Here is a 70,811-nt window from a genome sequence, read left to right as displayed (position 1 = left end):
TAGAAAACATTTTGATTCCAAGATGTAATAAAATCAAGAGGGTGCTGTGAAACTATTTAAAGTGTGCCTTAAAGGAAAATAATACTCTTTAAAGGAAAATAATAATAAAAATAGCTATTAAGGAACTCGGTTGTTTAAAATAAACTATAAAATGCAAATAAAAATGTACTTAGGTTATATTTTGAATTTTGGCACAGCATCTTAGTGATTTGCTGTAGCAGCAAGAATGGCAGCTGAACTGAAAAACCCCATGGGGCCCACCCACCACCCTGGCACCCTCACCAAATCCTATAGCCTGATCTGATGCAAAGGAACATGGCTGGCTCCAGTGTCTGTTTCTGAGTGTTTTCAGGAAGCTGATTTTAAGAATAGCCAGGCTGACACAGCATGGAGAGAGCAGAAAAACAAGTGAGGCCCAGCCCCAATGTGCATGTCCAGGAGTCTTTTAGACAGAAGTTGGGGAGAGGGAAAAGGGGATCCTGAAGTCTAATGAACCAAGGTTTTGGAACTTGACTACCACTTTCTGGCTGGGTGACCTGACATGTCACTTTGCCTTCCCTTTGGTTTATCAATAGATGAGATTAAAAAGGCCCTTGCATCATAGTCACCAAAACACCTCACTGGAGCCTTGGAGATGGTGGTCATGCCCATGTGAACAGCCATGAATGAAACAAAGAACTTTCTAGAACATTGGCATCACCATCCCCTTTTATCCCCACACCAACACTTTCATGTAAGCCATCACTATCTCCATTTTTTAAAAAAAAGATTTATTTATTTATGCATACAGGAGCTGGGGTACAGGCCAGAGGTGTGGGGAGTGAGAGGATTCTCCAGAGACAAAGCGGAGAGCAGAACAGGCAGACTGACTGAAATACACTGCTGAGGGGAGCAGCGGGCGAGACAGGAGAGGTCTGCTGCGCCATGTGGGTTGCTCCCTGGCAGGCCAGGGATCGAACTTGTGTTGCAGAGGCTGTGGATTGCTTCATAGTGTGGTGCTTAACCTGTTGCGCCACCAGGGAGGCCCCAACTATCTCCATTTTACAGATGAGAATATAATAACATTCAATATAAATAAGTGTGGTATATCCAGTGAGTGACAGAATGTGTCTTCCCACTCCAAGTCTTGGGTTGTTGCCACCATACAGCCCTAGAAATAATAGGCTTTTGTAGCAATCAGGTCCTTCAACTATCATTAACTATGGGAAGCCTCTGGAAGGAACTGCTAGATTGAGATGTAGCTGATGTCAGATATTATGCCCAGACTATTATTACTTTTGTTTGACTTAATAATTTGGGTGTCTAAAGTATATCACACATGAAAAAGTCTGTGCATGAATCCATACAAATCACAACAAAATAAACACCCAACTGCTAACTAGTCAACTTGAAAAAAAATTAAGGTAGTGCCAGTAATTCAGATACTCTTTTATGTCTCCTCCTTCCTCCCAAAGGAAATTCTGGTTTTTGAGAGCTTGTTTGGCTGGTCTAGCAGGGGAGAACAGCTACTCCAGTACCTTTGATGGAAGAAGAAAGGTAGCTCTCTATTCAGAGATGACCGTCCTCTTCAGCTAAGCGTGCAGCTGTGGGAGGGACGCAGTGGGGCAGTGAGCCAGGAAGGGGACACCCGCCTAGACAGCCAGACCAGCTGAGTCAACCCTGGCACGCGAATGGGTGACAGATGTCCCAGGCAGATCGCCCTCGCATCCAGGAAATTTTGATTATTATGTTAATCACTCTCCTTTTCTTTCCATGTATTGTTTTCTAAGGTTCCTGGCTGTTTGTTTGCCCATACTGGCCAGCATGTTTGCAGTGGGTAGGATTCTAGACCATACTAACAAATGTCTCAGGTTTCTGGGTGAGAAATCCAGGCAAGAAAAGTATAATACCTGCCTCCCCACTCTCATGACCGCCCCGAGTCACATGGACTTGGGTGCCATGGCTGTGTCTTAAAGCAAATGCCATTAGTCATGGACCATTAAAGACCAGAGGCATTTAAATATCATCTAGGCTGGAGACGGTAAACGGATGGCAGGGCACTGCCTTCCCTGTGCTCACGCAGACATCAATCTTGGCATCTTTCATACTGACCTGTCTTGATCCCAGGCTAGAAAGTTTGTTGTTGTTAAATTACAGTCATTCCTCATGATCTAATTCAAGCCTTTCTCCTCTGGAAATCCATACACAACTATTTGACTCCTACTCACTTCTCCACTCACTGCTCTGAACTTACTTTTCTGGATCTGATTGGCGTGGTTTCCAGAAGGCCGTCTGTCAACCACTTGAGGGCAGGTGTCTTAACCAGCTCTGCTATCCCTCAGGGTGCCGAGCCCCACCCTGAGTATGCGGTGAGTGCCTCATTGGCATCCACTAATTTGATTGATCTGTTGAATCAGGCTCCGCCAAGCTTTGAGGGGGTCTCTGGTGATTTGGAAGCCAGAGGTCACCAGATCCAGACCACACAGTTAGAGAAGACTCCCATTCACTTAGAATTCTCAAAACCATTTATGAGGATCTGCTTGACTCTTCCTGAGTGCTCCTGATTTTTCTCAGATAATGACCATATGGTTCCTCTCCCTACTTCTGGCCTAGCCTGACCTCATCAGACTGACCTGGTTGCTGTTACTGCATTGCCTGCCCTGGATTTCCCCCTGCCATGGGCCTCCCGGTCTGCCCTGGGCAGCTACCTCGCTTGCCTTAGCCTCTGTCTCCAGGACTGGACCCCAGTGAGTTACAACCAGCTCAGGAAAACTGGGTGTCAGGCATTTTCCTGCCCACAGTGCATTTGTTCTAGAGAGTAACTTTAGCTTAGTTTCTGAAAAGTTTTCCTTCATAATTTCATTTTTGGTCATAAAGCTTTTGAGGAGCCAGCCTACAGAATCCAAGCTAAGTCAATAAAAGCCTGAATATTAAGTCAATCACCTTGTTATTTCTAAGAATTCTAACATGGGGTACAGCTGTGGGGACCAATAGGAGACTGACTTTAAAATAGTGCACGCTCGAGGAGTCAGTGACAGTGTTAAGTAAACTGCCTGATGAGTTGTGTCTTGTCAGTGAGGCTGCCTGGTCCGCTGAGTCCTCTCCCCAGTCTCTGGAGAGGCAGGAAGCATACGGTGGTGGTCGCTAACCCCAGGAAGGAGCTGGCACCTGCTGAGTGCCTGTGAGCGGGGTGGTGCCGGGTGCCTAGCCTTTCATGTAACCTACACTTCACGACAGTCTTCTGACTCAGATCACTCAGAGACATTGAGTCCCGGGCCAGCACTGTTAGCAAAGGCTGGAGCAGATACTTAAAGCTGTGTAGCTGGGGAGATGGGGAAAGCTGTCCCTTCAAGGGGAATGGAAGCCCCTCGCAATGAGAAGGGGCCACGGGAGGGCTCCTGAATGGCACCGTGAGGACACAAGTCACCAGAAACGGAAGCCACTGCACCCACAGGTCTCCTTTCCTCACCTTAGAGATAGGGGGAACAGGAGGGGAGAGGGGAACAATGTGTCCTTGGGGCTCAGGGCCCAGAGAGATGCTGGGCATAGTGCATCTGAAGCCCTGTTTCCTTGCCCTTTCCAATGTCAGGCCTTGCTCTCTGATGGCTCGCCGCCCACAAAACATGTTCTTATACTTTCAGACACAGGCTTTTAGCAATTTTGCAAGTGTAAGATCAAATCCTGGATGGGCCCCATTGCAGACTAATTCAGATACAAAACCCCAGGAAGCTGCTGATATGGCCCAAGCTCTAAGCTCACTTGGGCCCAGGCAGATATAAACTCTTGCTCTGCAGTGAGTTCTCACTTTGGACAAAGGAGGAGCAAGCTGGCCACCCCGCAGAACTTCTGTTCTGGCTTACGAGCCTCCTGCCTCTCAGGCCCTAGGAGGCCCACGGAGCTGAGTCAATGGTTAATTATCATCTAAGACCAAAAACAAAAACAAAAACAAAAACACCGCTCCTTTCCAGTTTGGTGGGAGGGACGCACATGAAAGGAGGCGCACAGGGCACAGGCTGTCATGGCAGCGGAACAGGCAGGACAGAATCCAAAGCAGGCTTGGGTTTTGCTCCGCATTTCAAAAGCCCGAGTCAGGCTTGGATCCTTTAGCGGCCTGTTGACTTCCTGAAGGCTAATTACAGCCAGGACCGTCGCATCCCCCTGAGTAGCACACAGAGGCTCACACAGCCCCCATGACCCTTCTCTCCACTCTGGTGGCGTGAAACAGGAGACAGAAGAACAACAGGAAAAGGTTGTTTGGCCCCAAACACACCACCTGACTCGGAGCCAGCCTGACGTAGCCGGAACGTCCGACCTGACCTTAACCCACCCTCTGCTGGGCGAGCCTCAGTGCCCTCTTTATCCCCGAGTGAAAGGGGCCGGTTGTCTGGCCTGGTGCAGAGGGTGCCCGTGTGTTTGCTCTTCTTTGTAGACAGTATTTCTGGGCTTGTCCTCATTCTCTCACCAAGTATCTGGGACAAAGCTGCCCTCTCAGATCAAGGCGGGGTCCCGGATCCTGCTCCAGCCCGTCTGCTTGCCCAGGGTAAACAGTGCTCCCTCGGCCCTGTGAATCCCCTCCTTGTTCTCACTTATCTTACAAGTTATTTTTAATTGACTAGATGGCTCATGATCTATGGAAAAATGCACCATTAAAAGTGTCCCTTGTGCAGGTTCACTTGCTGTTAACTGTGTGGAGTGAGACTGGCCTCAACCGCCACCGGCCACCGGCTGCTGGCTGTGCGGTGAGAGCAGGAGGGTGAGAACTGGAGGCAGAGGAGCTAGAGTTAGGGGGGTGGGGTAGAGGTGGAGGTGGGGAGGTGGACGGGGTGGGAGGGTGTTGACAATGGGAAAGAGAAGGAGGAGAAGCAGAGGACTTGGAGAAGGAGATGGGAGGTGGAAACAGCCAGAAGAATGGCAGAGAGGGGGTGAGACTGCAAGGAAAGCAAGTAGGGAGCCGCCTACTATATGTGGGACCATGTTAGGTCCTTGAGGTGTCATCACATGCAATCCTTACAAGCAGCTGATGAAATAACTGTCATTATTTATATTTTGGGGCAAGAGAACAGAATTCTCAAAAGGTCAAAGAGCTTGTACCAGCTAATTCAGATAGGAGGGGGCAGAGACTAGATTCAAACTCAAACTTGGATGCTAGGGATCTTTCCTCTATACTAGTCTTCTTCCCCTAAGCAGGAGATAAAAGGGAGAAGGCGCAGGAGAATAGGAGGGAGAGGGACTGGCATGTCCGTAAGCAACATAAACTGATTGTGGCTAGTCCTGTTGGGAAGGGGTTTTTTCTGGAGGGGCATCAGGTGGTTTCAGAATCCCACAGAAGGTAGGAGAACAGGTTTTGAAAAGGACAGAAGCTAGGGCCTTCCCAGTAGCGCAGAGGGTTGAGCGCCACGCTGTGAAGCTGTCCGCAGTCTCTGCAATGTGGGTTTGATTCCCGGCCCTCCAGGGAGAAACCCACATGGCGCCGCAGACATCTCCTGCCTTGCCCGCTGCTACCCTCAGCAGTCTTTGGTCTGTCTGCCTGTTCTGTTGCCCACTCTTTCTCTGGTGAATTCTTTCACCCTCCCGTACCTCTGAGCTGCACCCCAGTTCTTGCATAAATAAAATTTTAAAAAAAGAGAGAGAGCGATTAGAAGGAAATATGGCAAAATATTTAAAGAAAAAAAAAAAAAAGGACAGAAACTAGAGTGTTCTAGAATCTGGGCAGGAAAAACTCACTAATGCTCCCTTGGGGCTCAGCCCCTGGAATGAATCTGTTCCAATGATTTCCCTTTCACTTGTGCAGTTGTCAAAGTCCCAGGGAAGACACGGAACCCTTGTCCGGGCTTACATGGGGCTGGTGGATATAAGCACACTGAGGACATGATGCAGGAGAGACTTCTAGCACTCCAAATGTTAGCAAGTGAAGGACTAATGGGTGCTGACTGCCCAAGCTGCAGCTGCCTCCACTGACAGAGCTTGCTAGGTGTTGGGGACCATGATTCAGGCCACCCCAACCTGGAGCAGGCTGGGGCACAACCCTGCGGGTTGAGTCTTGCTCATGCCCTTGGGGCCATCATCATTGCCACCATCTCCTTCCAACAGAAATGGGCTGGCCCTACATCTTCTAGACCTGGCTGCCTGGGGGAAGCATTTCTCCTCTCTGGAATTAGTCCTCATCCAAAAAAATCACAACGTCAACTGTAAGTTTGAAGACAATTGGTAGTTTGCAGTGGGCTGTAAAGACCACTCCTGGGCAGCTTTCTCATCAATTTGAGTAAGATTTACCATTTACCAGCTCTGAGACTGAGAAATGCCCATTTCAAATGCCCATTGAAATGCTCATTGAGCCTCAGTTTCTTCTGCTGTAAAATGGGGGAGAAATAATGTGCACTCTGCCTCCAACTCCAGGTTGTTCTAGCAAATGAAATGAGAATTGTCAGAAGTTTGTAAACTGTGAGCCACACAAACACAAGGAGGCATGGCTGTGAATTTCATTATCATCACGCGAGACCAGGCTGCTTGGGTGAGTGGAAGCAGGCAGGAAAAGCAATCGCAAACCCCAGTAACCGCGGAGGTTTATGGCGTGGAGGAGTCCATCATCTGGATTTTCAGATAGTTCCCAACTTCAAGCATTACGAATAAATGGGGTGTCACTAGGTTTCATCACACACCCCAAGGCCAAACTCTACCTGAGGGTAGAGTTATAAATTCCACCAGTAATTTTTAAAGCTCTGATTTAAGCTCCATCTCCTCTACTGAGAACCCAACTGCTAAACCCTTCCTGGCAATTAAGCTCCTTGAGGCTGAGCATTAACAAAGCTGGGTTGTCTCCAGCTTCCCTTTTTCCCTTTCACACTTGGCACCACACCGGGATGGAAGCTGATGAAACAGTCCCGTGCCCATCGCCTGCCTGTGTCTCCTTGGCCGTCCTTCCTGCAGCTGCGCTCCAAGATGAGCGTTTCAATCGTCGCTCCCTGATGGCTCCATCTCCCCCACTCCAGGGGGATGTGAAATCCTCTCCCTGCTCACATGCCCCACTTGAAACCATCTGCACCCACTCCAGGGTCCTTGCCACCTGACATCTTCATGTTCCAAACCATCTCAATCCTCCGGAATCTCGCTATTTGTGTTTTTACACCTCCTGAGCATGAAACAGAAAGACCATCCCTCCCACCTCTTGATTCAAAATGTTTCATGCAGTTTCCACAGACCTGTCTGTAATAAAACAGCTTGGGCTTACCTCTGCCCTTTTGCTGACTTCTCTTTGTCTTCCTCATCCTTGTCTGAAGTGGTTATTCCAGATCTTCTACTCTTGAAGCCTATTGTATGTTGCTCACTTACTTCCTGGAGGCTAGAGGCTGTGTCCCTAGCGCCAAGGGCAGTGCCTGTCCCACTCAGGTGCTCAAGAAATGCTCGTCTGCAGTACAAGCCCCTGGTGCTGCTGTCAGACCCCCAGGCAAAACGAATCTTAATTCAAGCAGCCCTCCTGAATTCAATTCACCTGGTTCACTTCCTTTTGGGAATTGGAATCTCACCACAGCCACTTGGGGGACCCTCCAGGGCAGATTTATAATTATGATGTATACAGTAAGGTTTTATCAGAAGGACTTCTAAAGACAACAAAAGAATTGTTTGACAGTGTCTGAACCTACACAACGGAATGAGAATTACAGACAGTTTACTGTAAAGTTAAGCATAATTATATACCCTGAACTACAGATACACAGTGGGATTCTGATATTAATTTCCAATCATTCCTCACCAGGGATTGGTGAAAATCCCTAGCCAAGTGTGATTAAGGAAGTATCTGTTTTCACCTGCTTTGGGCTTATTATCTGTGCTGCTGAGGCTTCCGCCAGCTTCCAGCTGCTCCTACCCGACTCCGGCTGGGCTAGGAGGCTCCGTTCCTGGTATGGGATTCTTCACATCAGGATTTGTGTTAGAAATCACAGAGGCTTCTGTTCGCAATTCTACACTATTCATATTTTAAATTTAAAAGGTGAAAGTGGAAATGTTGACAAAAGTTTCGCAGAATGTCAGAGGTAGAAGACACATTGACCATCACTGCGCCCAGGGCCACACCTGGCTTTCCTTCACAAGTGCCAGTGCCAGTCAGCGCCCCGTGCGGGCTTTGCCAAAAGAATGTAGAGACCTTTTGGTGATTTGGTCACAGGCAAGGGACAAGGAGTGCGTGATGTGTGCCAGGATTTGCCCTCTTTGCAGGAAGGCAGGGATGTCACAAGGATGAAGGGAGGACAGGACTCACGTTGAAAATAGCACTAGTATTTTAGAACAGTGGAGTCCAGTGGCAGAAATAGTGTTTCCTTTGCTCAGTTTCAATGAACACTCAAAATAATTTTCAAACCTAGCAAAGTGAAAAACAGGAGCACGAAAGCCTGAGAATATGAGTGACTGGGGCAAACCAAGTGTAATCCCAACTGTCAGCCAGCCGACGCACAGGAAGGGGCGACTCCCATGCCCCTCCTCTCTTGGACCCGGTGTAGCCAACCGGAGGGGTCCGATGTGCCTGCAGCATCTTGGTTTTAAGCTGATTTCTACAAACCCTCCCTCAACTTCGACAACAGGGAGCTGCCATTCCAGGAGAGCAAATCCGATTGAATGCTGGGACACAAAAATCCTGGAGATATTTTTAAGATTGTCATTTAAAGAGGAGGTAACACTGTGATGAGACATAGACATACAAACACACACACACACACACATCGCACACACACATACTGTAACAGGGTGGTCCCCAGGAAAGGGGGAGGTTCGGGAACCTCCCCCTTTCCTGGGGACCACCCTGTTACAATACCACAGTGAGTGGCAAAGCATTGCTCGTTAACCAAAATAAACAGGTAAGATTCAAAGAGATAATACAACTTGTAAATGACCTGGCCCTCTGAATCAAAATAAAACATAAAATAGCTAATTTTAAAATTCCAAACCTGAAACGAAAATATGCAATTATAGGGACTGTTTAAGTAAATGAAGGTTTATATGCCTAGTGAGCTATTAGGCGTATTGAAGATTATGATCACTATGAATGAAAGGATTTAGAACAAATGGGGAAATACTCATATCCCTTTAAGTGAAGTCACAGTTTTGTAAACACAAGATGATCAAAACTAGGAGAAAATTTGCTCTACTGGAAAAGCCCTTTTCATTCCTTTTTGAAGAGAGCATTCATGTTCTATGTGGCCATGTCATTCTGGTTCTCTTGGTGTTTTCATCTATCAAGGATCAAAATATGAACAGTATTTGTGCTCAAGAGCTGTCATCAGGGGGGATTTTTTCTTAGTTTTTCACATCATTCCTTCTTATTTATTGTAGTAACATTAGAAAAGAGATAAACAAAAGGAAAGTAAATACATTCATAATTCTCTTCTGGACAGATGACATTTTGATGTTTCCTCTCCAGATACTTGAATATGCAGATAGACAAGCACACTTTTTTTTATAAAACTGGGCTAGTTCTCTGCCTCCAGTGAGTATCTATACCTTGGCTCTGGCAGGTGTGAGCCCTGCCCTGGGGAGGCTCACCCTCTCCTCCCAGACAGAGAGCACATGAGTTTGAAACCCACCCAAGATGGTGTGTGGCATCTATAAAAAGACATTAAAATGTAGAAGCCAGATAATGGGCAGCTTCTAGCTTCTTCAGAAGCAGCTCCTCCCCCATAGTCTGAAGAGTTCTGTGCTTTTGTCCTAGAAAAAAAAAAAAAAAACAAATAATGAAGGGCAGGACAGCTCATGGAGTCTTTTGCCCTTGCCAAATGATGTGTGCACAGGAAAATGTCAAGTGATCCTGCTGGCAGCACTTGATCAAGAGCAGCGCCCTCAGGGAGAAGGCGGGGGCGTCATCAGGCTCCCCCGCCCTTCTGGTGCCAGACTCGTGCTTTGGCATCATGGCTTCCAAGCAGTGCCCACCCAGGGAGAGGCCCCAAAGCTTGCTGATGCTGTGATCGCAGAAATTCAACAGACACTGTGTGAAGAGAGCTGGAGGCAGGGGGTACCCAGCGCAGGACTGTGAGTCCCGCACAGATCTGTCCTCAATTCCAGGAGCTGCTGTATCTGGATACCTCCATCTAAGTGACTTGAAACAACAGGAATTTATTCTCTCACTGTTCTGGACGTTTGAAGTCTGAAATCAGCTGTGGGGAGGGCTGTGCTCTCTTCAAAGCATCTAGAGAAGGATCCTTCCTCGCCTCTTCCAATGTCCAGTAGCTCAGGTGTCCCCTGGCTCCTGCAGAACACAGACTTCCATCCCGTCCTCACTGCCGGCTTCGCGCTGTGGCTATGTCTTCACGGACATCTGTGACATCTGTTTGTGTGTGTGTGTGTGTGTGTATCCCTCTTCTTATAAAGATACCAATCAAACTATGGCCATCTTAATGACCTTAACTTGGTTCTATTGGGGCAAAATCATATTTCCCAATGAGGTCACATTGACAGATGCTGGGGTTAGTACTTTAGTATATGATTTTGGGGGGGTGACTGAATGAATCTTATTTCACTATTTCAGATGTATTTGGAAGGAGTGACTGATAGGACAGACCAAATATGAAAAATCCAGCAACTCTGCTTCCTAGCACTCCCCTATAACACTCAGAAAATCTTTTGGGGGGTCTCCATGGCAACTATCGCTTTGGAAAAGTCACTTAACTTCTGTGGGCCTTGGTTTTCTCATTTATTGAATGAGCTAAGGCAATGACTTTTAAGGTGTTGACCTTGACACCCTGGTGGGAACTTAATGTCCTTCTCCTGACAATGAACTGACTCAAGAATGCAAATCTTTCCCCTGGTTCCTACAGCTGATGCATACACTTTCCACCGACATCCCTTCTTATGTACAAACAAAGGCTACTGGCCAGTAACCCACAAAATTTGGTATTTATAAACTAAAATTAGTGTTTGCAGGGTTTACTAAGGACGCAAATTTGCTATGCCACACTATACTGTACACAGGCCAAATTTCTCCAGTTTTTGGAAGAATGCTTTTTAGTTAGTTCTTCAGCAGTTGTTTTGAGCTGTTGTTTTTCAGTGGCTGTTATTCAGCTTTTTATTTATAAATTACTGTTGGTTTAGTGCCCTATTACCCATTTTTTCTCTGAGGAGAACTTTTCAGTTTGTTCTAGAATGGATATTTGAGGCCTCCAAAATTATCCAATATGTAAATACTTTAAATCTAAATGAATTGCAGTCTAGTAAGTAATCATCACTCAGAAATCTATAAAACAATCGCTACAAGGAATGACATAGAAGAAATCTATACAATGTATGTATATATGGCCAAAATGTAAATTGGCAGTGAAACTAATGAACGCACATAAAGATGAACAAACTGACCAATTAAAAAAAAAGACAAAGATCAGTTGCCCAGCTCTGGTAAAAGTGGGATTGCGTGAGAACATGTGAGGTGATGAACATAAGGTAGTGGATACATGGGTGTATGTGTGTGTCGCTGTATACTCATATTATATCTACATTATGTCTCTGTAAAATTTATTTTTCCAAAAGTAAAACAAAACAAAACAAAAAAACCCTAGTCACTTATATAACCCTATCGCTAAAAGAGATATACACATAATCCCTTTACTTGTACGGTAGACTGGCCAGCCAAGATTGCCTGGCCTGAGGGTTCTTCCAGGATGCAGAACTTTGAGGGCTAAACCCAGGAAAATTCTAGGCAACATCACAGGATCAGTGCCTCCACTGGGCAAAGACACTACATAGGCGGCTTGCTTGCCGGTGGGTTTTTGCTATTGTAATAACTTTCATCTTAAAATCCAGATTAGTATAATAAAATTGACAGGGCTGTTGTTGAGAGCACAGAGCATTCATCTATAATATAAAGTCTAGTGCATATGATCAGGGTCTTCTCTTTTAACATAAATAGGGAGTTGTTGCATGTTCAACAAGATGAGTGTGACCTGTTCATTTGGCTCCTCTTCAGTTCTCCTTCCTTCCCCTCTGCTCATTCCCCTAGTTACCAAACTCAGGAGAGAGCCACGGAATAGGCAGGACATGGGTATTCCTGGGCACCGTTCCAGCGGGTACAGGCAAGACAATTTAGGACTCCATGGTTAGAGCACTCAAGCGCGCCCCCTGCAGGCGCCCTGCAGCCTGCGGTGCAAACCCACCTTGATTTAGCACTAGGTTCTAGTTAAATGCAGAGAGAACCCCAGCCACCTGAAGCATCCTGGAGGTCCTTACTGAGAATTATTTCTCCCCACCTAAGGAAGATTTTGATATAACTTCCTTCAAATAGTGTCCAACATGGATTCCCTTAACTGGCTCCATTGTTTACATGTTTATCTCCAGCGTGTCAGAACTCAGATTTGTGGCTCTTTGCTTTTGATTGGAATTAATTTAGTCCTCCCAACAATGCCACAAAGTATGGCTGACCTGTTCTGTAGGTCAGGAGCTCACCTGGTCCTGTCTTATCTCAAACCCTGTGCTCCCCCAGCCCTCCCACATAGCCCCTGAGGCCCCAAGGAGCCCAAGTCGGTGCTCACCCGAACAGAGGTCACTTCCAAATTGTGAAATGGGCAGAAATCTTAACATGCCCAAACAAATACAAGGCTGACAATTTAAAAATAGAACCAGCACGTCCTCATGCTGGAATGGAAGGTCCCGGTGCAGCTGCACTCAGAACTCACTGCTCCTAGTTTACCTCAAGGTTGGGACAGTCCCTCCAGCGTTGCTAGGGCTGCTTTTGGGGCTCTGATGGCTCATGGGGTGTTGTGGTCACCATAAAGTTTCCCCTCCTTACCACACACTCATCATTTTCTTTCCCCACCTGGGACTGTCATTTCATACGCAAACATTTTTCTTCCTTATAATTCAGAGGACTTGTTCTCAAGAGTAGATGGGCACGGTGACGTGACCTGACTCCCACCCAGCCGTAGGTTTTTCTGTCCCCTGGCAGGGGACACTCAGCGTTCCAGACAGGGCTAGTGGTCGGACTGCTATTTATTTAACTGTTAATTCCACTTATGTGAAATTAATTCACTCTACTATTATAATTCACTTTGCTTCCTGCTCTGACAGCCTCCTATAATTTATACCTGACTGCTCCATTATGCTCCTGCTTCCTGGGCTGGGGGTTGGAGCTGGGTCTTGGGGTGACTCACGCAAGTAGGTGGTTTATACAGGAGAGAGGTTTCCTTATTATAGATGAGGAAGACTACCACGAAAGCAGCATTGGTGGGGGCTGTCCCCCTCTAACCAGCTCCCCCTTGGGCCATCCCCTTCCAAGGGAGTTTGTTTGCCATTCCTGAACTTTGCCCAACTCCAAATATGGGCTGCTACCATCTATACAACATGCAGACGGACCTCTGGCCTCTCTAGTTGAAACTCAGCCCTCAGGTTCTCCCCTGTCTCCATCCTGGGTGAAATGCAAGCCGGTTGCCAGGCCCACCACGGGGGCCTCCAGGCTGCAAGGCTGTAACTTACAAGGTTTCACAGACCTCCCTCATGAGACGAGGGGCTGCCAACAGAAGCTTCCCAAATCCAGCCTCTGTGGGCAGGGTCTCTCATATTTCGTTGTGGGGCTGAGCCAGAACCAGTGACATCCAGGCAGCTGGCATGTGGTCCTTCTGCAGAGACCCTGGTTTCCAGCTGACGCACCAACACTGAGCTCCCAGTCTGGGCAGAGAGTGGGGTGTGACAGTCTGGGCATCAGGTTCTAGCTTTCTGGAGACCACGCCCCATTCTCAACTCCCTTCCATCTCTGAACAGCTCTTTTGGGTGTCGCAGGAGTGAGCCTGGGGTTGGGGAGAGAGGGCAGCCCCAAAGCCCACCCTGGGTGATCTCTGCTAACACTGTGAATATGACCACATGATCAAGTTAGGTGACCCGACATCCTCCAACATGTGAGGAACCCCCAACAGCTTCTCAGACTCCATGCTGCCATAGAGCAGAGCCTGCCTTCAGCCAGGCATGCAGGTTCTGCCACTTGCCACTCGCCACTCTTGTCCTGCCTCACTTCCCATCGCTGCTCTTTACGCTGCTCATCCTGTCCCACTGTGTGCGCCTCAGTTCCCTGCCCATTCCCTCTCCCTGCCTTCTCCACATGCCACCCTGGAGGAACAAGGCTGTTCCCTCATCCTCATCCGAGTTTAGAGTGATCTCATTCAAGTTCCCTGTGTTGGATAAAATATTTCCTGACCCTCCCTGCTCACAGGTAGCTCATTTTGCCAGAGATTCCACTAGTGTGCTCTGTGCACCATTGTGTGGAGCTGGAGTCAGTAATAATCCTCACGTGAAAGGTCCGTGCCCCCCCCCCCCATGAGGCTGTAGCTGCTTTTAGAGGAGGGACCAATGTCTCACATTCATGAATAGCTCACACATCACCAGCCAAGAGCCAGTGGGACTCGATGGTTCGTCCAGTTGTCTCCTCATCCTCGTGGATGCATCTTCTTGCTCAGAACACAAGTCAGGAAGACCTTGCTGCAAATCTTGACGGTGTCCGTTGCCAGTTCTGAGCCAGGAGAGCTGGTTCCTGGACTTGTTGTGGCCTCCTCTAAGTCAAGGAATGCCCATGAAATGTTTTCTTGGTGCAATGCCTTCCACGGAATCAGGGCTCAATAAGCAGCTGCCATTGTTATCGTCTGGTGCCCTCGGGACCTGGGAGCTAGGTTCCTACAGCAAGACGCAACCAATAACAAATTAATGGAGACAGTGGTTTAAAGGGAGACATCCTAGTGAGAAGGGTTAAGGGAGTTTTAGAAATCCAACGAGGAGAGAAATCAGAGGTGAACCCAACCCTACTTTTTCCGACTTTCCCGCAGCCTCCCGGCAGCGTGCAGTTGATTCTTCAGAGGTGGCACCGCTTTTCCCAGAGGCAGGCAAGGAGGACAGTGCACAACGCTGCAAACCTGCACTTGTCAACTGACCTTGATCATAACAAACAGCCCTCGAGGAAGGTGGCTCCAATTACAGTCACGGCTTGGAGGCACTCCTTCAAGGTAGATTGATTTATTGGACCAGTAACACAACTCAGCAGCCCACGCGTGGCTCCCGCCTTTGGCGTTCTGCCCGCCGCCTTCCTCCTCTCTGGCCCCGATGCACTGATCGTGTGTGTGAGCTGCGTAGTTGATTGTAGAGGGGTGCGTGTGTGTGTGTGTGCTGCTGTCTCAGGATGGGATCTCCTAGTTTGGGGGTCCTCTCTTTGAGGGATCTGCAAGCTTTGAAGGAAATCTTGCTCCATTTCTTTCTGCGAAGGCTTTCGTTTCATTCTTCTGCTCCAGGCAGGTCCAGAAATTTCCAGATGCCCATCCCTCTTTTCCTTTTCCCTGCCTGACCCCTTCACTTCTTTTTTTTTTTTTTATTTACTTTTATTTATTTTTTTTTTAGAGGCATGTTTTATTTATTTATTTATTTGTTTGTTTGTTTTCTTTATACATGTACTGGGTACAGTCAGAAGTGCGGGAGGGTGAGAGAATTCACCAGAGCCAGAGCGGGGAGCAGAGCAGGCAGAAGGACCGAAGGACACTGCTGAGGGGAGCAGCGGGCGGCAGGAGAGGTCTGCGCGCCATGTGGGACCCTCCTCCGGTGGCCGGGGAGCAGCCAGGGATCGAACCGGCGCCACAGAGGCTGCGGGCAGCTTTGCAACCCAGCGCTCAACCGCTGCGCCACCACCAGGGAGGCCCCCCCTTCACTTCTGAGTGTCATTTTGTAGGAAAGAAGAAAACTCGTCTCTGCTTTGTGTCGTGTGCCAGGCAATATCACCAATATCACTATCGCCGACAGTCAGGGAACTGACTATCCCTGCTCACCAGGCTGTTGGTAGCATTCAGTTCCTTGAGGGTGTAGGACTGAGAACTTGGGGTTTTTCTGGCCATTGGCTAGAGGCTGCTCTGAGGTCCTAGAGGCTGCCACGTGGGGAATCTTACCCGCTTCCTCACCACTAGCCAGGGAGAGACAGATTCCTGCACGATGGACACTATCATCTTCTGTGACAAATCACATACCTCCCATCACCTTTGGCATAGTCTATTGCTTAGAAGCAAGTCACAGATGCTGGCACACTCAAGGGCATGGGATTCACCAGGGCACGAGCACCAGGCTCACAGGTCGGGGGCACCTCGAGGGCCTGTCCCCCATATCCCTCTTTTCCTTTCCCCTCTTTCTTCTCCCTTCTTACCTGTCTCCTTCATCCCCTCCTAGTCTAGAGCCAGACCTAGGGCTTTGCCAGTAAATAGCTTTATAGTACTGATGTAACAGGTATTTCATGTATGCTATATAGCATTTATATGAAAGGGAGCATTCTCGTTATCTCTTTCTACAAAAAAATTGGGGATCCCACTATCTTATATTGTAATTAGCATTTTTCTACACGAGTAAAAATAATTTAAAAAATGTGATGTTTAAAAATTGTTGTTTGATATTCCATCACGAGTTACCATGATAAATTTAACTAATTACTTTGGGACATTTAAGCTGCCTTCACTATTTTGCCATTGCAAATAACACTGCACGAACATCCTGGCACCTACATCCTTGGGGAAAGCTCTGATATTTTCCTTAGGCTCAGTGATAATGTTGAACACCTCACCCAGACACACGGATGCTGGCTTTTAAGTTCCATTATCTACACAAATTTAGGCTGCTGCCAGGATGTATGAGAGTCTCTTCTGCCCACACAAGTAATTTCTCTCCATTTTATGCTAAAATACGACCATTTGGCTCTAATTATATGTAAATGAACCTGGTGAGGTTAACTACCTTTTTCAGGTTTGCTGTCCATTTGCCTTTTCCTATTTTGTGTTTTGTTCCACGTTCTTATTCCACGTTCTCCCTCTCCCCACGGAAGGCCCTCCCGTGCTAGGCGTGGGGGCGATATTGACATCCCACAGCACTCAGTGGTGGCCAAGTTCTTTGCAAGCAGAGCACGTGTCACAGAATGCAAACTCTCGAGGCCTGTTGGGGGCTTGTCCAGACACATTTGTCATTCCTCCAACTAGGACATCAAATTCCCCTGGGAGCCGTAAACCTCACATCTCTCCCAGATTGGAACACAATCACCCAGAGGCCTTCGGGGCCTGAGAGGTTGGGCCCGAGAAATAATGACTGCCAGGTGAGTGCATGTGCACGCCGAGCTTTTACACGACTGTGCCTCAGAGGAAGTGTTCCCCACTGCTTTGGGGAAATGGACAGCTGTAAATCAGGTGACGATATGGCGCTGACTTGTTTATCCTTGTATTTTACATGCTGGAGTCGGCAAGGGACCCGTTGACCCACATATGGCCAGTGTGTAGGGTCGTCACTTTGGGGGAGCTCACCCCCAACCTCCACTCAACCAGAGATGTGTGCAGGTGCGCTTGTAGGAACGGAGGCACCCCATAGGGCTGAGCCCCACCGATTGTGGATCTTGGTCTGGACAAAATGTTATCTTCCAGAAACTTGAGACAGACATGAAATCAAAACAGTGGGAAATTCTTCTTCTCAGTGCTAAAGCTGCTCTTTGCCTCTCACTGGCCTCCGCAGAGTCCCTCCTCCTTTAGAGGAAGGTTTTCCTGAGCAGCAGGTACCTGGTATATATAATGGGGAGTCATTCAACTCGAGTAGACAACGTGAACGGGTAGCTGGTGCTAATTGGCAATCAAGGCCAAGGTTACATTCAAAGTCCCATAATAAGTTATGGTACATTCTTGCTAGAAAATATTAGGCAGCTATTAAAAATAATGTTTTCAGAGAAATTTCATGATACTGAAAAATGCTCATGACATGAAGTAAAATTAAAGAAGGATGTCAAACCACACACAGTAAACCCAGACAGGTGTGAATGTAGAATATGATCCCAATTATGTAAAAGGCCAGTCAGAAATATTTTAAAAAGGTAGCCAAGATTACCTCTGTAGGTAAGATTATAGCTGAGTTGTATGTTCTCTCTTGTTATATTTAAAAAATTTCCTACATTAAGTTTTGTGACTTTGCTTACCAATAAACCCTAATCATTGATTTTTTTTTAAGTCCAAGTTTGATGTGATCTGCCCTAGGCTTTTGGAGATTTAGAAAGTTCCTATTTGTTATTCAATTCTGCTCTCTTCAGATCAGGTCTTAGGAAGGGTGGGCTCTCCAGACCAAGGTAGATGGAACCCAGACACATCTATTCAAGATTTTAGTTAGCACCTGCTAGGTTAAAAAAATATCAAAAAAGATTAACTTCCGCAGAATACAAACAATGACAACAGCATCTTCATCAGCAATGTTAGCACCAAGACCCACACCTGTCTGTGTTTACTGTGTGCCAGAGCCCAGGCTGAAATATGACCTATTGTCTTCTCTGATCTTTAAAACAATCCCCTTTCAGATGAGAAATCAAGCTCAGCATGAGTAAGTAATGAGGTGACTATAGCCTCAGCTGTATAAATTTGCCCAGGGAAGGGAGGAAGGAGATGCCGCCAGGAAGATTCTGCCTCCTCCATTGTTGGGGCTGCTCTGGACCTTAACCTTGGCTGTAGAAATTGGAGAAGCTGGTTGGAAGACTGCATTAGCCCGGGCATATTTGTGTAACTCGTTCTGGCCAAAAGTGATAACCCAGCTCACTTCAGAATTACACTGGTTTGTATCAAAATATTTTAGTAATGCAATGAGTATGGCACACGAAAAGAGGCTGAAGGCTCCAGGAGGCCCTCAGCTGAGTCTACTCAGTAGTCAGCCCCGACTGCTGTCTCCCTGAGTCTGGTGGTTCTTGAGATGCCAGGATCATTCTGGCCTGTGACCCCTATGGGTGACTTTGTGGGTCTCTGGAGAATTGGGTTCCTTCTTACACCTTGCCAGGAATGTGACAATAGATTGGGTCTCACCAGCTGGTAGTTGGGGAAGGGATGCTTGCATCAGACCCTTCTGTTGGTCTAATGGACTGTTCAGAGATGTATGGAGACTAAGCATTCCAGACAAGTTTATCCGCCTATTATTGCAGGGTCATATGCAGACACATAATTATTACACATTACCTAATGTGTAATAATTTGAAAAAATAATACTTTGAAAAAATATAAACTATGTACATTATACATTGCTTTTAATTAAACAAACTGTTAGGGGGAAAAGGATGTCCCAAAGAAAATTCCATATAGGCTTTGTGGACTCCACCCCCACCCCAGGTCAAAGCCAAAGACACTGGGAACTCCAAATCCCATCCCCACCAAAGGGAAGGTGGCTGGGACCTGAGGGTGGGGTTAAGCAGCCAGGTGGATACAAAAGGCAGACACGTGGGCTTTGGGGGCTCTCTCTCTCCATTTTGGGCTCTCCGCCAGCTGACAGCGTCCGGTCAGCTCTGGGAGTGACTTTGGGTTTCCAGGTCGTCGGATCGGGTAGGACGCATTAAAGACTTTATTTCCCTATTTTCTCCCTGAGTTGTATATTTTCCTTATTTCTTTTTCTCTTGTAAATAAACCTTTTATTAACCCTTTTGCGTGTCTGTAGTAGAGTATTCATAAGTCCCTTTAAAGCGCGCGGGTGAGGACCCACAGCCAGGAACCCGTTTAATATCGGGGTTGCTCTATAACAAAACCAGTTCATGAAATTGTGGGTGCAAGTTTGATGAGTATAAATGTCACTTGTATTTAGTGTAAAATGAAGCTTGAGTGGCGTTGGCCGCTTTGCCACATCCAGAGAAGCTGTCCAGGGGAGACTTCAAAGTCTTCTTCCTGGGGCAGCTGGTTCAGAGTCACATGCCCTTGAGGTCCCCGAAGGCCACGTGGGCTGCATTGCGTCCAGCCGCTCCCATGACACCTCCTCCTGGAAGGGAATCACTCTGAACCGAAGGTTTCCTCAAGTGCCTCTCCCTGGCCTTTCTGCACCTGGCTAGGGAGCGGGCAGGGCCTGGGCTTGGGGAAGAGCCAGGGGCTAAACAGAAGGGGGATGCCTGAAGGGTGGTGCCAGGGTCTGGGTTCTCCTCCATGCTGCCTGCAGCAGGGCTCTGGGGAGGGGCCCAGGGGCCCAGTCCAGCAAGTGCCCCTTCTAGGTCTGAGGGGCCATGTGCTAGACAGTGAGACTCTCAAAACTGAAGTACAAGGCTAAGGGTGTGAGGGGGAAGATGTGGAATACGGACCCTTTCAGGGAGGAAAAGGCCCCCAGAGCTCAGTGTGGCTAGGAAACAGGGGCCTGGTAGGGTCCATCAGACTTGGGGTAGGTGCAGGGAAGAATTTCAAAACTGAAAAATTGTACCGATTCTTGAAGGTCTACAAGATGGGTGGGGCATTTAGGGACATGGGTGTCTCACAACCTAAAATAGGAATTTGGAGAGTGGGCACAGGCCTCAGACCACAAGAGGAGGCGGTGGGCACTAACCTAAGGTGTGGCCAGCCTGGGGGAAGCCTCGAGCCTGTTGTACGCGGAGAACTCCGAGTAAGGGGCTGGCTTGTTCTCCTGGGAGTTCCATGCCCCCTAGCCCCTTCCCTCACTGCGTCTCCTCTTCACTGTCTCTGTAAGCCTCTGACCTCCTGCCAGCCCTCGCAGCCCATGCAGGGAGTGGGACCCAGGGTCACTCACCAGGATGGGCCCCGCTTCCGCAGAGATACAGGCCCTGGAGCGGGCAGCGGTAGCTGGAGTGCAGGGGCACGGGGCGGGCGAAGTAGAGCTGGCTCAGGGACATGGCTCCATGGAATATGTTCTGCAGAGGCAGGGCCGTGGCCGTTAGCATGGGAGTGTCATGGTCTTTATTGCCTGCCCGGCTTTCTTCCCCACCCCTCTTCTCCAAGGAAGGTTCTTCTCCTTCCAGCATATTTTCTTGGGTTGTTAAGATGCAAAAAAGAATAGGCCCTCATCCTAAAGCTGGGGGCGAAATTTCCCGGAGGCATTTATTAAGCAGAAAGAAAGGTTAGGAGCAATGCAGTATGCGAACAAACTGAATGGGAAAGACAGCGGAGACTGCAGAGGTTTTGCTATGGACCAAGAATCCCCCTTGCTCTGCAAATAGAAGAAATTGATTTTTTTTGTAGCTGGTACATGCTTCTGCTGGAACATGGTTCTTTGGTCCAAGCTCCAGCAGGATCACAGAGATGGCCTGCCAGGGAGAATGGCCGGAGCTGGGTTTGGCTGCACTGGCTTTGCATGAAGGGAGGCGTGGCACAAGGGAATATTGTTACTGTGAGGTCTGAACAGGAAGACCAGCACCTACTGGCCATCGCCAGGGGGATGTCCTTCTCCCTGCCCCTTCCATGAGTGGCAAAGTGAGCTCATCCTCTTCCTCAAGTCTGCTCCCCACTCTGCTCTCCTCTGCCCAGCCCCAGGGGATAACACTTCCCCTCCCTGGCCTCCAGCAAGATCCTTCACATCCCTGAGCCTGAGGTCTGCATGCACAAAGGAGGACAGACTTCTCCACTCTGCCTGCCCCCGCCATCCACACACAGCATTCCTCGCCCTGCCTGCCGCCTGGCCCACTTTGCTCTGCATCTGGACCAGTGATGTTCAGTAAAAATATAATGTGAGCCACCTATGTATGTTGTTTTAGGTTTTCTAGTGGCCTCATTGAAAATTAAAGAGAAACAGTGAAATTAATGTCACTCATATATATTGTCCCAGTTTTCTGAGGTGTAATTGACATATAACATTGTATTAGTTTCCGGAGTGCAACCTCTGGACCACTAGCAGATGTGTCTGTTGTGAAATGACCGCATCCATCACCTCGAGTAGTTGGTCTTTTTCTTGCGATGAGAAATTTTAAGGTCAACTCTCTTAACATTCAAATATGTGATGCAGTAGTGCCAGGTATAATAATATGTTAACCCAATAGATCAAAAAATTATATTATAACACGAATCAATATAAAAAGTATTGATGAGACATTTCACACCTTTTTCCCGCCCTGCATCTGTGCTGCCTGGTATGTATTTTACCCTCAATCCCATCCCACCCTACCAGCCAGGCAGAGGCCCTCAACACCTGTGCAGGCCCTTGGCTACTGTCTGGGGCCCAGCTGGAGCCCCTCCTCCAGCCTCAGTGAGAGCTTCACACATCCAAGTCTGAGGACAACCACCTTTAGAGAGGAGCGCCCTCTGGAGAAGGTCAGGTGGCGGCGGCTGAGCTGGACGCCCCTTCGGCAGGGCCGCATCCTGGTGGGCTCGGCAGGTGCTGTCTTTCTTGTTTGTATCTCCCCCAGGCCCTAGGCCTGACCACTTCCCTGTCCCCAATCAAGGCTGGGTGTGGAGGGACAAGAAGAGCCAAGAGGGCACACTAGGGGAGGGGGCATAGGGAGGAAAATGTAATGAGGGCCTCCAGGTTGATACTCACCCCACCCGGGAGCCCAAAGATTCTCTCCAGATCAGGTGGTGTGAGGACGTCTCTGCCCACCACAGAACCCTTGAAGCCAGGGGCGTAGGCCTCGATGCAGTCAAACACTGGGTGCCGAGCAGCAGGGAAATGGGATGGTATCAGGAGAAAGAAGAGGCATCAGAGCTGTGCAACTTGGCTCATTTATTAAAACTCATTAAACTCTATACCTTTAAAATGGGTTATTTTATCATATGTAAATTACATCTCAATAAGCAAAAATCAAAAACAGTACACGAGCAAGTAGCTAAGTGAGCACAAAGACCATGGATCTCAGCCTCTTCTCCCTGAGTCTTTCCCACCTCCTTACCTAAACACAAAGTTCCTTGTCTCTCCCCACATAGGCAAAGTTTTGTTCACCTCATTGCTTTGCTCAAATTGCTTCTGTAGATTGGAATGCTCTTTGCTGCCCGGTCAACTCTTATTCATCCTTCAGAACCCAGTTCAAAATGTCCCTTCCTTCTGCAAGCTCTGCTCGTCTCTCTGGCTCAAGGCTCTCTCCTTTGGTGCACACACTATGTTGCACTATAAGACTGGATTCCTTATTAGGGTCCCCCACTGGACCACGAGCAACTTGAGGGCAGGAACTGTGTGATTTTACTTTCTTAGCCCACTGCCTGAGCCCTGCAGGCAGTCACTGTGTTGACCTGGGTTTCCTTGTGTACTCCTCACCCCTTGGGACAGGACCTGTGGGTGTTGATTCTGAATGGGAGGGTCAGCAGGAAAAGAATCCAGTCAGGCTGCAGGGCCAGCCCGTTACTCTGGAGACAGGACAGTCTCTCTTGTTCTTTACCTTTGTCTGCATAAGCATTTCTCTCCTGCTCGTCCCAGATCTTTCCTCCAGCCAGCAAGTAGGGAGTGTACTGAGTGAAGAGAGAGATGACGTGGCAGCCGGGGGGAGCCAGGGTGGGGTCCAGCGCGGAAGGGATGCAGAGCTCAATCATAGGTCTGAGACACAAGGGTGGGGTGAGAGCTTCAGGGTGGAAGAGCAGCCGCTGCCTGAGGGAAGGGGCTGGGGCGCCTCTATGGGGTGACTGGGGACCAAGTTACTGGGTGAGATGACACCCCAGCAGGACCAAAGCACTCTGAAGAACCATGGTGGTTGCTCCCCTGCATGGGCTCGTGGGCCACTGAGAGTGTAAAGCACCCCGCGGAGCTCCCAGTCCACCCTCAAGCAGCCATGGCTCCAGGCCCACAGGCCCCCAGGGTCTCTGGGCCTACCCACCCCTGTGAATGCAGGGCCTGTGCTGACCTTCCACCACACACCCTGTCCTCTGATCAGGGGCTCCAGGCTCCAGACAGACAACATGCATGAGGGGAGAGACCAGGTTTAAGACAGCAGGTTCTCAGGAAACTGGATTTTAACCAAACTTCCCCCTGTCTGACAAACTTGTCCCAAGCAGGTCAAGCAAAAGAGAGTAGCTGGGGCTGCCTGACACCCAACAGAATAACGTGCTAGTTCCTGCCCCTCCCCACCTATAACACCTCTTCTACGTGGAACACATTTTCCCTCTGCTGTCCAGATCTGACCATCCTTCAAAGCCACATACCCTGCCCCTTTTCCCCACATCCCTCACTTAGAACTTTTCCTCTGAACTTCAGTGCCCACAGGCATCTTGATGGTAATTTGTCCAAACCCAAACTGAAAGCCTAGCATCCCCTAAAACCTGCTCCTCCGTATGCACACATTTTTCTTCTCTTCAATAAAGGGAAACACCCTCTTCCTGAGGCTCATTTTTGTTGTTGTTCATACCCCATTTCTAGCCCATCAGCACATCTTGTCAGTTTTATCTTCAAACACCCAACACCAGGACCCCTTACCACTTCTGCTGCCCCTACCCTGGTGCAAGCCCCTCCTATTCCCTGGGACTCTGCAATAGTAACCAATTACTACTACAAGGGTGCCCTAACCTTCTCCACACAGTGGCCAGAGTGGTCCTTCTAAGGCCTAAGTCAGGCCCTGCATAAATTTTCGTGAAGTAAAAGCAGAATTCATCAGCAAGGCCCCAGGGCATCTAGCAGCTCTCGGATCCTCCTCCTACCACTCCCTCCAGGTTCTCGTTCACCAGTCACTCTGGATCCCCTTAGCCTCCAACACAGCAGCACACTGCTGCCCTAGGGCCTTTGTACCTGACTTTCTATCTGACTGTTCTTCCTCAGACATCCACAAGACCTGTATTCTTGCTTCCTCAGGTCTCTCTCAAATGTCATGTTATCAGATAGGACTTCCTGACCTCCTTAAAAGGACTAGCAAACCCTCCCCAACCTGCTTCTCCCCACACCATCAGGCATGTTTTTTTATCGTCTTATCTCCCACCAGAGAAGGTCACAGTGGGCCAGAGGATGTGTTAATTCTGCTGCTGTTTAGTCGCTGGACCCTTGACTTAAGTCTGGCATGAGTAGGGGCCCCAAGGCATGCTGCTTCACTTCAGGGTATAAATAGTTGTGTGTCTGTCCAATGATAAACTTTGTATCCTGTATTATGTCCCTGCTGGGCCCTAATTCCCCCAACCTGCTTCTAAAACAGAGCCTGGCACGGAGTAGATTCTCAGCAAGTCTTAGTGGGTAAGCGCCAGTGTGGGAAGACACTATTCCTGTGATGTCCTGCCTGCCCCAGGTGGATGGAGTTACAGCTGCTGACGTGGGAAGTTTTGTATGAATGTGGTTGATTGGTGATAAGTAAGGATATGGGAATATGGAACGGGGTGGGTGGGGTGGAGTGGGCTGGGGGAATCCAGTGAGTGCGAGCACCGTGAAGGTTGCTGAATCACAGAAGCTTCTTTTCTCTCCTAGAAAGCATTTTTTCCAGTTCTTACCAAATTCCAATGCTGTTTTGATCTCTGCCAACCTTTGCCTCTCCGCTCCCTGGCCAAACGTGTCCTACTTTTCCCCTTACCTGGCCCCCAGAGTTCAGTTCCTATCCTTAGAACTTACCTGTGGATTTAGGCAGGCCCCCAGCTACTGTGAATGTTTAACGCCAGCAGGAAGAGGCCATCCCGGGGCTCTGGAAGTCCCCTGACCCTGGCCCTCGTGTGACAATATCCACCTACCTGCGGGAGGGCAGGCCGTCCATGGCATCCTCAAAGGCCTCGTGGAGAAGGAGGGTGTCCTCGCAGTTCAGGTGGATGGAGCACTGGTGATGGGGCAGCGGCTGGCCGCTGGGAGCATTGGGGGCTGCCAGGAAGCTGGGCAGCCGGTCAACAGCCACTGAGGAGCCAAAAAGGAGAGTCAGGGCATAAAGGCCTGGGTCCTCAGCACCTCGGGAACCCCCTTTCCTAGTCTTCTCCCTGCTTGTCCAAGTGGTGGACCGGGAAGAAAAGGTTTGAAAACTCATTTCACCTTCACTGGGGGGCAGGCTAGAGGTCGGAAAATAGAGATGATGACAGAGGTCTCCAGACCTGGAGATTTCGTCCTCAGAGACTGTCACAAGAGACAGCTCCGAGTCTGGGATGCCTCTTACCATTGATCTTGGTTACAGGTGACGAGGTATCCAGTTGGGAGATTCTCCCCACGAACTCCTCAGGAAGCCACTCCTAGAAGAAGTTTCCAGAAAAGGTCTGGGTATCCCCAGGCCTCCAGGGGGCTGCCTTCTTCCTTTGCTTAGACTGGTCCCTCAACCTCTATCTCCAGAAATCCTCGCTGCCTTTCAGAGCTCAGCCAAACCACCTCCTCTGTGCAGCCCTCTGGGACCTCCTGCTCGGTGCACTCCTTCCTCTGAGCCCCAGCGGGAACCATATGATAAACAGCCCAAACAGCTCTTGCTTTGGGTGTGTCCAGCAATCTGCAGGCTTCTTTTTTCCTTTGCTCTGTAAGCTCTTTGAGGTCTTGATTATCTCCCAATTGACTTAATAAAATGATTCTGAATTAATATTTGTTGAGTTTTATTAGTGAGATCACTTAGAAAAAGTGATACTTTTGACCCAAGAACAGCCTCACGAATGGTTGGGAGCTTCTGCTCATAGGTGTATTATCTTATCGTTGGGGGACAGAGAAGTCATGATCAATTGCAAAAGTTGCTCCAGATCCTTCCCACTCTCCCCCCATATACATGCCCCTTTGTAACATCCTTATTTGACTCTGGGTTTGGCCCAAGTTAGCAAGTAGCATGCAAACAGAAGCCTGGAAACGTGACTGAGTTTGCTCACTTTTGCCCTCTGCCAGATGCTAAGAACATGCCTGGAAGATGGTGCTGGAGGACAGAAGACCACGGAGCAGAGCTGAGTTGCCCTGGTCATGTGGGTGGAACCGTCCTGAACTAGCTCAGCCAGTCAGACACAGCTAAGGCCGGCAGGCCCCATTAGTGGAGAGAAAGACTGGCTTTCTGCATCTACACAGACTTGCATCCCCCACCTGATCTAGTCCTGGCTGTCTCAATCCCCCTACTTGCCACGCCCTGACCTGACAGACACCTTACCTCCCTCCTCAGGCCTCGGGCCTCACCTGTGGGGCCAGCTTCAGGAAGGTGATCTGTGGCGACGCATTGGACAGCACCACTTTGCTCCTCACCTCCATGCCATCCTGTAGCACCACTCCTTGGACACGCCCTCCACTGTCCACCTGTACCTTGGCCACAGTCTGGAGCCCAACGGAAAGAGGTTTCAGAAACCACCAGAAAGGAAACCCAAGTTGGGGATTTCTCACTGTCTGCATGCCCCTCAGGCACTCACAGCTTCCTCATCCAACCCGGCCTGCCCAGCTCCCCGCTCCCTGTGACACCTTAGCCCACCCCCTCCAGCGCGAAGCCTCAGCCAGAGTGTGGGTCAGTGGCCGTGAACTCAAAGACGGGCAGCAACAGCACTGTGACCTGGCCAGAAGCTGCTCAGCCACTAACCAGCCACAGAACATTCACCCTTGATTCCAGCCCTACCTGGTTCCTCAGTAAACCAAGGGACCTTCTGAATCCCAGACTTGGTTCTATCCTGGGGTCGCTGCCAACAACTAGGGTGGGAGTAAGGGGCCACTCACCTTTTCAGTGAAGATACTTGCTCCGTGTGCAGTGGCTGAACTGGCGATGGCATTGGAGAGGGCACCCATGCCACCTTCGACGTAGCCCCAGGCCCCGTGCACTCCCTCCAGGCCCCCCATCACATGATGTAGCAGCACATACCTGAGGACAGACCAGCAGAATCAGGGATGGGGGAGGGGTAATCTCTGCTGAGTTCTCAGTGCAAATCTCCCTTCAATTTTGTACCTTTAGCCTCTCCCCGCCCCCATCAGCCCTTCCCCACCGACCTGGAAATGAACTGGAAAGGGCAAGAGCCTTTTGCCTCCCATGTGACGTGCTGGCACAGCACAGAGGTGTCTGTGTGCAGACCTTTAGTGCCAGAAACACTGTGGTTTTGCCCAAACCTGCCGCTCCAGCGCTCTCCTGAGCTCCCACTGGATGGCCACCTAGTCGCAGGTATCCCAGTTGGATGTTTCATTCCGGCAGCCATCTTAAACCCAGGCTCTTCCCCAGCCCCCAACCAGCTGCTCTCTCAAAATTCCCCATCTCGGCAAAGGCACCTTCAGTTTTGAACAGGAACATGGTTACACCCTACTTGCCCCTCACCACCTGCATCCAGTCAAGAGCTATCAACTCTGCCTCCCGAGACATACCCAGGGCCCTGCTCCCTGCTGCCTCTTCCCCGGGCCAGGCCACTCCCTTCTCTTCCTTAAACTGCTGCAGTGGTTTCCTCTATTTCTCACCTGCAGACCTCTCCTCCACAACCTGGAGGCTGATGTCAAAGCTCAGCTCTGCTCCCCCGCCTGCTTCTCTCCTTGAAGTGTCAGTGGTTCATCGCTGCTTGGAGAGGTGAGTCTCCAAAAGCAGCCCCAGCACTCCTGCTGCTGACCGGCCTCCCCCCTCACCGGCTCCCCCTCACACTCCATACTCCTCCCAAACTCCTTTAGGCCCTTGAATGGACCATGTGTTGCTTAGAACCCAGCTTTTGCGCATGCTGCCTAGAAGCCCTTCCTTCCTCATCTTCTGTTTAGCTGATTCCTTCCATGCTGGAGTCTCAGATGGAGGGGGTCTTCCTCACGGCTCCTCTGATCGAGACCACATCATTTCCCTGCTTTGTTCCCCTGTGAAAACACTCACAGGACTCCATTATCATTACCTGCTCTGTGACTACCTCTCCCATGAGGATTCAGCTACTCCCCAGCACCTAGTATCTCCCCAGCACCTAGCAAAGGCAAGTACTCCGTCATCAATATTTATTGAAGGAATTAATGAAGAAACAAATTATTTAAAGGCACATTTCACAACAGAGCAAGAGACCCACAGAGACGAGGATAAGAAGCTCCAGCTGGAAGATCCAAATTGGCTGGTGGCTCACACAGCTTGGCTAAGGGGTGGCAACTGCTGCCAACCCCCTTTATCATGGCCCCAGGGACTTGGGGCTTGGCTCACTGTGGGTGGAGAAACCACTTCCAAGGGGTGCTCTGTCCCTTGAGAGAAAAGCCACATTGACAGCTTCTAGCTGCATCTTCTGGTGTCCTGGAAATGGCCCAAAGCTTGGCAGCATCCTCGAGCCCAACACACACACACACACACACACACACACACACACACACACACACACACACACGCCTCCATTCCTGCTCCTCTTACAAGGGCTCATTAAGTCAGACCACGACCGCAGGCTCCGCTGTGTGTGACTGCCCCCTGTTGGATCGGGCCGGCAGCGCAGCCCGCGCGCACACAAAGGGAAGGCATCTGGCCCACCTGTGAAGGTGTCTGGGCCAGTACCTGTCCTGCAGCCCAGGGAGGGCGGAGGGGCGGGCAGAGGGAGTGGCGTGGGTGCCCCAGGAGGGGAAGAGATGGGAGGAGAAGTGAGAGAGAAGAGCGGAAGGAAGATGCTCATGTTGAGATGTCACAATGGGAGGGGGGAGAGAGGCTTCTCTCACTGAAGCTGAAGGGAGAAAAATGAAGGCTAGAAAGGAGGGGGGAAGAACACCAAGGAGGAGGGAGAGGTGGAGGGAGGAAAGGAAGGAGGAGAGAGGAATGGAGGAATGGAGGGGGGCGGTTTGGGGGATCAAACAACTTGCCTGGAGATTAGCGCTGCCACTTACTAACTCCTGACTCTGAGCAAGGGACGCCTTCTCTCCAGGGTTGCTCTGGTTGCTGACCGAGTTGTGTTTGGGGCACTTGGCCTGGAGCCCGGCACACTGGGTCAGCTCAGAGAGTGACAGCAGTAACCAGTTCCTAACAGCTCCTGTTGGGAACTCGCCCCACGCCGGCAGCCCCGCGTCTGCCTTCACTCACCCGCTGCCCGGAGTGTGGGGGCTGGTCATGGCTCCAATCACTGCGTCTGTGGCCAGCGTGGCTTTTAGAGGTTCAGACTCGAACCACTGATCCAGCACCTGGGACGGCAAAACGGCAGAGAGAAGGGCTTAGGAGCCTTGGGAGGGAGGGAGGGCCCCCCACTGTGTGGTCCTGCCTGAAGCTGGAGGGGTCTCTCACCCTGGTGATTGGAGCCGTGAGGACCTGGTAATACTGGGGCAGCTGGCCCCCTAGGATGCGGCCTAAAAGAGAAGATTCATAAAACATAAACACAAACTGAGACAGGCAATAAGGAAACACCTTGACCTATAATGTCTCTGCGCTTATTTCTTGATCTGTAAAACAGTCATTTCATGCCCCGAAGAGCTATTGTGGGCATTAAATGAAATATATAAAGCATTGAAAGTTCAGAGGCATTCAGTACATTTTGGCTTGTAGCATGATGTCTGGGAAAACTTGTACAGTATTCCTTCCTTTGAACTCTGAAGACCTGTACCCCAGGAAGGTGCCGGCTTGACAAACCCATCCCTCTGATACTGTTTCACACCATCGCAGAGAGAAACTGGGTACGAAGGTTTCGAAGGCAGCGATCAGCTCCACCAGTTATCGCCCCAGCACCTAACTTGGTGTCCAGCACATCACAGTTGCTCGATACATGCTTACTGCATGAATGTTTATTGTCAGCTTGTTGCTCGAAGGCCCTGCTCTGGTGATCTGGGAGGCAATGTCGACTTTGGGCATCTGTGATAAATCTTCTTCACCCTTCCCCCGTACCCACATTCCCAGGCACCTCTGTATTACCTCCTGCTGTAGCGAGCCACCTGCCCTGCACCTTGACTGTGGGCTCATCCATGGGAGTTGCTTGGCCACTGGGCTCTTCACAGATGTGAGGTGCACACTGTGGCACTTGCCCTCTGTGCATCTGCTGCTGATGTCAGAAGGCCATGCCAGGACCAGCTGGCGCTTCAGAAGAGGATGAGCAGCCCAGAGCAGAGCTGCCCCTGCCGATGTGCCCCAGCACATGCCTGGGACCAGAGTCCAGCACATGCCTGGGACCAGAGTCCAGCTGAGCCGGGGAGTCACGTGAGAAATAAATGTTTATTTTTATGTCATGACGCAGCCCCCTGTCACCCGCGGTGGTAGCCAGCACCATGGATTGATACCCCTCTTTCCAGCTTCATGCCTTTTCCTGTGGTCACCCTTAAAAAATGAACAACTTGCCCATAAACCTTGGCCTCAGACTCTATTTTTAAGGCACACCAGGCTAAGACCTACTTAATAAATAAAGTGCACCAGGCAGCCCCTTATGGATAGATGGCAGTTGGCGGGCTGCCCTGGAGACTCAGGCTTATGTCCAGTCATGGAGAACAAGGGCTGCGTTCCACAAAGGTCATTCATCAACCCTGACGCCGCACTTTGGACTTACCTGCCTGCAACAGGGGCTTGAGGGTGGAGAGCGACTTGAGCCTCTGCACCAAGGATCCCTGCTGAAAGGCTGCCGTGTCCACAGGGGGAGCATCCAGCAGAGGGTCAATGGCTAGTGCCAAGCGATTCATGAACTCCTCGTATTTGGGAAAGGCCTGGAACAGAGCCCCGAGTCAAGGCCCCATTGCCTGAATCGCACCAGGCATTGCACCCACACTCTGTTCTCCATGCTACCCCCAAATAAGCTGCTGAACCTCCCAGCAGAGGCTTGGTGGTACCTCAGCCTTCATGCCTACCGTGGCCATGTTGAGTTACTCTCACTCCTAGAGCTCTGTGCTGCTTTAATGCTAAAAGATCAGAGATCCTGGGGGTCAAGAGAGTCACGGGTGGTGGCAGGGACAAGGGTAATGCCAGCCAGGACCACATATTAGCCACAGAGAATGGGCAAGAATCCTGGGATGTGGGCTCTGTGACAAACCCTGAAGCCATTTGAAAGTCCTTCCTCTCATCCTGTCTTTCTATACATGACTGGTAGAAGCAAGCTCTCTTGTGCTATGTTTCCACATGTAGACTGTTCTTTCCAGGCGTGCACAGCTCCCACGTCCTCTCTCATAAGCAGAAATAGGAGGCTGCACCTCTTCACTCCACAAATTCCACAACTGAATCCATTTTGATGTCCTGGTTACCACGCCCACCTTCACTGGGGCGACAGGAACAGGGACAGGGACAGATGGCCACACATGAGGCCCTTTTTGCTTCTCTGCCCAGAATTGTTAAGTGGGATCATCTAGACTCATGGGTATACACATGGGGTTTTAATAAGGTGACCAAAGCAAAGTTCTGGGTGGAAGGACATTTGAGAAATCGCTATGAAAATGAAGCTAAACAGCTTTCTCCACAGCAGGCCTTTAAGATGACAATGCACAAAGAAAACACCAGAATTTGGGCCCCTTTCTTAGCACCACACAATCAAAAGCAACACACAGGGATTGTATTAACCCAGGTTCTTCTTATAAAAATATCCCCATCCAGATCTGAGTTGATGCTATACCTTTAGCTTGATACCCAAAAGACCTGTCAAAGGATCTTTGTATATCTGCAAAATCGATCACAGCAGGCCCATTACATAAGTCAGTGACTCTTCAACACAAAGGAAACTCAACAAATTCCTTATAATGCAATCCCACTTCATGCCAACAGAACCTTCCTTGTCTGGGGCTGCAAGGGAATTGGTGACAAATTGAAAGCATATTTATTACAACTCTCTTGTCCTAAATTCCTGATTGTCTCTGGTCCGATATTTCTTTTTTTGTTTGTTTGTTTTTGGTTTTCTTTGCTTTAATGTTGATAACCGATTGGAATTCAGTCTAAAAACTGGAGAGATGGAAGGCACTTGCAGTAGAAGCACATACCGGTAGATTCCCTTTAGAAATTCAGCAGGTCACCTAGCACAGGACACACAGGTTTGAGGGTCTCCTATGTCCACAGTCTTAGTCATTGTCCATTTCTGGCTCTTTGCAGTGCCCAACATCAAAAGCCAGGAGAGGGCCTCCCTGGTGGCACAGGTGGTCAAGCGCTGCACTGTGTAGCTGTCCACAGACTCTACAGCGTGGGTTCCATCCTGGCCAGCCGGCAAGAATCCCACATGGCGAAGCAGGACTCTCCTGTCTCGCCCGCTGCTCCCCTCAGCAATGTATTTCGTCAGTCTGCCTGTTCTGTTCTCTGCTCTGTCTCTGGTGAATCCTCTCACCCTCCCGCACATCTGGCCTGTACCCCAGTTCTTTTATAAAAATAAATAAATAAATCTTTAAAAAAAAAAAAGGCAGCAGAGACTGGTTACCTTCTAGGGCAGGAGGGGTGGTCTGGCCAAACCCCCATGGTCTTTGGACACTGTGTTCTAGGACAATTCCAACAAGAGTCCCCTCCAGGCTGGAGAGAGAAGAGGATATCAGTGGCTGGTTGCATCCCCTACCTGGGCATCCTTCTGTGAGAACTGGGCGATCTGCTTCTGGTTTTCTGCCATATTTGTACCCAGGAGAAGGGACCTGGGCACCTTGCTTGCTGGGCCTTCTTCCAGCATGGGGGTGAAGGAGTAGGGGTTTCGAAGATGAAGCCGCAGCCCATGTTTCTGCAAAACACAATTAGCACAGGTCTTATTTGAAGGGATCCATGGCTTTGACCATTGACCTTTCTCTGATTGTGTTTTTGACTGTTTAGGTACCTGCATGTAGGTTCCCAAAGCATGGGGTCCTGGTTCCTACTTTTTAAGCATTTAAAAAGCCCTTGGGACTCCCCTGGTGGTGCAGAGGTTGAGTGCTGGGCTGCGAAGTTGCCTGCAGTATCTGCAGCACCTGTTCGATTCCCGGCCACTGGCGAGGGTCCCACATGGCGCGACAGATCTCTCCTGTCTTGCTCACTGCTCCCCTCAGCAGTGTATTTCGTCAGTCTACCTGTTCTGTTCCCCGCTCTGGCTCTGGTGAATTCTCTCACCCTCCCAGTGATGGGGGGTGTACCCAGTGCTTGGGTAAATAAATAAATCTTTTTTAAAAAAAAAAAAAAGCTCTCTTGCCCAGCCACCCTATGAGAGACCACACTACACCACACCACACCAAGCCACACCACACTACCTGTGCCAGGAGTGTGCTAAGATTGACAACGATGACCTCACAACAACTCTGTAAGTGTATCATCCTCATTGTGCAAATACAACAGCAGAATTTCAGAGAAGTGACATCATTTGTCTGAAGTCACATTGGGAGGTGGATCTGGATTTTAAAAACCACATCTCTGTGACTCCAAAGCCCCGGGCTCTCAGCACTAGACTGTATCTTCCCCACTTTAGAAATAATTAAAATTTAGAAAGACACAATAGAGCAATGGTTATGTGAAAATCCATACTTACAAGGTAGATAAATTATTCACATCAAAAAGTTTTATTTACTTTGCAGACTCATTTACTCTGGGGTCATTTTAAATGAAGTTTCCCCTGATGCATTTAAAATATGAATTGATTTACAAATATTTGATTAGCACACAGAACTTTCTAAGAGCACACCTACCTCCTCAAAGGAGGTGCAACAGGGTGGTCCCCAGGAAAGGGGGAGGTTCCCTGCCCCACCCAAGGGAGGGTGGAGCTGAGTAGGAAGAGGAGAAGCTGCACAGAAGAGACTGAGGAAGGAAGCAGGATGGAGCCAGGAGACCTGGAAGAGGCGCATGGAGCCTAGAGACACGTGAAGAAACTGTGCTTGTCTTTTGGTCGTGGCCTGGGTGACACAGATGTGGGTGAGACCCGTGGGGAGGTGACAATGGCAGCTTTTATCTTGATGTTGATTTTGCTCTTTTCCTTCCCGACTTGTCTGGTTGTTTGTGACCCTTTTCTGTGGGTCCCCACTGGAAGATGCTTTAGACTTGTGGCAGGCTTTGGGGCCTTGCTCTGGGCCAATCCCATATGGATGGACTTTTACCCACGAGGAGACGGGTAACTTTGGGTGCTTGATTTAGAAACTAGATTCTTTGCCGTTCCTGTATTGTTTCCTAATTGTATTAAAGTTCCTTCCCATTAAAGTCTCATATGTTTTGTGTTGATGTGGCGGATGGCAGAACCCATTTAGAATAGGCAGGTTTGCGGGGCTTGGGCTGCCCCTCTCCCTGTCCTATAACAGAGGTACAGATGAACAAAATATATCTGTGAACTTTCACAAAGAAGACTTACTCTTTCCACTAGAGGTTTCTTTTTCCTAAACCACTTTATTGAGGTATGATTGACATTAAAAAGCTGTATGTATTTAATGTATACAACTTGATATCTGGACTTATAGAAATTTCTTTTCCCAGATACTTGGCCTGCTCCCTCACCTCTTTGAGGGCTGGCTCAATGTCAAGCTTATTAGCAAATCCCCCCTGCTCACTCCACAGTCTCTACCCCTCATTCTGCTTTATGTGTTTCAAAGCACTAACACAACCTGCCTTGCTGTTTTCTTCCTTCTTCCCCAGGTAGAGGTAAGCTCTCTGAGGTCAGGGGTATTGTCCCATGCTCAGAGCTGTGTCCCCAGCATCTAGACCCAGTGTAATCAATTCGTCTTCTGTGAACTGAATGAAGGAATGCTTCATCACAGACAGGTACACAGGCATGAGATCTAAGAGCAGAAATTTTAAGAAACACGAGGAAACCAGAAAAGAGCTTTCCAATAATTACAGCTGAATTTCCCTAAACTGGAGTCTTTCCAGATGGCAGGACCACCACCAGCTGAGTGTTTTGTGGAGGTGAATCCAAACACTGGTGGGGGCAGGGGCTGAGGGACCTCCAGGGTCCTGTCTAACACTAGGATGGAGAACTTTGTTTCTAAGTTAGAGGAATTTCCAGCTTGGTTTCTCTTAATACAGTGAAATCTATTCCTCCTTTTCCCTCACTGTGGCATCTGACCCACCACAAGTCTCACCAGCTCTGCCTCCAGGCATTGACCACTTCCCTCCATCCCCAATGCCCCTCAGCCTGATCCGCCATCTTGTGGAGCCGCCATCTTGTGAACCCCTCATGGACACCCTATAGCCATGGCTGGCTCCGCAATAATCCACACCCTCCCTCGGGTGGAATGACGTTTTATAAAATTGTGAATCCCATCACTCCATTGGCTGATTAAGCACCTCTACTGGCTGCCCACTGCGCTTGGGTAGAATGTAGTCTCGTCCTCATGCAGGCAGGTTTGTGGGGTCTGGGGTGCCCCTCTCCCTGCCCTGTAACAGTCACAGCCCGCAAGGCCCTGTCTCACTGGCCCCTGCCCCAGTCGCACACCATCCACTGCCTGTCCTTCATCTGCTCAGCCACACTGGTTTTCCTTTTGCCTTGGGTCTGTCCACCTCCACTTCCCTCTGACCAAAACACTCTGTTGGTTCTCTCTGCTGCTACTTCTTAGCACTTGAATGTCAGCTTACATGTCACTCTGCAGGGAGGCTTCTGGTCATAAGTCCAGGCTGTATCGTACTGCGCATTCCTTTCTCCAGGTAACACTCTGCCTCAAGTTCCGTTACTAAGATCAGAGGCCTTGTCTTCCCGGCTCACCCGCGTTGCTTAGGGCCTTTCCCTGGCCCACAGGTGCTTTCATTATTGGATGAACACATCAATACCCACCTCCCCCCAAAGGGACCAGCAGAAACCCCAGAGTGGTTTCAAGTATAACTGATGGAACACAAATACGATTTTTTACGATTCCAAGATAATCTTTTACAAAGTGAGCTTTTGCCTTTCTTGATTTACTTATGTGGTGTCAGAATAAGAAGAGGAATTAAATCACCATTAGATGATATCCATTAGCATTTGCATATTATGCAGCTGTCCTCTATAAACAGAAACAAAACCTTCTAATATACCCATGAGATTTCTCGGTATGTGCATGCATCCTGGGGGGAAATTGTTAGGAAGAGACAAGGTGTATCAGAGATGTGGAGGTCTTAAGGGGTGTCATTGTCAAAGCTGTAGCCTGGGGGCCTCCTGTTTCAGAATAGTCATGTCCAGCCCCACTGGCTCAGATCATTGATCAAGAAACCTCAAGCAATCTCCAGTTTGCCTCCAGTTTTCCAGGTCATTGTTGTGGACCTGACAGTTTGAGAGCCCTGCCTTTCAGAGATTTCTAGGAGAAAAGCAGGAGCAAATGAATACAGTTCAGACCCAGAAGGTTCTTGGGGGGAAGGGAGTAAAAGGGGTTGCCCCTTGAATGAGGTCAAGGCTGGTCTAGGGAGAGCTGGAGAGGCAGCTGCTGGCTGATAAGGGATAAAAATGCACCCCTTCCCCTCAGGGCAAAAGCATTGCCCTCCCAGCCTGGATTCCATGGCTAATGTGGGGCCATTATAAAGTCAAACTTAGGATAGGATCTGGGTGGATAGAACAGGGAAGTCCTCCAATCCAGAGCTCACACTGACAGCTGTGAGAACTGAGGCCCAGAACACAGGTCTGAGTGATGGGCCAAGGTAGTGGAGTGGACAAATGGCTCAAGAGTGGCAAAAGGGCACCAAAGTCAGCTGCACATGCCAGTTGAGGGCTCGGTCTGACTGGGTTCGGGGCTGGAGTGGCACAGCCTGGCAGGCAGTAGCCCAACCACAGGTCTGTGAGCCGCCTGCTCCTCTCAACTGCCGCATGGGAGCGATGATGCTCCCTGCAGTGACCAGGCCCTGAGCACGCCCTGCACTGTGATGAGCAGACAGTCACTACCACAACAGGATGGGAGGTAGGCATCACCCCACGTTATAGGTGAGGAAGATGAGGCACCTGGAGGCCAAATCATACAGCTGAAAAATGGCAAAGCAGGGTTTAAAACTGGCCAGTCAATTCCAGACACTGTCATCTCAGGCTGGAGCTGCAGAGTTCACGCCTGTGACCCTGTCCATTGCAAAGGGATAGAGGTGCTGAGGTGGCACATTCTGCCTGGCTCAAGAACAAGGAGGAAGAGGCTGCTAGCTAGACCTGGTTCAAATTCTCTGTCATTTCTTGGCGAGTGAATTTACCCTCCCTCAAGATCGGTTTCCTCATCATAAATGGGAGACACTAAGAGGTAAAAATCAATTGAACATTAAGACTTATAGTCCAAGATGGGAGACACTGGTGAAATCGGTGCTCATTTTTATTGTTTTGGAAACAGATGATCCCTAAAAGTTTATTGGCCCTACTGTGATGCCTTCCAGGTGGTCACTGTCCCCAGAAGGGGTTAGCTCTGTGCACCAGGCAGCAGGACTGTCTCCTCCAGGCTACATAATCCTGTTAATGTAGTCCAGAGTCAGAGGCCAAGTCTTATACTCAATCCACTTGGGAATTTCTAGTTAGAGGAACCCTGTGATAACGCCATTTTCAAATAAATGATTTTTTTTTAATAAAGAGAATAATCATGAGAGAATTTCTATTCTGTGATTCTTAGTTTTCACATTACATTTTTTCCAAAGAAGGAGCACCCTTCCTGCTGCCCCCTCCCACTCTCTGCACCATGTCTGCTACTGTGCAAACACCTCCAGCTCCCATCTGGTGTGGGCTGAAGACCGCAGACCCTTTCCCAGGCCTTGGTTAGAGTTCATCCAGTCCTACCTGGTGCTTTCTCCTTCTCTTTGTCCCTCAGGGGCTTTTTCATTATCTAATTCAGGGAATTCGCTATACAAATCAGAGCAGCCAAGAGCTGTGAACAGTGGTTGAACATCTTATTGATTTCAAACTTTCCACTTAGAGCAAAGTGAGTGCTAAGGTGCAGGCAGCTTCTCATAAGATGCCACAGAGGACCCTCTTCTTTGAGTGCTGGGTGACAGAGGCACCAAGCTGGCGGCTGCTAAGTCGGCTCTGAATTTCTTAAAGGCAGCAAGGGGTGAAAGGAACCGGCTAGGTGGGGGTGGGGTGGGGGGCGCAAAGTCCGGCCAGCCTGTGGACTGCGGGAGACTGATTAAGAGAAGTTGGCAATGGCAGACCCCAGTCCTTAGGTCCCTCAAACAGCCCCAGATTCAGGGGAGGTGAAAGTCCCTGGGGTCCAGCTTCTACCTCCAAGCTGCTCAGATGGTACCAGGATCCAAAGTTTAATGAGGTCAGAGATCAGGTGCAGGTTCTGAGGTAGCTTTGCAAACTCTGAGGCCCTGGGCGCAGGCAGGATTCTACAAGGAAAGTCTCGGGGCAGGGCACCAGCCATGGCTGTGTGTAGGAAGGAGGGCCTGAGGTAGACAAAGCTCAGGCTTTGTCAGGCTTTAAAGAAATTTCCCAAGTTTTCAGACACTGGGTAGGTGGGCTAGACAAAATTCTGTGGAAAATGCCAAGGAGATCGTGTAGGATGGACAAATCCTCCGAAGGAGGCAGAGCTCAGGGGTCTTCACTCCTGGGTGGGAAGAAGAAACTCCCCCCACCACACCCACACCTTCAGGGCAGGCTGGAGCGGGAAGAGGACCTACCTTCAGCTCTAGGTCAGTGTAAATCTGTGGCCTCAGCAGGCTAAGGAGGTAGGACGCTCGGGAGAACTTAAACCCTGAAACAGAGTCAGACAAAGACAGTCACCATTGGTCACCAGTGGTCCCCCCTCCCCACCCCACACCACCTCTTGGGGCTCACCTGAGATGATCTCCTCAGTGACAGCAGCACCCCCTACTACGTGGCGTCTCTCAAAGACTGCTGTGTTCACCCCCAGTTTCTGAAGGTAGGCTGCCTGCGGGGCACACCGGGCCCACCCTCTCAGGGACCTGGCTACAGGGCCTGCGTGGCCCCTGGCTCCTGCCCCTGGGGATTCCCTTGTAAATTCCCACTCTCCCACAGGCTTTCCAAGATCCTACAAGAAGCTCCTGCTCCTCCACTTCCTGGGTGAAGCTGATCTGCCCTCTCGAGTTGGGGGGCCACCCTCGCCCCTCGGGGGCACCAGAGGTAGCACAGTGAACTTGTTCTGTAAGTGCTAAGCCAGACTGTCTGCTTCCAATCCCCTTATTCTCTTTCTGCAGGTGCAGCCCAGCTCATCTGGTCTCAGTTTCCCCATGAGCGAAAACGGGACTGATGAAAATAATAACCACTGCATCTAATAATATCCACCCATGAAAATAATAACCACCAGGTACACTGAGGTGTACCTGGCACCTCGGACACACTCAGCAAATGAAGATATGATCACAGCACAGCTTTATTTGGGAAGCTCTAATTAATGTTTCTCTAGTACCTAGAGGGAAATCAATAAGTGTTGGTTGAATCACATTGGTCCTGAGTCTACAGACCTAAAATGTGGGCCTGCCTTCCCCCACCACCACGGTGATGGCAGGGATGGGTAGGTCTGAGGTCAGGCATTTAAGTTCACTTGGCAACAGCCGCCTGCCAGACATGTGAGTGCATCATTTCATCTGACCCAGCTACACCCCTAGAGGTAGGCATGTGATTCCCCCCACCTCACAGGTGAGGAAATTGGGGCTCAGTGAGGTGAATAGCTTGTCTCAGATTCAAGAAACTGATGAGTAGAAAAGTTGTTGGAATTGAACAGATGGCTGGACGTAGGGTCAGGATTCCTGACACATCCTCACGGGGAAGGAAAGAGGCCAGTCTGGCACTAGAAAGCCGGCCCGGCCCTCAGAGGTGTCGCTCTCTCAGGACCACAGCCTCTCAGGACCATAGCCTCACAGAGCCACCTCACCAGGGTGATCTGACCATGAGAAACTGAGACAGGGCAAGTCCCTTCACAGCTTTGTCTTTGCAAAACAGACCAGGGTCTCTTGCCACCTTCGCCCACACTGCCTGCCCCCCACCCCAAATACCAAATGGCCACAGTGAGCAGCTGCTGCTTCTTCACCAAGAGCTGCTCTCCTCAGCCTGGGCTCCCAGCCCTGGACCTAGGTCTATCAACGTGCCAGGTCACAGGGTTACCCCCACTTTCTGACAGCATCTAATTTAAAACAACCCCCTACTTTCTTAGCTCCTCCCCATATCATCCAGCTAAAGTATGAGTGACTCGTAGAGTAGCTTCCTCCTGACACCCTCTTACTGAGACACCCCATCCTGGTTCCCCAGGGCGCTGCCTTGGGTCACCAACCAGCTAGATTAACCGCAGGGGGCCCTGGGTCTTTGACCGAAGGGCATCTGTGCCAGGTGTCCTTGCCAGCCTCCCCAGCCAGAAACCACCATACCCAAGGGCGCCCTCTGCGTCAAGGCTTTGTGTGCCAGGCCTTAGAGCACCCGAGCCGCCTCCCTTAGGACAAGTCTGCGTGTTCCTCTTCTTCCCATGACCCAGAGGCCCTACCAGTGACTCTCCTGACCTGCACAGATAAAAAGTAGCAGAGCTGGGAGATGAACCCATGTTTATATTAATGTAAAATTAAAGTTTAAATTACTGATCGACCGAGTTACACGTAAAATGTTCTAGTAAAACTGCTCTGTCCAGGCGGTGAGAAGTTTCACACAATCTTGCGCTCCCTTCACGGCTAGGCCTGCCTGTGTTGACATCACAGAGCTGATGCTCCTTCAGGAAGACAACCGTGTTTGTCCTGAGGCCTCAACAGCCTCCCCCACCCCCCCCCCCCAAACCCCCGGCACAGGCTTTGGCTTCCTAGAGTACCGGACTCAGGTTTGAGAAGCATCGCCTTGGTGTAGTCCCGGGCCTGGCTCATTTTGGGACCTAGAAGCCTACTGTGTTGGGGGCAGAGCCCTGGCTCCCTGCTGACCAGGTTCCTCCCCATTCTCAGGACTGTGTGCTCCATGCGGGGTGCTCTGGGCTGGCACATGATCTAGCCGGCGTGCACAGAGCTCTCCACTAGAGGACCCCCTAGTCTGGAGTCAGAGGGCCCTGCCCAGCCCCAGATCCTCAGGCTTTGTCAGTCCCACTCTTCCTCGCCTTTCCATTACCCCTTTCGAAAGCTCCTTGAGTCTCTCAAGGTTATGAGGGAAATCCACAAGCATTTGGGGGGGGGGCTGACAACCTCCTTAACTGCTGCTCCTTAACACCCTGCAGTTGCAGAGAGCCGCCGGCCAGGAACCCGGAGAAGGGGGGGGCACATACTCACAGCCACCAGCCCGTTGTGTCCTGCAGCGAGACAGGGAGGGGGAGGAAAGCAGCACTGGTCAGCGGCAGACAGACGCATTCCTTGAGGAGCACGGTCACCCACCCCTGACCCCGTGCCCACAAAGGCCCAGGAGAGGCAGCCGGGACTTAGGGGAAGACTCCCTTGCCCCCGCCGACACCTGGGTGTTGGGAGAGCAACTAGCTGCATAAAACACCCGGTCTGTGGGAAATCAGAAAACTCTAGTTCTTGCACCGGCTTGGAGAAAAGTCTTGTCACCCTGGCCTGGCCAGTGGCTCCTTGGTGGAGTGAGGGGCAGGGAGGCACTCAGGGCCAGTAGACGAGTAATGTCCCACAAAGCCTGGCCTCCAGGCTTCTGTCACTTGGCCATGTGAGGGTGATGTTGGAGGGAGGATGGGGGTGTGGGGCTGGGGGGACCTGGTCTGCTGATGCCAGGGCCCTGTCCAGCATGGAATCACGGGAGCCCCGGTGAGTTCTGGTCACGTGCACAGTTGCTGTCATCTGTGACTTGTGTTGCCCAAGCGCAGGCCACAGTAGTGCCCCAGGAGGCGTTATTCACAGGGGTTTGTCTTTGTGACATCCCAGTGTTCCCCAAATAAAACAGGTATAGCTGAAAACAAAGTGCGCAGTGCTCCAAGCACACTAGAGTGATGAGTGATGAGGAGTGTTTCAGAGGTGCCAGCTGAACAGGCACATTTATTTCTTGTACATTTCATTTCTTTCCAAAAATCTTAAGAGGACAGCCCTTGAGTAAGGAGCCCTGAACTTGGCTTGAGACCCCATGGTCCACGCCTGACCCCCTCCCCTCTTCTCCAGGAGCTGGTGCTGCTCCAGCTTTGAGAAGCTTCAGGAGCGCCCGGGGAACTGCAGAGCCCACCCCACCGCAGGGTCTGCTCAGCAGGCTGGGGAGCGGGAACCTGGAGTGGGATTTCTGAGGCAAGTGGGGGCCCCCTCTCTCCTCACTCGAAGGAGAAGGTGCGGTTGCTGGTGGAGAATCCTTGTTAAGCAAACACCCTGGCAGATTTCGGGGCGGGCTGCTGGCCTTTCCTGAGTCACTTGGCATATGTTTCTCCTTGGTGAGAGAAGGTCACTCTGAGTCTCCAAAGGTGTCAGTAGATGACTGTGTTCTCCGAGTCCAGCTCGAAGGCCATGTTAACTCAGATGAAATGCTCAGCCATTCCCTTGACAAACACCCATAAAGAGGAGAGCAGCAGTGACCCGCGTGACGGATCTGTTCACGGCTGAGCTGACTTTGTTTTACATTTTCCACACAGAGACTCCCAGAATTTTAGAGGTCATTGAGCCAGCTTCTCATCCATTAAAGGAATCTCCAAAATGGAGTTTTTCAAACCTCTTTGATCACAAGCCACAGGAAGCAAATCCACATTTTTACACCGTGACCTGGCATCCGCCCCACAGAAACAGGTTTCATGAACCAATGTGAAATCTCATCATGTGATAAGCAGATGATGAGCTATGTGGAATTTTAAAATGCTGGCTGGCAGGCTATTTTTGTGTATTTTTGAAATTTTTCCTAAGAAAGTTCTAAAAATAGGCTGGATGGGACTCACGGATTGCAACCTGTGGTTTGAAAAAGTCTGCTCTCAAATACATACAACAGATTAAGAGGCAGAGACCATCCCGGCTCCAGCTGGCTGCTGCTGTTTGCCAAGGCAGGCCCTCACAGTCATTTCAGTCACCTTGAGCCTCAAGCTTCTTCATATGTAAAACAGCAAGGATGCCAGGCCCTTGCAGTGTGGAAGGGAAAATAACCAACAATATGTGGAAAGCACCTGACTCTGGGGTGATTTGCAATAAATGGTAGCTGTTTGTCTTTTAATTAGTACTGGTCATAAATCTTGGAAAGCTAACAAAGGCTTCCAGGCAGTCACCATATGTAAACCTACAAACACACAAACAGACCTCAAATGACAAATGTCAAGGACCCGACTGGCCAGGACCCTCTTCCTTCATGCTCCCTCTGCCCCTGCCCTGATTGGGCCTCCCCTTTGCTCTTCTGAAACTGCAAGGCCGAGTCCAGGGAGCCTCAGGCAGCATCTTGCAGGGGACCGTTGAGAGAAGCTGCTCTGAGTTCTCTGTGTGGGCTGCAGCTGCCCCATGGGGTCCACCGGGAGTGTGGGTTAGAGGTGCTGACTTCTGGGAGTCAAGTCAACCCTCAGAACCCTAGTTTCTCCGTGCAGGGCGCAGGACCTCTCAGGGCCATCTTCAAGGTGGCTGCCAGCTGCTCATGTGACCTGTCGTACTCTTTAAGTGAAAAAAGTAACTGTCCCTTGGGAACTGTCCGCATTTACTAGTTGCAATCACAGTTGGCTACTGAGTTTGGTGAAAATCACAGAAACTCAGGAAGAATCAACTGGCTGCCTGGAATTTAGGGCATTGAATAGTGTGTGCTACATGCTTAATTTCAGCATTTATAATAAACTGAAGTATGTCAGTGTGTGCACACTTTTCCCAGGAGAGGTGACATTAAACATTTACGGACACACATAAATGTGTCCGTAAAAGATGAAGAAATGCCCACATGGGCAAGCAACTTTAAAGCTGTACTATGAGCACATTCTTCTTCTGGGCCGGTCACTCTCTCTGCATAAACTCAGTTGGAAATAATGTCAAAAGCTGCATTTTGGATCCTTGGTGACTGTCATCGGGCCCCAAGGAAGGTGCCCTGGGCCTGACCTCACAGCCTCAGCCCAGTGGACTCGGGCACGCTGAAGCTGGGGCCAACAGAGCATAGCAGGATCCCCGTAGCAGATCCCCCAGGGGTGCCAGGCAAGGGGGCGTCACCCTCTGCAGACACATGGTGGGATCTCTGGAACTGGTTTGTTTTCTCTGACTCCCCTTTATGAAATGATTTGGTTCCTCTGGAGATGGGTGACCTTAGTGGTGAGGTGATGGCAACCAGAAATTGGGGCACTTGGGGGGCTGGACTTCTGACCTTACCTACCATTCGCTGTCCAGGAACATAGCAGCAGCTAGCTGATTTCTGCAGGAGATACATGGAAGCCCCTGAGCTTACCTGGACCTCCCTGGTCATTCCAGATGAGAAGACCATAGCTCAGAGAGGGCAAGCATCTGCCTCAGGCCACACAGCAAGTTGAAAGTACAGTCAGCCCCCGAACCCTGGTGCCAGCTGGCACACTGGTGGGCTCTCCAGCACAGCCCCTGCTCTCGCTCCAGCATAGCCCCTGCTCTCACGCCAGCACATGCTGGGTCTGGCTGCCCTCTGTCTGGCTCAGCCCGCTTTACCTGCTCCTATCACCACCGCGTCGTACTCTGGTTTCAGGTGGCTCCTGGCTTCCGAATGAGTGCTCCTCCAAGCTGGGCAGGGGGAGGCTGCTAAGGCCCTGCTGAGTCCTCTGATACTTGCAGCCATTTCTTCCCAGTAGCAGACCAGGGATTTCCTTGTAATCAGCTTTTTGTGCAGTCTCAGGCCGGAGGGAGGAGAAGTGGGGAGGCAGGAAAAGAGGAGGAGCTGAGCCTGCTGCCCTGTGTACTTGGCCCTGGGCCAAGACTTCGCAGAGGACAGAGAGCAGTTGGAGGCAGAGTCCATGGAGGCACACACAGGGCAGTCTCCCCATGCCCGGCAGGACCCTGCCACCTCCAGGCCTCAGGAGAGAAACCCCTGGGCTGGTGATTCTCTAGGGCTCCCACACGGCAGGCACTGTGCTGACCAGTGGGGTACCCTCACATGTAAACTTCCACTTTAGAGGCAGGAGCACTGAGCCTGGGAGAAGGGGGTTATGACTGAGTGCTCTAGAAAAGGCAGGAAGAGGCTTGGCAGGCCATCCCGTGTTAAAGAACTAAATGTTGGCTTGTGCTGGGGTGGAAGTGGCAAGCAGGAGAGAGACTGGGGTCAGACTCTGCTGGGGCTCCCGTCCCTGGCAGGATGGTGAATGCTCTCACCCAGAGCAGGAGCCCGCTGGCCACAGGACTTTGCTAGAAGCTTAGCATTGCCACATCCAGGGCATCAGCAAAACTGCTGGGAGGGCCACATCTGTCACCAAGGCCCCAGAGGTGCAAGTTTTCTCCCAAATACTTACATGCCACCCACTTAATATAGGCTGCAACAGAAGCTTGAGGGGCTTGGGGGCAAGGTTCCCTGCCCGCAGTTCTTGGAGTTCACCTCATTCCTCTGAAGACCAGGACAGTTCTCTTCCGTCTTCTGGCTCCTTTCCCATTTCCCAAGAATTTGCAAGGATTAAAGATCACATCTGTAAATATCTTCTGCTAAAGCACCTTCTTACAGTCTTTGGCCTGTCTGGAATGAGGTGCCCCTTTGTTCTTTGCCCATAGGCTAGCAGATGCTTCCGGTGTAGGGAAAAAACCCTAGGACCTGGGGGTTCCAGTACTGCTGGAACATGCCAGCATTAGGGAAGCAGCTATCAGAAGTGTGCCACAGAACTGGGGGGCAGGGGGACCGAGCAGATGCTGAAGAGGGTCTCCTCCTACTCTGGACTCTGACACCGCTACACCCGCCATGGCACATTTATACCCAGTGGGAGTCACTGCTAAAATCTGGTTCAAGATGTTCACCCGGGTGTTTTTTATCATCCAGAAGTAGATCTTGGTTAAACTAGACATACCACGTGACACAGCTGCTGCAGCTAAGGACAAGCATTAAGTGACAGAGTGGGTGTCCTAACCGAACAGCGCTGGGCTTCGAGATGCAGTTTTCCTCCTGTGGGCTCTATCTTCCACTCTGGATGCTTACTCTGTCCTTTGATCCTGAGGAGGCATCAAGCAGTCACCTTGGTGACATGTGGCCACTGCCCCTCCCGAGGACTCTAGCCTGAGACATGGTTCAGCTCCTTTTGTGTCCCTGCTCCCTCTAGCTGTTCTCTCAACTGGTGAGAAGTCTTTGTGTCAATTTCAGCTCAAGACTGAAGACCCGGAGGCCAGCTGGATGCCAGTTTCTCCCCATCCCACAGCGGATGCCCTCAGTCCCCAAGCACTAATGGTCACCCATGATGTCTGTTCTGGTTAGGAGCTTCTAGTTTGCAGGGGTGCAGGAGGCAGGGTCTAGGGCACACTGGGACCGCTGGGAACCCTCTTAAACCTCAGAGCCTGGGATCCACTGGATCCAGTGGCCCTTGTGAACTTGGGTCAGGAGCCGTGGGGAGGCCAGGACTCCGCAGGGGCTTACTGCAGCAAGAAGGTCCAGCAGCCCGGGTGTGTGTGCCAGGGAGAGACAATAAGCACAGCCAGCATTCAGTGAGCCCTCGCCATGTGTCCGCAGCCCTCACATCCTCCTTGCCAGGTAGGTGCTGTTGTTCTTAATGACAGGAAACGGGTTTGCAGTTTAGAAAACCTGCTCACTGGAATCCAAATCTAGGCGACAGCACATTTTATTTGGGGAGGGAAAAGGTTTGCGGGAGCTCTTGTTCCACTTTGAGAACAGCAGGCAGACCCCAGGGAATTCCTCCCTGTGTCCTGGGGACAACAGAGAGGCAGCTCTGAAAGGGGCTGACCTGACAGTACACTGTGTTAACAGGAGATCAAGGGAAGTCCTGACCTCGCTCTCCTCCAGAGGGAAGAACTGGGGTTGGCTCATTGCCAGTGCGGAGGCTGGTAGGTGGAGCTGGAGACCTGTCCCGACTTCACGTGGCCACCATGGATGGGAGGAGACTCTTGCTGTGGGGATACTCAGGCAGGGTGGTTCTGAAGAACCAGGGGCACAGACAATCTGTGCAGTGGGTGTAGGGTCCCATTCTAGATCAAAGGCACGCGGGAGGCCTCCCATAGGCGCTGGGCCAGCTCCCCGACCTGCTGCACTAGCACGTCTGTGGGGACAACAGACAGGTGGAGGGCCAGCAGCTCATGGCACTTCACGGCCTCGGCTGGGTGGCCCTTGCTGTAACAGCGCAGGAGCTTCCTAGAGGAACAAAAGGAGGACAGGATTCAGAAGTGGAGTCACGGCACACCTCCCAAAGCCAGGCCCTCACCGGACAGCGAGCAAGTGCTCGGTCACCTCACTAGGTGCTGGCACCTCATCAGTGAAGGCTTCCTTGTCCCTCTTAACCTAACCTCACAGGGCTCAGTCCTAGGCTGCCACGGCCCCTCCCTATGGGCTCTCACTCCAGGGGCAGGGAGCTGAGGGATGTGACAGTGCCAGCAGGAAGCTCTCCTGGGGCTCCGCAGACATCTGTTTGCAAAGCTGCCAAGAGCACCAGGAGCATGCCAACAGGAAGCTGGTCAGAAGCCCCAGGTGCTCTCCACTTGCTTCCTCTCACTGAACACGCGTGGGGCTGTGAGGAGCTCTGACAGAGGAGGGTGTTTAGCTTGGGGGGGCACTTTAGACCCTACATCTGTGCACCCACTGCTCCCAATAGCCTCTGACCCAGCATTACCTGTAGTAGTCCCTGCCCAGGATGCCAACGGGAACTGAGTCATCAGAAAGGACAGGAACCTCGATTATCTGGAGTTTATGCCCCTGAGGAAGGAGAAGGGGGTGGTGAACGGCAAGGTGGTGGGTGTGAGTGGGCAGAACATGAATCACACGCACCGGGTTCAAGACCTGGCTCAGGTGAGATTAGAAAAACGCATGGACCACGTAGTCCTACTTCAAACAACCAGTGCCCAATGGCGGCAGAGGTGACGTATACACAGGCCCCAATACATGGAGCTGGGTCAGTAATGGCCACGCGCTCAGGAGGGCTGCTGGGAGGGTGACTGGTGGCCAGAGCTGGGAGGTGGCGCGAAGACCAAAGCATTATTAAAAAGCCCAAGTCTCTGTTTTGAAAGCAGCAGGGAGTCCCAGGGCAGGAGGTGGAGAGGCAGGAATATCCACTGGGCTCCTACTGTGAGTCAGGTGGTCACGGGCTATAAATGCTCGTGGGAGCACCATGTGGCCACCTGCAGGTGAAGAGGGGGCTTGGCAGTGGCATGGGCGGGCACAGGGCAAGAGGCAGCCAGCCTGCCCAGCTGGTCTCTTCTTCAGCTACTGCCCTTGTGTGTGGTGGAGTGGGCAGCCAAGCACTGGAAGCCCGGGAAGCTAAAGAAAAGGTCACACACGTGCAGGAGTCTTCCGAGGGGTCACTGAGCAAGGGCGGGTGCCTATGGCCAGGAGCGCTGGGCCTGGGTCCTGGATTCCTTAGGACCATGTGGGCTTAGCTCTGGGGTTTGGTCTCCAGGGCAAAATGTCCCCACCTGTAAAATGGGGTCAGTGACCCCCCCCCGCAACTGGTGTACCCAGATTGTATGGACAGTCATGTGAGAGCAGTGGTGAGATCCCGGCAACTGCACTGCGCAGGGGGAGGGACTGGTTGTGGACTCGTGGTGTGGAGGGGGGCTCATTGCCCAGGGCAGAGGGAGGGCAGGGAGTGAATGGGGAAAAGACAGGGGAATGTAAGGGGTGGAAGGAATGAACTTAAGGAAGCTGGAATAACAACTGAATTCAGGTGATAAGTGAAGGGAAAAGAGAAAATTAGGAACGAGGAACAAGAGGGGGTGTGCCAGAGAGCAGAGAGACACACACGCCTATAGCCACAATCAAGTCTCACAACTGGCTTATGTGGTGGCAGCAGGGAGGTCCAGAGAAAGGGAGAGAGCCCAGCAGGCACGAGGCCCAGGCCAGGTCGACAGCCTCCCAGACTGGCTGGTTGCTTTGGGCCTCACTTTTTCTGCGTCTGCATGGGGATGACGTGCACCCCTCTTCCTAAGAGCAGCTGGTGATGCTGAGGAGCCACCAAGGAAACATGTGATGTGAGCACCGAGACACAGGACCATCTGCTCACTCATTATCTGGACACCGCCTTGAATGTGGCAGGAGTTTTTCAGATGGCTGAGTGCAGGGGGTCAGAGAGTCCATGTGAAAACAGGGCCTCTGAGTTCTGGGTCCCAAGCAGCTGTGCTTAACTGTCAGCTCCACCAGGGCTGGGAGAGGCAAGGAGATGGAGTGCACACAGTTCAGAAGAGAGGAGCCAGGGAGTAACAGAAGGGAAGTGCTGGGGATGGTGCAGGCCGGCCCAGGCATACCCACCAGCTCGTTCTCAAACCACAGGAAGTAGGAGCAGTAGAAGTCCCCGTCGCGGAAGAGCAGTGAGGTGTAGCCCTTCTGCAGGTACCTGCGCGCCAGCCAGATCAGAGACCAGACCTAGGGACAGGGGACACAGCTCATCAGAGGGGCTCCAGGCCACCCTGTCCCAGGGCAGGGTCACAGCACAGGTTCTCGCCTCTGGAAGGAAAGCATGGGGAGGGGCTGCGGGAAGTGCTCCTTGAAGGCAGTCCCTCCTGATCTCCTTCCTCAGTGCCAGGTATGGCCGTCACTCAGTGGAGGAGCTCAATAATAAATCCTTCTTGGAAGGATGTATGGACAGATGACCCCTTCGTAGTTACTGTGATGATACAGACATAAGCCAGTTTATATGACTTTAGTATACACACAAGACATAAAGCAGTAAATGGATCATGGTGGCCAGGAAAAAGCCAAGGACACTGCCAATCAACCCTCTAGGAGATGAGGGTGTGGTTGCTGGAACTTCTCCTGCTGTGGATGGCCACCCACAGACCAGGACGTCCCTGCGAGGCCAGAACCACTAACCAGAAAGGCACTGGAGGGCTGTGGTCGTGCCCATGCCCTGAGCCCGCATATCCTCTGCTCCAGGGGTGACATCCTGGAGATGTCACCCAGGATGATCCCCTCCCCAGTATTCTCTTGCCTACTTCAGGGGCTCCATATGAACTGCCTGGGGGAGGGTGGCAGGGTCTGCCTGGCTCCCTGGCTCCCAGGGCAGGAAAAGCACAAGACGAGCACTCGCACCAACCAGCTATGGAAGGCTCACGTGACTCTCTCTAAACCTGACCAGTGTAAGGTCTAATTAAATATGCAAACAAACACATGGATTTCCTGCATTTTTCAGGAGTGCAATTTGACAACATGTTATCAATAACCTTAAAAACATTCCTCCCATCTGACTTAGTAATTCCATTTCTGGGAATCCATATTGTGAAAACAATCAGAGATAGAGACAAAGATGTATGCACAAAGGTGTGCGCTGTGGAATTATTTATAATAGCAAAAGCCTAAAAACAATCTAAATGTTCAACATTGGGGAAATGGTGAAGTAAATTATGTTATGTTCACATGATGGAGTGCTGTGGAGCTGTTAAAAATCATGTTGATAAAGAATTAATGACACGAGGAAATGCATCAGATATAAAGGGAAGCGAAAATGTGGTAAGCACAAATGCAGATACAGAATGATCTCAACTACAAAAAACTGCACAGAAAAACAAACAATAAAAACAAATGTGCTCAGATCATCCAGCTATGTTGGGAGAGAGGGGCGAAGATGAAATGTGGGCAGTGCCAGGGAACGCTCAGTGACGTCTGTGTTCTGTGCCGTGTGCTGTGCTAACTATTTTACATGCATCAGCTCTTGCATTTGTCATGTTTATAACCATCCTGGGGCATCATTATCCTCTTTTTACAGACATATTATTATTATTATTATTACCCTCATTTATAGATGAGGAAAGTGAAACTAGATGAAATAACCCCCAGGACACACAGCTAGTGAGAGGCAGCGTCGAGCCTCCAACATTGGGCTCCGTCATCAATTTATTTAGCCATCCTGATACACTTGATTTAAACAAAATTCCCACACACACATACACACAAATAAACACATAGACTATATTGATATACTATATTACTATACTAACTAAAAACTTCAGTCTTGTGGGCCTTCCCTGGTGGCGCAGCGGTTGAGCGCTGGGCTGTGAAGCTGCCCACAGCCTCTGCAGCGCCAGTTCGTTCCCCGGCCACCGGTGAGGGTTCCACATGGCGCGCAGACCTCTCCTGCCGCCCACTGCTCCCCTCAGCAGTGTACTTTGGTCTTTCTGCCTGCTCTGCTCCCCGCTCTGGCGAATTCTCTCACTTTCCCGCGCTTCTGTGCTTCTGACTGTACCCACTGCTGGCATAAATAAATAAATAAATAAATAATACTAATTTCAGTCTTGTATAAATGTTACATGCTATAGTATATATATGCTATACATATTATAATAGATACATATCTATGTACAGTCTATAAATGCACATCTCTACCAGTATGTGAGTTAAGAGTCAGTTCATAAGAACAGAACTTCCAGAGAATGTTTCCTTGGTAGAAACCACCTAGTTTTAAATTCTGACACCCAAATTGATTAAACTTGAGTTTCTTCTTTCCTTTTTAATTAATTTAACAAACACTGATACGTATTTATGCCAGGCACGGTGTTAGGCCCGGCAGTGGTTACCTTTTTTTTTTTTTTTTTAAAGATTTATTTATTGATGCATACACGAGCTGGGGTACAGGCCAGAGATGCGGGGGTGAGAGGATTCACCAGAGACAGAATGGGGAGCAGAACAGGCAGATTGACTGAAATACATACACTGCTGAGAGGAGCAGTGGGTGAGACAGGAGAGGTCTGCTGCTCCATGTGGGTTGCTCCCTGGCTGGCCAGGGGATCGAACTTGTGCTGTAGAGGCTTACGGATTGCTTCATAGTGCTGTGCTTAACCCCTTGCGCCACCAGGGAGGCCCTGTGGTTACCTTGTTTTTGACAAAGGTGGCCAGAGGCCCCTTGCCCAGCTCCGAGGAGGTCCTTTCACTGCTGCTGAGGGAAGGGGCCACCATCTGGCCGGTCGTGCGGTCCACAAAGATGAAGTGTACCAAGCCTGGGAAGTCTTCGAGGTAGGTGAAGGCTGGAGTTAAGGTGAAGGGCAAGCCAGGAACCAGGGCGGGGACTAGTCTGCCCTCCCCTGGCTTCCAGCACAGCCCAGCAGTGGCGCCAGGGGCCTGGCCTGCCACTCCCCTCCCCACCGGCTCCCACTTCAGCCAGCTCTGTAAGGATCCCCTTTTCTCTGATCTTTTTACCTCCAGTACCTCCAACCCATAAAAATTCACAGATGCAAGTACAATGGACGCCTGACACCCACACATTTAACATGGGGGTCCTGGAGCCAACAGGAGCTTGGTAAGTCCACGTTCTATCATTTTCATGAGGGGTGAGTTTAGATCACTCACACGATGAGGCTGGAGTGAACAGAGCTACGAAGTTAAGGGACAGCCGAGCCCACTGCCTGCCCATGCACCTCGCCGTGACTGTTCATCTCTATACCGCACCGTGAGAGGGTCCCACGGAAGGTTCTCATTTAAGAGGGGGACAGACACCACAGAGGTATGGTGGCTGGTGGCTCTGTCCACTCTCCCGCCTGTGCACTGAACACAAAATCTCGGGAGGCCAGATCCTGACCAATGGGAGGTATTAATAAAGAAACAGCTACCTCATGTAAAGTTCCGGGGCCAGTCAGGATTGGAAAAAATTAGTGCTCCATAACAGAAGTGTCAAAGGAGCCTTAGACACGGTTTTTACACAGGGATAAGCCTGCACCTCCCCCGGAGGGGCTGGAAGCTCTTAGGCTTCATGAAATAGCCTTGGGCCACAGGGATTTCTGAAAATTTAGCCTGGAGCACGTCTACAGATGAGGCAACGGGACACTATCCCTATGCTTTTTCTTGAGAGACGAGGATCTGGGGCAGTGGAATATGCACTCTCCCTCCCCAGAGCTGCGGTGTAGAGGAGACCAGCAGACTCAGGGGCCGGGCATCAGGATATGACACCATGGTGATGTTCCTCCTACTCTTCACCAACAGAAAGTCCTTCCAGTCCATCAGCTTCTCTCTGCCAAGGAGGAAGGGTGCGGTGAGGTGCGCCCCTGCTCGCCCTCGGGGGACCGAGGGACCACGGCCGAACTTACTGCATGAGCATCTGGACCTGGTCCTGCAAGGGCTGCGGCAGCTGGGGGCCTCCCTGGCCTGGAGCCGTGACCAGGAAGCTGAGGCGGTAGACGGTGCAGAGCTGCCGCTTCACCTTCCTGCACACCTGGAGCAGCCTGGGCACCGGGAGGCAACAGTGTCACTGCGGGAAAGGGCCCTAGGAGAGGGTGTCGTCCCGAGGGCCGCCCCTGCTCCTGACCACACAGATGGCAGAGGCGGCACAATGTCGCCCTCATCCAGCTCGGGGTGGGGGACGGGGTTCCCTGGTTCCCCCAACCCCAGGCTACACATACTTGGGATGAAATCTTGCCAAGGACTCTGCTCCAACCTCATCGGTTATTTTACCAATAAATGAGAAGTGACTTCTCAAGGTCACAGGGAGTCAGTGCTGAGGCTGGGCAGGAATCCAGGCCTTTCTCCTGGCAGGTTTTACCTTCTTGGGCTTGGCGCTCCCCCTGGATCTCCACCTCTACCTCTCCTCTTCCCAGTCTCTCTCAGGACCGGCTGGCTGCGCTGGGCTCTCCCAGGACCCCCTCTGCACTCACCAGCACCTTCCATAGCATTTTCTCCCTCTTAGCCTGGAGGATACTTGGTCTCTTTGGGAAACAGACCCCCAGTCCCAGCAACTCCCCTTTGTCCTCAGAGCCCACCACTCACTCCCAGGAAGATCCTGGTTCACTTTTGGAGAAGGCCTTGGTCTTGAACTCCAGCCAGGTGCTCTGGAAGAAAAAAGGAGGACAGGTGACAGGTGGGCTCCCTAGCAATAATCCCACAACAAGGGCCCCAGAGACCCTTCAGACACAGGGCCCTGTGAGGGCCACATGCCCTCTGTGAGGGCATGCCAGCTCTCGGGGGCCAGCACTTCGGCTCAGCATGCATCTGCCTGTGCACTGCCAAAGCCGGACTCTCTGGCAGGGCCCCTGGCTCTCCACCATATCCCACTCGCTCAGCAGGCATAATTAAAGAGCAATTTTTATGTGTCACATACAGAGTGCACTGCCTAGCCAGGCGCAGACAGAGAAGCTAATGTTATTGTGGCAAGTGAGCATCTCGTGGGGATGTGGGGGAGGCACAGGCAGGGCCCTGGTGCTGAGGAGGGCCCAGCAGAGCTCCTTAATGGAGGAGACCTGCACTCTCAAAGGACTCACTGCAAGATGCCAAGATCTGTGTCTGTCTGGGTCTGGGGTTCAGCTACTTGCTCTGCCCTCTTCGGTCATTTTCAGACCAACACACGCTCCAGCCACAACTGAATCTCAGTTCCTCAAACAGACCCTTGTCCCACCAGTGGCTTAATCCCAGGTGACACACCCCTCCCAAGACAGGCTCCCGACTGTCTCCTCCTGAACTATCACCCTCCAAACCCCCACCCCCCACCCCAAGTCAGGCTCTGACTCACCAGCTGCATCATCTCGGCAAAGTCAAGATCTAAGCCTAGTTTCCTGGTCTAAAAAATGGGAATCATAATTCGTGTTCTGCCAAGTTCACTTAAAAATGTTCTGAAAATGTAAAGTGCTGCTGTAGGCGTCTGCTGTCATTTCAAAATGGGGGCACAGGATCACAAGCCTCTGGCAGAGCAGGGCCCAGAGCCCGTGGCCCTCCGCCTGTGAGCCCCTTTCTGGGAGTACCTGGGACCCAGTTCTCACCTGAATCTCTTGCCCGTTTCGATTCTTGACAAACTTGTCCATCCTCTGGCGCAGGTCCCCCATGAGCGGGTGGGACCGCAGGGAGCTCCCAGCCTCCTGCCCCTCCTTGAGCTTCTTCTCCAGGAGGGAAAACCCATCCAGCAGCTGGTACAGCATCAGGGCCAGGGGTGTGCTGGGGCACTAAAGGGGGAAGAGCAGGGAAGAGTCAGAGGGGCAGCCTACAGGGAAGGCATCCTGGCTGGGGCCTCCCGGGGGCTTGCCTACCTTGGTCAGGAGCACCATGTTGATGCCAGGCCACAAGGGCAGGCAGTACATGGTATGGGGTACCATAGGACAGTAGGTCTCCTTCACAATGGCATCCAGGAAGATGCGTCGGGGGCTGGAAGGTGCTGGGGAGCAAGGCATCAGCGTCTCGAGGGAGTCCTCGGCTACCTGTGGAGGGAGAGGAGCCAAGAGCAGAAGGGGGCTGGAGAGGAGTCGTCTGACCTCCTCCCTGTGTTGGATCCACCCATGGATGCTCAATCGCTATGCTCCCTGTGAACCATGAGGGATAAACCTTTTTAGCTCCAACAAACCCTAGTTCTGAACAACTGCGCTGCGGAGGCTGCCCTGGCAGGGCTGCGGCTGTGGGTCTCACTCAGCTGTTTCTTGGCCTTCCTGCCTGGAGTTCAGGGTAGGACTCAGCCTTACAGAGGGCCCGAGTCAGGGAGCAGAGGACTCAGAAATAGCTACAGAGGACCCCAGGACTGTGTCAGTAAGGACGTTACTCAGGTCCTAAGAAAACAACAACCAGATACAGAGGTCCTAGTTGTTCTGGGGATTTGGTAAAATAAACCATAGTATGTGTAAATTGGGAGCTTCCACCTGACAGCACTCCTGAGGAGAGCTCAGCAAATGGAAAATGCTTCATGGAAAAAAGCACAATGGAGGACATTAGGATTCAAATCTGGGGAAGGAAAATAACATGCATGCATATAAGCATATAAAATCAAAGGGAACACTAGAAGGAAACACTCAAAAAACTCAGCAGTTAACATTTGGGGGTGGGGCTGAGAGTGAATTTTCCCTTTTCCATACTTCTGTATTTCTCAATTTTTTCTACAAGGAATGTATTTACTTTCTCATTTAACATTAAAGACCACTGAGGGTGGTGGGGATTTCTCAGGAGTTGAGGCCCAGTGTCTGGGGGAGTGGGGAGGGCAAGGCACCCTTTACTAAACACTCCCTGCGCCCACCCCACCTCTGGATTGAGCTCTGTCCCTTGCCCCAGCCAGGCCAGGGTGGCAGAAGGCAGGCTGGGGCTGGCGGAGTTACCAGGAGGAGACACCTGCATCCCAGTGTTCACTGCAATGAACCCCCTTCTTCCCAGAAGAAACTCACTTGGACCTGGGGAGCATCACTGGGTGGGGTGCCCTCTTCTAGCCAGATGATGTTACCTGCAGGCATTGGGTAATAACGTAACATAAATAATGGGAACTGTTAAATAACATTTTATCTGTATGTCTGCAGGGGTGAAGCAGAGATGGCCCAGCCTAGCAGTTCACAGCACCTAGCAAGGCCAGGAAACTCAGTGTGGCCTGTGCCAGCATGCCCCTTTCATCTCAAGATTGGCTGGGCAGACATGCAGAGCAAACTGTGCTACCAGGGATAAAGCAACTGGGGCCTGGGAAAAAGAAACGCCCCCAGAGTTGGCAAATGCCAGAGGAAGCACTTGGCAACGGCGAGGGGGTCATAGCCTTTGGTTGCCTCAATTCCCTCCTTGATTCTGCCCTCTCTAGTCCTTCAGGCCTGGCTACAGTGATGCCTCTTCACTAGGAGGCAGTAGACACCAGTTACAGCTCCCCATTCATTTAGTTAATCAGCAAACCTTACTGAGCACCTACTACATGCTGCAAATTGAGCTAGACTCCCCTCCTAGCACAACTTACAAAATCCTACTGAACCCAGTCCATATTTGAAATATGATGTTTGTAATAATAGTGTTCCCTCTTATATTTCTTTTTTAATTTTTTTTTTTATAAAATAGCTGGGGTACAGGCCAGAGACATGAGAGAGTAAGAGGACTCACCAGAGACAGAGCAGGGAGCAGAACAGGCAGACGGACTGAAAGCACTGCTGAGGGGAACAACGGGAACGACAGGAGAGGTCTGCCTTGCCATGTGGGTATCTCCCTGGCCAGCACGGAATCAAACCCACGCTGCAGAGGCTGCGGACACCCTCACAGAGCCATGTGCCCAACCCGCTGCGCCACCAGGGAGGCCCCACCCTCTTATATTCCAACGCAAATAACTATAATTTATAATCATTTACTCAGGGGAAGTCTGTTCCTAGGTTTCAACTACCTGGTTTACAAATGGATGAAAGCAACTCAAGCCATTTGTAAGCTGTGAGTTGCATGCACTGAGGAATGACATTATTTACAGCTCTGAGGCATAAGAAGACAATCCCTGAGAGAAAGGGACCAGGAGGCAGGTGATGGATGGGGGAGGAGCAGCAAGAAGAAAGAGACAAACTTCAGCGGTCAGCCTAGAGTGGTGCATCTCAGTGTGTGCAGGCTCCGGGGGCTTAGAAAACTGGGGACAGCAATGGACACCAGCGCTGAAAACACGCAGCATACGCGAACTTAGGAACTCGTGCGCGATGTCTGGGGGTGCAGTCATCTAACCCAGTGGCTTCACGAGACCTTCTGAAAATCCTGATGCCCTGGCACAGCCCAGACAAGTCCACACTGCAAGCACAGGCCCGGCTTTGAGTTTTTAAAGATCCCCACATGAGCCCCCCTTGCAGCCAGGGGTAAAGCGATAATAGTGGTTCCCACTTGGATTCACCGGGGAAATTTCTAGAAGTATTCACGCAGGAGCCCCAGCCTGCAGACTACAGTTTAATGGGCCTGGCTGGTACGACCCAGGTAACTTAAGTGTGTAACCAGGATTGAGGACCGTTGATTTCAGGAAGCTAATACAGTAAACTCCTTTCAAAACCCAGTTCCTGGGAAGTTTCTTCTCCTGAAACCCAGGCCTTCTTTCTTCCACCAGATGAGGTGAGTCATCTTCTTCCCAAGAACTTCTGGGAGAAAAGTAGTGCCCCAGGGAAACATCAGTCTGGATTGGGGTTTTCTCTAAGCAAGCTGGTCTTTTTCTATTTTATTAATAACATTTTGAACACTTTTAGTTTCTTTTTATTGCTGGCCCATACACTTTGGAAAAACAGGTAAGGCACAAACTATAGACTGAACACTTACATTTTAAATCACTGTTCTTGAATTCAAATGATTCTTACTTAATTTTAATTACTCAGTTACTTATTAATTACAAAAAAAGAGAAGGCAGAGAATACACACATAAGAGATAGATTTCAAAATGAAATCAACCTGTCATGAGGTGCTTTAGGAATTGTTTGATTCTTAATGCAAGGATAGAGTGGGAGGGAGTAGGAGACTGAATCCTGTGCTCTAGGAACTTGGGGTCTGTGCCTTACTAGGTGTGAGGTTCCAATGAACCCCAGAGAGGTGCCCTAATTGACATCTGCCTCTTGTTCCTTTCTTGGGTCTTACCTGAACATTCCCCTGGGGAAGCAGCAGGCGTGAAGTACTCCTCAGGGAGGGAGACACTGTCTGTCTCCTGAGAGGATGAAGAGGGCTCGGCGCTATTGTCCCAGCAGGCCCTCCCTCTGGCCTTGGCTCCTGCACATACGGTCCCTGCAGAGCTCCTTCTGGTCGGGCCCCTGGAACAGGTGTTCCAGGCCTGCTGCACGGGGATGTTCTGGCTGCTCTGGGGCCTCCGCGGGGAAGCCTGCAACAGACACAAGTCAGAGACCTGTCTGGAGGCGGCGCTCGACCGGGCCTCAACCTCCAGCACGTGGTGGCACAGGCCTCAGAGCAGAGGGCAAGTGGGCCTGCCCCACAGCACAGCCCTGGGAGTGCTTCCTCGTTTTCAGAGTTGTTCCAATTCTAGGTGGTCCAGTCTTTTTCCAGAGCCACTGAAATTCCTGAAAATTCCAACACCAGCTTCCAAACCACCATCACCACCCCACTGATGATAAACCCTCAGCAAGAGTGGCAGCCAGCATTGAGTGTTCACACGCCCAGGCACTGCTGGAATTCCAGGTGAACTATCTCTTTTATTCCTCTTCACGGCCCTCATAGGGGCTGCTGTGGGCATCCCACAGCATAGACAAGGGGATGGAGACTCAGGGGGTCAAGTATTTGCCGGGCTTATATAACTAAACGGTGAAGCTGGGACTGATTTAAAAAATCTGCACTTTACATCCACTAAACACAGGCATTCTAGAATCCCCCTTACACCTGAAAGCAACAGGAAGAAAGTCATGCCCTGATCTGCCACAAGGAAACCACACTGCCCCAAGCAGCCCGCCCACCACCCTCCTGCTGCCCAGAGCTGCCCAGACCTGTGTGTCCTCGTCCTCTGGCACGCTCTGGCTGGGGTAGAGGTCCTGAACCAGGAGCACGAGGGTGAGGAGGTCAGCTGGGCGCAGGGCACTGGCGCTGTGGCTATGGAGGGGAGCGGAGGCCCATCAGCATGTGCCGGAGTGCCCAGCACCTGCAGGTGGCAGAGGACGGGCAGGTAGGCCAAGGGAGGGCAGAGCGCGGTCCCTGTCCTCAAAGAGCTTGTGAATATGCCAGCTGACTTCATTTTTTTAATTCAGGAAACAATGTAATACATTTTTGTCATGCATTTCTTGACTCAATTCTTTTTGCAGAAGGTTAAGGTATACATAAAATTAACTGACTCATCAATTTTTAAAATAAAACTTGGTTATGTTAGAAAAAGAAACTGCGGGTGGGAAAACCACCAGGGACCAGTAATAGCATATCAGGAAGTTCTAAATTCAGGAAGAAATAGTTCAGAGGAGGGAGTGAGCTGAGGGCATGAGAATGGTAAAATCTGAGTTTCGTGGAGGAGATGGGTCTTGAAGGTTTGCTGGCCTGCGAGGTGGAGGGAACGAGAGTGGGCGAGAGTGGGGGCCCAGGTGACCGCAGCTCACCTGGAGTAGAAGGCCAACAGCTTGGAGTGCACAAGCAAGAAGGCGTGCAGGACCTCCTCGCCAGCCCGCCTGGGGCTGGAGTTGATGACCGACACGACGTGCCGCTCCAGTGCCTCGATGCATAGCTCACAGAGCTGGGGGTGATGAAGCCGCTCTACAGCCTGGCCATGGTGGGCAGGGAGAAGAAGCCACGTTACCCACAACCTCTCCTGCTCTGGCTGGTGAGCACAAAGTCCAAACTGAACAAATACTACATGCCAGATACTTGGGAACAAGGATACCCAGGCTAGCACAGTCCCTGCCTTCCTGCGGCTTACAGTCTGGTCACTAGACTCCAGGCCATGTGATAGATATGCAAAGGAAGAGATAGAATCAGTGCTGAGTAGGAAATACATGGTACTGAACTAGAAAATAAAGCAGAGACCTATTTGGGTAAGGTGTTCAAAGAAAATGTCCTTGAAGAGGTGACCCTTAAACTGATACCTGAAGAATAAGAAAGTCTGCCAGAGAAAGAGGGACGATGAGACTGCTGCCAGTTAAGGACAGAGCATATGCAAAGGTCCTGAGGTGGGGAGAGTCTGGAGCACTGCTGTCCAACTGAAATACAAGGCAACCTTATACATAATGTAAGATTTTATAGGAACTACATTAAAAAAGTAAAATGGTAAAACTGAATTTTGATCATTTATTTTACCTAATATATTTAAAATATAATTTTAACACAATATAAAAGCATTATTAGTGGACTACTTGATATTCCCTTTTTTGTAGTAAGTCAACAAAATCCAGTGTCCAGCACAACATACTTTGGACTACTTTTTAGGTATTTAAAAGCTGAATGGCGGGGTGAGGGGGGCTAATGCATAACACATTGAATAGAACTAAACATAAAATACTGCTGAAATGAAAAGAAGCCCCAGGTGGCCAGTGTTGAGTGTGAGGACAAGAGAGGCATGAGATGAAGCTGGGGTTGGCAAGCCGACAGCATATCATATAGGCCTGGGGAGGTTGAAAGGAGTCTGGATTTTATCTTGATTGCATTAGATTACTTCCTACAAGAAGACTTTCCTGTTGCCCCAGAAAGAGTAACTACTCCATCCTTTGTGCCACTATGGATTTTGATAAGAAACCCAACATGGCAGCACCCAGGAAGTTTAACTGTATTTTTTAATGTATCTGTGTGGCTGATTTCCCCTCAAGGGCAGGGACCGTCTATAGTCATCTCTGTACTACTAGGTCTGGCGTACCTCAGCTCATGATGGATACTAAGCATTTACTGGAAGAGGGAGCAAGTGGGAGTGTGAAATGAAATCCTTCAGATCTATTTTCCAGTTCACTAATTCCCTTTTTAACTATACTGATACTATTTACCCATCCCTTGAGTTTCTCATTTTAACTATTATTTTTGCATTTCTAAAATATCTAGATGGTTTGTTTCAAATATGCCTGGTCATTTTTTTAGTCTTTTGTTACTTTTGTGTGTGTATTCTAGATTTTAAATCTTTAAATATTTATAGCTGTTTTATATTTTATACCTAACAATGCCAATATATCACTCCTTGGGATCTAGGTAGGTTGGTGACTGATTCCCCTGACTCATTCATGATGGCTTACTTTTTTGTGCATCTGACCTTAAATTGTGAGCTTCTATTCATTTGCTCTTCTTTCTCAAAAGCAGTGATTTTCAAACTGCAGTTCAAGACCAGTATAATCAACATCACCTAGAAACTTGTTAGAAATGCAAAATCTTGAGTCTCCAAATCTCTCTCTCCAAATGAAGGAGAAACTGAGGGTGAGGCCCAGACAGCTGCACCTACCCAGCCCTCCAGTGAGGCACACCCAAGCGTGAGAACCACAGATCTAGAGAGAACTCATGTGTGCCGATACAGGGCACCAGGAAGTGCTACTGACAACTGCCTCCCTGATGCCTCAGCTCCCTTGTGCTGCTGCTGTCCTGAGGCTTAGCTTCCTGCCTGGTGTGCTGCTATCATCATTTGTACTAAGGCAACTGTGCCTTTAGCTCCTCCTGCTTATTTGTCATTTTTTTCCATTCTAGTTTCAGTTTAACATGTTTTGGAGGAGAAGGTATAATCTTCAGAGATTCCCATAATTTATAATGTGTCCAAAAACTGCGTGAGACTGTTTTATCCAGGATCTATCTGTTTTATTGAGGGAGGCCCATCAGAATAGCCAACCTGCCATGTAACCAGAAAGCACAACTCTCTAAATGCATGAGTTTAAGGGTCTGTGCCCTTGCTTATTAGGGTCAATACATGACCTTAAAGCTGATGGCCCCTTTGACCTGGCACTTCCATGGCCCTTGGGCTCCCACACCCAGCAGTTACCTCCACAGCGAAACACTGTTCCTGCTCCTGCAGGTGGCTGTAGGTCCACAGCAGGCTCTGGAAGTGCTCCCACACCTGCACGCGCTGCTCCAGGTCTGGGGGCCGCAGCCTGGGTGGAAAGGGTGGAAGAAGCCATGACAAAGCTGGTCATCCCCAATGTCCAAGATCACTGTCAGAGCTGGGCAAATTCACGACACATGGCCAGAGCACACAGGGGCCAGGCTGGGCTGTGCCCCCCTGTGCAGAGAAGTGGAGTGGGGTGGGCACGGAGTCAGGATCCACGTGCCTGAGCAAACTGCTTCACTCTGAATGTCCCTCACACAGACCTATGACACGAAGCCAGCAAGAGGCCCAGGAAGGCACCTTGAGTTTCTACAGTCTGCTACAGGCCATGATGCTGGTTTTTCCTTACATCAGAGTCACATAAGGATTGCAGTCATCTTGAATGCTGACAAACTCAGCATCAGTAAATACAGTTTGTGTCTCAGGCACCCACTACCTGCAGCATCTGCCACTGAAACTGTGGCCTGACTGGGCCAGAATGATTTGTAAGATGACATTTGTTAACTAATGTGGAAAGTGTCCTAGATGTGTAAAATTTCTAAGGATTCACAGTTTCAAATCTTGCCACTCCCCAACCCATATCTGAGAGTCCAGAGTCCCCGCCATGAACTTCTCTCTTCTGGGTCCACCTTTCACCTCAGCGCTTCCCCCAGGGTTCCTCCCACCCAGATGTATGCTCTCACCACCATTCTCTTTCGTGGACTCTTTGTGGACCCAGAGTTAGGCTTGCAGGTCTGACCCCCTCAGAAAACGCTCACAAGGTTGTGTGTGTGCACTCAGGCGTCCATCTTTTCTGGAGGGAGACTCTGAAGTTTTGAGAAGCAGGGCAGGACCAGCTCAGACTAGGCTGGTAAGGACAGATGGAGAACTGGAAAGAGCACTCGACTGGGGGTCCAGAGCTCTGAATTCTAGGCTGGGCACTGCCACTACCAGCTGGATGGCCATGGGCAAGTTATTTAAATCCAGGGGGTTAGATGAGAGGCCAAGATTCTTTTGAGCTCTGCTCCTCAGACCCAGGGGCCCAGCCAGGGCAGGGTGTGGATGGCAGCTTCCCAGAGGCTGGGTGCTCACTGCTGGGGCTCCGGGGGGTCTAAGAAAGGACACAGAAAGACAGTGCCGAGGACTCACTCTTTTCGGATGAGATGGCTGTCTACCGTAACCAGCCCGAAGTGCACCTCGAACAGGTGCTTGAGCACACACAGCTTCCGGCGCAGGTCCCCCTCACTCTCTGTGTGGTCCCCATTGATGGCGATGAACAGGCATTCTCCGAACTGTGGGCGTGGCAGCCTGAGGTCAGGGATCACCTGCCCTGGCCCCTGGGGACAGCCAGGGGAGGCTCGGGTCCCAGGGGTTTTTGAGGAGTCTACAGTGCCACATAAGGGAGAGGCCTGTGGAATGGCCTCTGGAGTGGAGTGGGGAAGCCTGTGTCCTGGGGCTACACTCACCAGGTGAAGGGCATACAGGTAGTTATCGTTTTCTGTTGAGAAGCTCGTGTATGTGTCCGAGAGCTTCTCCAGCATGGTCATGGAGGAGATGATGACCGGGGCTAGGAGGGTGCTGATCTGGTCCTCCAGGGCGGGGAGCTGCCAGAGGAGACAGTAACACAGCTGAGAGTATGACAGACATTGGGGACAAAGGAGTGGACAAGATCCTCACTTTCAGGGTCTGCATCATTTGAGGCCAGCACGGGAGGGTGGGAAAAGTCATTTAGCCGATTGTGCCAGTCAGACTTCGAATCTAGAAGGAACTATAAGGCATTAGGCTACATTTCCATAGTATACAGAATGTTTGGGGCATTTAGTGGCCAGCTCTAAGGAAGGTGGCTACATGTTCCAAAGTTCATGCTCTCAGCTGCAATAAGCCTTCACCAGAGAATGAAACATAGTCAGAGGAGAGGACGAAGATACAGCAGAGATGGTCACTGCAGCCAAACCTACAGTAGCAACCACAGGGAAAAATGTAAACATCCAGTACCAGGGAAATCATTAAACAAACAACAGTACATCTAGATGATGGAAGAATGTAGTCACTTAAAATATCGGAGTGTTTCAATGACATGGAAAATTCCTCTGATGCCATGTAATGTTGGGGAAAAAAAACCAGTTGGGAATGCTCTGTATTTTAAAATGCAGCTAAAAATATTCCAGTCAACGCTGTTAAGGTCAGTACCTCTGGAGAGAGAGCTGGTGAGTGGCTCCTCCAGACCAGGTATCTGTTTCTGTACTTGTCCTGGTTCCACAATCTCTCCCCACACCCACGCGCTCTTCCCTCCAAAATAAGGAACAAAACAAAACCAAGAAGAAACTGGACAAATTTGTTGAAAATATGTGAATAAAAAGGGAATAACGACAGAGGAATGGACCCAACTCAAATTTTCAACACTGGAATGATAAGAAAGGAGGGAAAGGAGAGACATCTCCGAACTGATTTCAGGAGCCCCGAATGAATGATGGAGGAGGCCAGAAGCTGCACTGGGGAAATCTGCAGGGAACTGGGTTAAGACCTTGCCCTGAAAAGAGAACTAGGCAATCAGCCAGGGGCAACGTGCAGCATTAAAATACGAGTGCAGCATTAAAATACGTGCAGCATTAAAATACAGTCCTAGACCGGCTCAGATGGCGCCTCCTCTGGCCACTGTGAGGCCACCCCCACAGCGGCTCCCTGCACTCAGGGATTATTTGTTTGCTGCTGAGTTCACTGTATATTGTCCCTCTTGAGACTCTAAATTCCCTGAGTGCACGACGTGCTGCTGTGCTCCCTTCTCTACTCAGGGAGGCTGGCACACAGTAGGTCCTCATTCTCTGTTGAACGAATATCCCTCCACAAAGGCCAACATCTGCTGAATTATTCACATACCACAATCGTCTTGAACTGTCACAAGCAAGTTATATTAATAAGTCACTTAAAATTGAAGCTGTATATATATTTTAATATCTTTAAATTTAGCTTTTTCTACAGGTGTAGTAAGAATTTTTCTTGGTGGGGCACAAGAGGCTATCTGGTGTAGGTAGAGTGTAAGGGACATTGTCCTATTACTAGGTAGAATTATAAGGTGATATCATACCTTGGAAAGGCCTTTGATTTGATGTTCCTGTTTTTAGGAACTGCTCCCACGGAAATAATGAGACATGGGATAGGACATAGGATAGGATCAAGTACAAATGTTCCCTACATGGCCCTACTCTGTAGTTTTAGTAAACAAAAAGCAACACACATGCCCAGCATTACTGGGGAAATGGTTAAAGAAATGATGCTATATTTATTCATATATCCTAGAACATAATGCTGCCATTAAGATGTATGCTTTAGAAGCTATTCAACATACTGGAATAATGCTTTTGATGTAACGAAAAGAAAAAAATAGGAAATAAAACTGTATGTGTGGTATGACCCCAATTGTATATAAAAGATAAAGACCCAAAGACAGTATATTAAAGAGGTAGTAGCTCTGCATAGCTGAATTATGGGTCATTTAAAAGCTACTTCTCTGTATTTCCAAATTTCCTACAATTAATTCATGTTATTTATAGGATCAGGAAAAAAGTGCTGTATACATAGAAAGTAAAACTTTAAAGACTTTTTTACTCAACATTAGCCATCTAGGAACTGAAAAATCAGCTTGTCCCTTTGCCAGGTTCTCAATAAAAAGGAAGAGAAATACTATCAATTTGCTTCTTTATCTGACCTCGTTGAAATTATGATAGCTCAAGAACTGAGACACATACAAAATCCTTAATTTAAAAGTTATAGGTACTAACTGCCAAAAACAGTAAGTTTCTAGTTCAAAATAAAATAACTTTAATGTCCACGATCTCTCATACATTGTTTTATTCTTAAAGACCATGACAAGGATATCTGTGGTGCCGAGGTCACAGCCAGCTGAAACAAAGCTGGCTCAGCAGAGGACGAGGCCTGAGACAGCAGGAGGGGCAGGGAAAGGCTACCAGTGCACGCTGCTGCAGGAATGCAAGGACCCCCTCTACAGCATCCCCAACATGATATTTAATCCAAAATTAATCTGGAAAGGGTTTTTGGAACAAATTACTCCTTTAAAATGTAGACTAGGAGCTGTGTAAGTGAAAATGACAACTCTCTGAGTTGTAATATTAAAGTGTTAAACTGATATCCACATGCAAGAGAAAAAAAGTGTTTTAATCTATACTTGACACCATATACAAAATATTCTAAATGGATCACTTGACCTGATGTAAAAACCTGTATCTAGAAAATGTTCAGAAGCTAATACAGGGAAAACTTTGTGATCTTCAGTTGGGCAAAGAATTTGTAGCCATGACCCCAAAAGCATCATCCATAAAAGCAAAAAATAAATAAACTGGAGTTGTCAAAGTTAAAAAACTGCTTTTTGCAAGATACTGTTAAGAGGATGCAATAATAAGAACAGAAAGAAAGGAAGGAACCTGCAAAACAGAAATCTACTAAAGTGCCTGCATCCAATTATATAAAGAAACTCGAAACTTCTTTGTCACTCTTATACCTTTTTAAATGAAATGTCTGTTTAAGTCTTTTGCCCATTTTTTACTGGTGTGATTGATTATATTATTATTTGGGGGCATTTACAGCAAGTCAATTACACTTAGTCTGTTTTAAAAATTAACATTAGGGCCCCCCCGGTGGCGCAGTGGTTGAGCGCTGGGTTGCGAAGCTGCCCGCAGCCTCTGCGGCGCCGGTTCGATCCCCGGCTGCTCCCCGGCCACCGGAGGAGGGTCCCACATGGCGCGCAGACCTCTCCTGCCGCCCGCTGCTCCCCTCAGCAGTGTACTTCGGTCCTTCTGCCTGCTCTGCTCCCCGCTCTGGCTCTGGAGAATTCTCTCACCCTCCCGTGCTTCTGACTGTACCCAGTGCTTGTATAAATAAATAAATAAATCTTTAAAAAAAAATAAAATAAAAAAATAAAAATTAACATTAAACTTATGCTAAAATTTTTAAGGTCAAGAACCCAACGACACCTGACACTGGGTTGCTCTGCTGTGTGATCAAAATTCTACTTCCCCCTCCCGCCCTCCTTTAGGCCAGCGAGCCCTACTGGGGTGGGGTAAGGTCACTGCATCAAGGAGAATGCCCAGAGGGTGTCAGGGACACTGACCACCCCCATGTTAACTCCTCAGGCTGGACCAGGAGGGGAGAAAACAGGGGTTCCTGCTTCCTGGCTCCCTGTCCATCCCTCCTCCCTGCACTCACCTTTTCTCCCACATTCTCTGTTGGGCTAAACTTTAGTCGCAGACTCTCTTCAAACTCCTTGTCTGTCCAGTAGAAGAGGACCTCCGCACTCTCCGTGGCCACCAAGACGCACTTCATCTGCTGGGAGAAGCAAGATCAAGGTCACCTCCCAGCCCCCAAACCCATAGGCTCAGCCTGAGAAACGCCCAGGATCTCATGCCGCAGACACCTATGGAGCTTTCACTGCGTGCCAGGATCCTCCACCAGGGTCTTCCTGATGTAGTTTCCTTGAGGCCTCATAACAACCGGATAAAGCAGGGGTCTTCAGTTACTCCCATTTACAGAGTAGGACACTGGGCTCTAAACCCAGGCCTGTCTGATGATGATACTGGAGTGTCTGATGCCAATACTGGGGTTCTGCCCCATGTTATCCCATCCTTCCCCCCAGCATCAAGTCCAGAAGGAAGGATCCAGTTCTTGGTCTGGACATGCTCGTCAGCTGCACAGTCAGGCTCCCGGCAGACAGTCAGTGTCACATCTGGAATGGGGAGCCGCTAGCGGCCCCTGCTCTGGGCAGCCTCGAGAGGTCTTTCTTCTCAAGTCAAGCACAATTTCAAAGCCCATGAGGAGTTGATTCAGCATCACAGAACTCTCACTCAAGTTCCTCCTTGTCTGAGAACAGGCTGCTGACTGTCTGCGACTCTTTCCCACATCTACGTGCCGCTGTTGCCGCCACTGGTGTCTTGGGCCTGCTATGCCCAAGACACCTACCTGCTATGCCACACATATTCATGCTGGATTATGCAAAATATGATTTCTTATTCACAACTGGTAGTCTGTGCCTGGCCCCTGGGATACAGCAAGCCACTAATCCCCTCAGCCCTCAGGTAAGGGCTGTCTGACCAGCCTGGTGATGCCGGAGCCCTGGGACCAGCTGAATTAGGAAATCAAAAGTGTAAGCAGCAGGGGTTTAAGGTCCTCTCCTGTCCCTCCATGTGCCACACAGATAGGGTCCTGCCGTCTGTGAGCTGGACATGACGGGGACTCTGCTATGACTCGTGAGTGGGTGTCCAGTTCCCTCCATGGGATCAAGGCATCTCGAGGGCCTGGACGCAGTCACTCCTCAGGGCTCCCTATGTGACCAGCTTGTTAGTCGAGATAGAGCTTAGAGATTTAACAGGCCTAATGACCAGCCTGGAAGCAAGGGAGGACAGAGAACAGGCACAATGACATCAGGGTGTAGGGCTGGGCAGAGAGAGAGGGCGAGAGGGCTCTTCAGAGCTTGGGAGAGCTCTGTCCACTGCCTGCCTCCCACCACTTCAGAGTGGTGCTGCCTGCCTCCCTCGGCCCCCCGCAGGCAGGATCGTCTACCTTGGCAAGGATCACAGCGGGGCTTCCAGACAGAGAGAGGTTCAGAAAGGGCTGCAGTAGACAGTCTCGGTGACCAACTCATCGGAAAGCAGCTTAACATCCTGGTTTCTGCAAATGATTAAAACAGAGAGGTTGTGAGCACAGGCAGAGGCTCTTGTCCTGAATACTGCTGGTTCCTGCAAGTGGACAGGCTGGGGATGACCAAGCGGGCCAAGGTCTCTGCTCAGAGCACACTTCCCATAGACACGACCTGCCGAGAGTCCTCTATCCCACCCATCCCTCTGGACATGGGGCTCACAAACATTCATTCCTTCCAACATTTTCCTTTCACTGTGGGTGACTCAGAGCCACAGTGTGGTCAGCAAATTCTCCTGGCAACCCCAGGAGAATGTGAGGGGCTGTATGTGGGGAGACAGCACGGTACCCCTGGATGAGAAGCAGCCCCAGTGAGAGGAGAGGGGGTATCCTGGGAAGAGGCAATGAACAGCAGTAAAGCAAGCCCAAAAGGCTGTGGAGATCTGGCTCTAGCTTTGGCCTTCGGGGAAGAGATCTCTGTTCCACCTTCCTGCAGCCACCAGGGAGAGTCTCAGTCACTAGGAAGCATCCTCCTAGCAAGCTCCGCTTTCTTACATAGTGGTGCTAGGGAGTTACTATCACTCAGCGTCCTGTCTTCAAGCAAGAGGACAAACTAAACTCGTTCCAGAATCACTCATATTTTGATGATTAAGGGCAAGGTCAATACACAGCTTTAGCTGAATTAGGAAAGCAAAAATGTAAGCGAGTGGGAGGCAAGTGGGGTGGGTAGGGTCCCAGCATCTAGCACTGATGATCACTACATGGCGGCTTCAAGGCCACAGTCCCAGGAAAATGCTTTTTACTGGAGCTCAGGTTCTACTTTTTATATTCCAAATACCTATTGAAAAGCGAACCTGCCTTAGTATCATTTCTGATGTCCCCACGCCTTCACCCTGCTGTAAGAGGGAACCCGGGACTCCCGTGGAGCTGCAGATGGGGCCACCTGGGGGCCCCCCATGCGCCCATTTTCACCTCTTTCCGAGGAAAGGATGCCAGCACCACCATGTCAGCAAGGAGGCTCCCCGTGGCTGCCGCTCCTCCCAGCAGCTCGGTCTTGGGGGCCCACCCCCTTGGAGCCTTGGCCTTGTCGCTGCTGGGCCCGAGGACCCTGGGGTGGGAGTCCCACAGCGCGAGAGAGCAGTTCACGCTGCGGGGCTCCCCCCGGCCCCCAACCTTCCAGTTTGCGCCGCCCGCAAGAGTTTATGCTGTTTCACCCCCCAGGCACCCCAACCTCACAGCTGCCCCAGGCGGAGGGCACCCGCCCTCCTCCGTGGAAGCAGAGGCTTCGGCCGCGAGAGGTGCAGCGGCGGGTGCGGCCCAGGTCGGGGAGGCACTTCCGGGAGGGCCCGCGGGGTCCCCCAGGCAGCCCCGCCCCCACCGAGGGGGCCGCCCGGCGATGCGCCGACCGTCGGGGAGACCCACGTACCCGCAGCCGCACAACACGCCCCGCCGGCCCGGCCCAGCAGCGCGCTTCCGGGTGCACCACGCGACCACCCACGTGACCGCCCGCGCCCGGGGAGCCCGGCGCCCGCCCTCCCGCCCCGCAGGTTCGAGCCCCGCCCCTGGCGGCCGCCGCGGCTGCGAGCAGCGTTCTGACCCTGCGAGCTCTGACCCCAGCCGTCGGGTGGCCGCCCCCCGCGTGTCTACCCAGAGGGCAGGAGACCCACAGGGTTGGGGCCTCGACAGCAGCCCTCAGGGGCACCGACTGCACCCAGCCCTCTTCGGGGGTCCTCCTGCCTTAGCTGAAGAGAGGCCCCACTGACGTATTCACAGAATAGGAAACTGACGCCCAGAGGGGAGCAGTAACTTTCTGGGGGGCCAGTCAGGAGCAGATCCCAGCCTCCTGGCCTTTGGCTGGGCAATTTCCCAGCCTCTGGCTTTACCTGCGCTGAACCGCAGGTCTG

At 50.5% G+C, this 70,811-nt stretch overlaps 2 protein-coding genes across 2 annotated transcripts; both read right to left on the bottom strand.

The window, feature by feature from the left end:
- Nucleotides 1-19,645: 19,645 nt before the first annotated feature.
- On the bottom strand, nt 19,646-44,840 carry PYROXD2 (pyridine nucleotide-disulphide oxidoreductase domain 2; the record flags this gene model as incomplete). The annotated part of the gene is made up of 16 exons (XM_084245914.1): nt 19,646-19,716; nt 20,470-20,590; nt 22,210-22,316; nt 23,042-23,196; nt 25,299-25,455; nt 25,709-25,781; nt 26,689-26,823; nt 27,214-27,355; nt 29,498-29,595; nt 29,696-29,757; nt 30,942-31,095; nt 32,913-33,068; nt 38,852-38,925; nt 39,009-39,102; nt 41,429-41,448; nt 44,714-44,840. 16 exons carry the CDS (start codon nt 44,838-44,840, stop codon nt 19,646-19,648), a joined length of 1,746 nt encoding a protein of 581 aa, XP_084102040.1.
- Nucleotides 44,841-47,176: 2,336 nt separating this feature from the next.
- On the bottom strand, nt 47,177-67,599 carry HPS1 (HPS1 biogenesis of lysosomal organelles complex 3 subunit 1; the record flags this gene model as incomplete). The annotated part of the gene is given in 19 exon segments (XM_084245874.1): nt 47,177-47,339; nt 47,815-47,897; nt 49,446-49,559; nt 52,002-52,150; nt 52,153; nt 53,073-53,133; nt 53,210-53,344; nt 53,886-53,947; nt 54,872-55,051; nt 55,136-55,303; nt 56,252-56,307; nt 58,425-58,491; nt 58,564-58,662; nt 59,279-59,381; nt 59,876-60,036; nt 62,221-62,329; nt 63,412-63,554; nt 63,729-63,866; nt 67,483-67,599. Coding segments are annotated over 19 exon segments (2,109 nt in total).
- Nucleotides 67,600-70,811: the final 3,212 nt, after the last annotated feature.

This window comes from Talpa europaea (assembly GCF_964194135.1).
Source record: "Talpa europaea genome assembly, chromosome: 10".
NCBI classification, from domain to species: domain Eukaryota; kingdom Metazoa; phylum Chordata; class Mammalia; order Eulipotyphla; family Talpidae; genus Talpa; species Talpa europaea.
This window is presented reverse-complemented; position numbering and strand designations above follow the sequence as displayed.